Source organism: Nerophis ophidion, linkage group LG03, assembly GCF_033978795.1.
Source record: "Nerophis ophidion isolate RoL-2023_Sa linkage group LG03, RoL_Noph_v1.0, whole genome shotgun sequence".
In the NCBI taxonomy this organism is placed as follows: domain Eukaryota; kingdom Metazoa; phylum Chordata; class Actinopteri; order Syngnathiformes; family Syngnathidae; genus Nerophis; species Nerophis ophidion.
This window is the reverse complement of record NC_084613.1, coordinates 18,242,792-18,314,880: the sequence shown is the minus strand read 5'-3', so window position 1 is coordinate 18,314,880 and position 72,089 is coordinate 18,242,792. Positions and strand designations below refer to the sequence as shown.

General features: G+C 37.7%; 3 protein-coding genes and 1 long non-coding RNA gene across 4 annotated transcripts; 2 read left to right on the top strand and 2 right to left on the bottom strand.

The window, feature by feature from the left end:
* Nucleotides 1-6,009: 6,009 nt before the first annotated feature.
* psma1 (proteasome 20S subunit alpha 1) lies at nucleotides 6,010-14,670 on the top strand. Its single transcript, XM_061894479.1, has 10 exons — nucleotides 6,010-6,111; nucleotides 11,092-11,136; nucleotides 11,223-11,324; nucleotides 11,403-11,506; nucleotides 11,594-11,682; nucleotides 13,743-13,813; nucleotides 13,887-14,016; nucleotides 14,095-14,174; nucleotides 14,257-14,361; nucleotides 14,437-14,670. The coding sequence occupies exons 1-10, from the start codon at nucleotides 6,109-6,111 to the stop codon at nucleotides 14,500-14,502; spliced, it is 795 nt and encodes a 264-aa protein (XP_061750463.1). The 5' UTR covers nucleotides 6,010-6,108; the 3' UTR covers nucleotides 14,503-14,670.
* Nucleotides 14,671-20,421: 5,751 nt separating this feature from the next.
* Nucleotides 20,422-31,904, bottom strand: ric3b (RIC3 acetylcholine receptor chaperone b). The gene is made up of 6 exons (XM_061894477.1): nucleotides 31,690-31,904; nucleotides 27,498-27,721; nucleotides 25,804-25,882; nucleotides 25,638-25,731; nucleotides 23,957-24,093; nucleotides 20,422-21,577 (listed from the first exon to the last, which is right to left on the bottom strand). Exons 1-6 carry the CDS (start codon nucleotides 31,808-31,810, stop codon nucleotides 21,171-21,173), a joined length of 1,062 nt encoding a protein of 353 aa, XP_061750461.1. The 5' UTR covers nucleotides 31,811-31,904; the 3' UTR covers nucleotides 20,422-21,170.
* On the top strand, nucleotides 20,440-27,156 carry LOC133549254 (uncharacterized). Its single transcript, XR_009806057.1, has 5 exons — nucleotides 20,440-20,622; nucleotides 21,090-21,380; nucleotides 21,501-21,582; nucleotides 26,562-26,698; nucleotides 26,771-27,156. It is a non-coding gene; the product is annotated as an uncharacterized LOC133549254 (long non-coding RNA).
* A 3,216-nt stretch (nucleotides 31,905-35,120) lies between the features above and the next one.
* On the bottom strand, nucleotides 35,121-54,487 carry LOC133549253 (rhombotin-1-like). Its single transcript, XM_061894478.1, has 5 exons — nucleotides 54,306-54,487; nucleotides 49,017-49,230; nucleotides 37,327-37,452; nucleotides 37,135-37,234; nucleotides 35,121-35,665 (listed from the first exon to the last, which is right to left on the bottom strand). Exons 1-4 carry the CDS (start codon nucleotides 54,325-54,327, stop codon nucleotides 37,138-37,140), a joined length of 459 nt encoding a protein of 152 aa, XP_061750462.1. The 5' UTR covers nucleotides 54,328-54,487; the 3' UTR covers nucleotides 35,121-35,665; nucleotides 37,135-37,137.
* Between the last annotated feature and the right edge of the window lie 17,602 nt (nucleotides 54,488-72,089).

Genomic DNA, 72,089 nt, shown 5'->3' with positions numbered 1-72,089 from the left:
ATACCTTTTTACATTTAAATTCCTTCCTCTTCTTTCCTGACAATTTAAATTAATGTTCAATTACATTTATTATTTTTATTGTAAAGAATAATAAATACATTTTAATTTAATTCTTAATTTTAGCTTCTGTTTTTTTGACAAAGAATATTTGTGAAATATTTCTTCAAACTTATTATGATTAAAATTTAAAAATATTATTCTGGAAAATCTGTAGAATCAAATTTAAATCTTATTTCAAAGTCTTTGGAATTTTTTTTGAATTTTTGTTCTGGGAAATCTAGAAGAAATAATGATTTGTCTTTGTTAGAAATATAGCTTAGTCCAATTTGTTATATATTCTAACAAAGTGCAGATTGGCTTTTAACCTATTCAAAACATGTCATCAAAATTCGGAAAATAATCTTAATCAGGAAAAATTACTAATGATGTTCCATAAATTATTTTTTTAATTTTTTCAAAAAGATTCAAATTAGCTAGTTTTTCTCCTCATTTTTTCCGGTTGAATTTTAAAGAGTCGAAATTGAAGATAAACTATGTTTGAAAATTACATCTAAATTTTTTTCGTGTTTTCTCCTCTTTTAAACCGTTCAGTTAGGTGTTTTTTTCATCATTTATTCTCTACAAAAAAACCTTCCGTAAAAGGAAAAAAAATGTTCGACGTAATGACAGACAGAAATACCAATTTTTTTTATATATATATATATATAGATTTATTTATTAAAGGTAAATTGAGCAAATTTCTTGCAATTTATTTAAGTGTGTATCAAACTGGTAGCCCTTCGCATTAATCAGTACTCAAGAAGTAGCTCTTGGTTTCAAAAAGGTTGGTGAACCCTGCTCTAAACTCTGCTGACATCCACACCAGCCTCTCCACCAGCACAGCACACGCACTGTTTATCCTCAGATTATTGTTTTATATATTACCATTAGCGCATAAGGTCGCTTCAAACATATTCGGACTAACGCACACGATAACGTGGTAAGGACGGAAAAAGTTGTCATGTCCAGACGTTCTTCGACGACTTGTCACAATTCGGCCACTTCCTGTGGACTTCCCCTGCGAAGGAAGCCCCTCCTCCTTGGGCGCTGGCCACGGGCAAAGTGACCCTTTATCTCGCCTGCGATGTCATTAAGTGCTCCTCTATGTATTTTGCACCAAAAAAAGCTTCTTCAGCCGTTTGCGGCCGAAACGCTGCGTAAGCGCTTTCTTTAACGGCGAGGAAGCTGGCGTCTGTTCTGTAACAGGATCTCACGCTTCACCTGCTGGCCTCCCGTCTCCCAAATAACCCTCGCCAGTCGCTCTCCTGAAAGATGGATTTTAGTGACCACGGCGTCACGAGTAGACTTTTTCATTCTCTGACCACAGAAATATGATTAATAGACATATATATATATATGTATATATATATATATATATATATATATATATATATATATATATATATATTACATACAATTTTCCTTATTTTATGCATTCTAACTCGGAAATAAACCCTGGCAAAAGTCAGCTAAACTATTCCGCCTATAAACATCCAAAAATCTTCATCAACATCTTATATGCACACTGTAATGTACAAACCCCAAAGACCTGTGACGTTGGCACGTTGTGTAAATGGTAAATAAAAACAGAATACAATGATTTGCAAATCCTTTTCACCCTTTATTGAATTGTATAAACTGCAAAGACAAGATACTTAACGTTCGAACTGGAAAACGTTATTTTTTGCAAATATTACCTCATTTGGAATTTAATGCAAATCAAAACAGCTTGCACAAGTGGCAAAAAAGACTGAGAATGTCGAGGAATTCTCATCAAACACCTATTTGGAACATCCCACAGGTGAACAGGCTAATTGGGAACAGGTGGGTGCCTTGATTGGGTATAAAAGCAGCTTCCATGAAATGCTCAGTCATTCACAAACAAGGAGGGGTTGTGGGTCACCACTTTGTAAACAAATGCGTAAGCAAATTGTCCAACAGTTTAAGAACAACATTTCTCAACCAGCTATTGCAAGGAATTTAGGGATTTCACCATCTACAGTCGGTAATATCATCAAAGGTTCAGAGAATCTGGAGAAATCACTGCACATAAGCGGCTAAGCCTGTGACTTTCAATCCATCGGCAGGAAAGTATTAAGATGCGACATCAGTGTGTAAAGGATATCATCACATGGGCTCAGGAAAACTTCGGAAAACCACTGTCAGTAACTACAGTTTGTCGCTACATCTGTAGTGCAAGTTAAAATCTCTACTATGCAAAGTCAAAGCCATTTATCAACAACACCCAGAAACGCCGCCGGCTTCGCCGGGCCCAAGCTCACCTGAGATGGACCGATGCAAAGTGTAAAAGTGTTCTGTGGTCTGACAAGTCCACATTTCAAATTGTTTTTGGAAACTGTGGACGTGGTGTCCTCCGGAACAAAGAGGAAAAGAACCATCTGTATTGTTAAAGGCGTAAAGTTCAAATGCCAGCCTCTGTGATGGTATGGGGGTGTATTAGTGCCCAAGGCATGGGTAACTTACACATCTGTGAAGGCACCATTAATTCTGAAAGGTACATACAGGTTTTGGAGCAACGTGTGTTGCCATCCAAGCCACGTTATCATGGACGCCCCTGCTTATTTCAGCAAGACAATGCCAAGCCATGTGTTACAACAGCGTGGCTTCATAGTGAAAGGGGTACTAGACTGACCTGCCTGTAGTTCAGACCTGTCTCCCATCAAAAATGTGTGGCGCATTATGAAGCTTAAAATACGACAGCGGAGACTCCGGACTGTTGAACGACTGAAGCTCTACATAAAACAAGAATGGGAAAGAATTCCACTTTCAAAGCTGCAACAATTAGTTTCCTCAGTTCCCAAACATTTATTGAGTGTTGTTAAAAGAAAAGGTGATGTATTACAGTGGTGAACATGCCCTTTCCCAACTACTTTGGCATGTGTTGCAGCCATGAAATTCTAAGTTAATTATTATTTGCCAAAAAAAATAAAGTTTATGAGTTTGAACATCAAATATCTTACCTTTGTAGTGCATTCAATTGAATATGGGTTGAAAAGGATTTGCAAATCATTGAATTCCGTTTATATTTACATCTAACACAATTTCCCAACTCATGTGGAAACGGGGTTCGTACATTGACTCTTGTTTGATTACTCAATTCATTATCACAACCCAGGAGAGCTACTTGCGGGATCACCCTATTCTTTTTCTCAATACACGTAAGAAGAAGAAAACTGTGTGCACATTTATGATCTCACGTTTGAAGTGCTCTTGGTGAATGCACTTAAAGGGGTAGAGTGTGCTAGAGGTGTGGGAAAGAAAAAGAAAAAAAAAGTCGGGGTCCGTGCGAAACGTGAACGAGTGCTTTCGCAAAATGAGAAGACTTGTTGGGGTCTTCCCCGGCTTTGGCGGCGGCGCGTCTGCGAGCCCTAGCACAGTGACTCAGGCCGCTCTCCATTTGAAAAATTAAAATGGGTGGGGAGAGGGGGGACGTTTGGCAGATTTAAATGAGGCCCCCAGGAGGAAACATGCTGATCTCAGCACTACTCCTACAATCTCAATCAGAAAGGAGGATGTTGGCGCGCTGATGTAATGGCCTGCCGCCGCCTTGGCACACACACACCCACACTGCCCAAAACTTCACTCATACTTACTATTATGAATAAACTTCTACTAACCATATTTTCATTCATCCCTAAATTAAATTGAAAAAAAAAAAACGATTTTCACTCTTTCATAATTATCTTGAAATTTAGACACAATATGATTGAGATGTTTTATTCCCCAACTACAGTGACGTCATTATCATGACATCGTTTCTTAAAGCTCTGTACGATTACCTTCATCTTCGGTTTAAAGGTTACGACCAGGGTCCCGTCAGCGTCCAAAATCCAGCTTAAATCCAAGTTAAAAAAAAGTAAATAAATAAACATTTATTTTTATAAATAAACAAATGATAAATGGGTTGTACTTGTATAGCGCTTTTCTACCTTCAAGGTACTCAAAGCGCTTTGACACTACTTCCACATTTACCCATTCACACACACATTCACACACTAATGGAGGGAGCTGCCATGCAAGGCGCCAACCAGCACCCATCAGGAGCAAGGGTGAAGTGTCTTGCTCAGGACACAACGGACGTGACGAGGTTGGTACTAGGTGGGATTTGAACCCTTGCCCCTAGGGTTGCGCACGGCCACTATCCCACTGCGCCACGCCGTTTTATTTTTTATTTTTTAAATCTGTCCTTTCTAATCCGTTTTCTACTGCTTGTTACTCTCTGTGTCTTGCATATTGTCTAAAAATGCATTTTTCCATCGATAACATGACATCATCGCGCTCGGAATATATATATATATACAGTATATATATATATATATATATATATATATATATATATATATTTTTTTTTTTTTTTTTTAGTCGAGGTTTCTGTGGTTTATCCGTTATACAGTACTCAATACCGGGGTAGAGCGGAATATACAGTACGTTAGGTCAGGAAAAAACAGAGTAGGGAAACCTGCAAAATATATATATGTATGTATGTGTGTGTATATATATATATATATATATATATATATATATATATATATATATATATTGTGTATATATATATATATATATATATGTATATATATATATATAAATATATATATATATATAAATATATATATATATATATATAAATATATATATATATATATAAATATATATATATATATACAATGGGGCAAAAAGGATTTAGTCAGCCAGCGATTGTGCAAGTTCTCCCACTTAAAATGATGACAGAGGTCTGTAATTTTCATCATAGGTACATTTCAACTGTGAGAGACAGAATGTGAAAAAAAATCCAGGAATTCACATTGTAGGAATTTTAAAGAATTTGTATTTGTAAATTATGGTGGAAAATAAGTATTTGGTCAACCATTCAAAGCTCTCATTGATGGAAAGAGGTTTTGGCTCAAAATCTCACGATACATAGAACTTTTTGGTATAAACTCAACTCGTCGTGTTTGGAGGAAGAAGAATACAGAGTTGCATCCCAAGAACACCAAACCTACTGTGAAGCATGGGGGTGGAAACATCATGCTTTGGGGCTGGTTTTCTGCTAAGGGGACAGGACGATTGATCCGTGTTAAGGAAAGAATGAATTGGGTCATGTATCGTGAGATTTTGAGCCTAAACCTCCTTCCATCAGTGAGAGCTTTGAATGGTTGACCAAATACTTATGTTCCACCATAATTTACAAATAAATTCTTTAAAATTCCTACAATGTGAATTCCTGGATTTTTTTTCACTTTCTGTCTCTCACCATGGAAGTGTACCTATGATGAAAATTACAGACCTCTGTCATCATTTTAAGTGGGAGAACTTGCACAATCGGTGGCTGACTAAATACTTTTTTGCCCCACTGTATAAATATAAGTATATGTATGTGTGTGTGTGTGTGTGTGTGTGTGTGTGTGTGTGTGTGTGTGTGTGTGTGTGTGTGTGTGTGTGTGTGTGTGTGTGTGTGTGCGTATGCGTGTGCGTGCGTGTGTGTGTGTGTGTGTGTTTGGTCAAGAAAAACCACAGCGGCCATTTCATCCCGGCAAGTCTGTTTTACAGGTTTCCCTGCCCTTCAGGGGATTTCGTCTTCTACCATTACTTGTGCTTATTTCCAACTCTTAAAGTTGTAACTTTCAGCTCAACTTATTTATTTAACTTAACCTAATTTTTACTAATTTACCCACTGAAGAGCAGGGAAGCCTACGAACCAGACTTGTAGGGATGAAATAGCCTCTGTGTTTGGACACTTGTACTTGTGCTCAACCATAGCATCTTCTCACGATCAAGTGCTGCCGCCTGGTGTTCATTTGAGGAAACAAAACAATAATTGTAATTGCGTCCCTTCACTATTATTATCGCTATACTGTTATATAAAATATACAACGTTCCACTTAAAAAGCAAAAAACTAAATGTAATTGTCAACAAGCTGACCGCTTCATCGATCACTAATTTCAACTCAGAGATCGACTTTCTTTTCCTGTGACGTCACAGCCAGGGTAAAGTAATCGAGTGAAGAGGCCGGTGAAGACAGAGGCGGGCGACGCTAGCAGGGAGTAAACATGGTCAGTATGAATGAAATGTCGTTATGGTATTTCTCTTAAACATTGTGTGAAGTATTTAATAGCCCCAATAAGCACCTGGTGCTCACTATTTGAAGGTCAACCCGAAATAATCGAGTGGATAGCTTAGTCATTTGCGGCTAAGGCTAGTTAGCAAGCTAGCTCCACTGTGAGTAAGCAAAACAGCCTGACTGGAAGCTTAAGTCAGTTCGCAACCGCGCGGATTAATATATGGGAATTCATCTGTTGTGTGTTTGTAAAATACTCCATTAGTCTACCCTTCGAAGAAAATCCATACGTGCAGCGACCCAGCATAGGTGTGCGTCATCATTTCAAGTAATAGCTGAATAATTAGCAGAAGCTAACAAGTCATGGTGGCTCATTTTGCTTTCGTTTTTACTTAAGTTTAAAATGTATTTCCTACAACTTAGTTATTTATTATCATATTTAGATTTAGTAGCAAATCTAATAAAATTAAGCTAAGCTTATGTAACGTCAACGTAACTGTAGTTATTTTGACTTCTAAAGGGGAACTGCACTGTTTTTGAAGGACGATCACTCACTATCCTTATATAAGACAATCCCATATGTTTTTTAATGCATTCTAAATCAGAAATAAATGCTAGGAAAAGTCATCTAAGAGGAATCTCATCTATTCACCCTGTGAAACCTCCAACGTTTTGTATACATGCTCTTAAAGGCCTACTGAAATGTGATGTTCTTATTTAAACGGGGATAGCAGGTCCATTCTATGTGTCATATTTGATCATTTCCCGATATCGCCATATTTTTGCTGAAAGGATTTAGTAGAGAGCATCCACGATAAAGTTCGCAACTGGAGAAAAGCCATGCCTCTACCGGAAGTCGCAGACAATGACGTCACACGTGTGTGGGCTACTCACATATTAACATTGTTTTTAATGGGAGCCTCCAACAAAAAGTGCTATTCGGACCGAGTAAACGACAATTTCCCCATTAATTTGAGCGAGGATGAAAGATTCGTGTTTGAAGATATTGATAGCGACGACCTAGGATTTAAAAAAAAACAGGTTAAAAAAAACGTGATTGCAATCGCGTTGCATTGAGACGGATTCATATGTTTTTAGAGACATTTACTAGGATAATTCTGGGAAATCCCTATTTTTTCTATTGTGTTGCTAGTGTTGCAGTACCTGATAGTCGGAAGTGTACGTCCACGGCCGGGTGTTGACGCGCAGTGTCTCGGGGAAGTCGACGGCAGCTGTACGGGAGGCACAAGCTCAGCTGATATCCTGTATGTGGCGACTTTTTAACCACAATTTTCTTACCGAAACCTGCTGGTTGACAAGTGGTCGGGATCCACGTCCGCTGTGATCCATAGGAAAGTTTCAACTCCGTGAAATTTAAACAAGGAATCACCGTGTGTTTGTGTGGCTGAAGGCTAAAGCTTCCCAACTCCATCTTGCTACTTTGACTTCTCCAATATTAATTGAACAGATTGCAAAAGATTCAGCAACACAGTTCTCCAAAATACTGTGTAATTATGCCGTTAAAGCAGACGACTTTTAGCTCTGTGTGCGCAGCGCTCATATTTCCTAACAGTCCGTGACACCACGCGTACACGTCATCTTTACAAGACGTTTTCAAGAAGAAACTCCCGGGAAATTTAAAATTACAATTTAGTAAACTAAAAAGGCCGTATTGGCATGTGTTGCAATGTTAATATTTCATTATTGATATATAAACTATCAGACTGCGTGGTTGGTAGTAGTGGGTTTCAGTAGGCAGTAGTTTTCAGAAATTATCAGGTATGACACATAGAATGGACCTGCTATCCCCGTTTGAAATAAAAAAAATCTCATTTCAGTAGGCCTTTAATTATATATGTAATGTAAGACCACGCACATTCATGATTACATATATTTACATATTTTGCTCATTTTAAGCATAGGGTTGTGTAGGGCTGGGCGATATGGCCTTTTTTTAATATTGCGATATTTTTAGGCCAGATCGCGATATACAATATATATTACGATATTTTGCCTTGGCCTTGAATGAACACTTGATGCATATAATCACAACATTCTTTTTCATACTGCATTCATATATGCTACTTTTAAACTTTAATACAGACAGGGAAATCACAACTAAGTCAATTGACCAAAAGTGTATTTATTAAAGTTACTAAGTAATGGCACAAACGTTGAAGTCATTTCCAAAACATAAAGTGCAAGATTGTCAGAGACATTTTAAGTGTCAAATAAAAATGAGCTGCATAATAGGAAATCAAATAGTATTCGTCCTTCACTATGTGGTAGGTTACGATGTACGTTATGAAATTCTCTTCATTCTCTAGTGAGTGACTTTTCAAATGATGCTACAAATTAGCAGTAATGCTACTTTTGGTGGCAACGCTTGTGCCCCACACTTGACAAATTAAAGTTGTCTATTCGACATATTCCCACTTGAAGCCGAACCACCGCCAGACGATGGACCCCGTGCTGTTTTTCTTGGGAATTAATTCTTCCTTCATTTGTTACCTGGTTCGCATCTTCTTTTGCACCTTCGCAACACTACGCTAGCATCACGGCTAACCTTAGCCACGCTGCTACTTCTCTGCTGGACGAGGGCGTATACGTATGTGACGTATGACGTGACAGTATGTGACGTGTGTAAGAACCTGCGCTTACACTCTGTGAGAAGGAGACAAAATAAGGAGTGGGAATAGCCTGTAGTGTAATGCCCGCAGCTAAAAACAACTGCGTAAGAAAATATACTTGAATATTACAATAGTCATTTTGTATATCGCACAGAGAAAAACCCACGATATATCGGCGAGCCCTCTATTCAGCCTATAAAACCTCCAACATTTTATATCCATGTTCTTAATTATATATGTAATGTAGGACCACGCACATTAATGATTACATATAATATTTACATATTTTGCTCATTTTAAGCATAAGGTGGTGTATTAATTTCACAAGCGGCACAACGATCGCTATTTCCTTCAACAATGACCACTTTAGTACAAACGATGATCCAGAATTTGGATATTTTTGAGCCTGAATACAAGGAGGATGAGCTACAAGTTTTAGAAGCTGAGTGGTAAGCATATGCAGAAGTAGCAATATTGCTAAGTGCTATATAAGAAATGCTCAAAATTTGTTGAACGTTCGCCTCAGCCGCAGGTACCCACTATTCCTTTTGCCAAGAGCACCAAATCAAGCTCGCTAGTTAGCTAACCATCGGGCGGGCTTACTTATTTTCGCCTCACTTAGCTCTTTGAGCCACAAGGTTGGCGGCTGTCTACCTTGCAGCTAATCATCCATCCATCCATTTTCTATCGCTTGTCCCGTTCGGGGTCATGGGGGGTGCTGGAGCCTATATCAGCTGCAATAGGGCGGAAGTATTTGGATGATTACAAGCCGGACACTATTAGGTCCGAGCCATTTCTAGTTAGTGTTAGTAGTCAGCGAAAAGGTAGATTATTGACGTGACGGATGTAAAAAGAGGTCACAACACGGGAAGTATATTACCAGTAGGGGCGTGGCTACAGGATAGATGCGATAGATGGGAAAGGTTTTCTGAGTTTTTTTTGCATGCATGTTATAGAATTTTACATGACATTTTATTGATAATAATGATGGCAAACTATCCACAAAAAAAAAAATCTGTGGTCATTACATGGTAAATCTTTTTATGTGACTGAATTTTTTGTGTTTGAATTTTGTGAACGGAATTTTTTTTACATCAGTTTATGCTGACAATTTCAGTGAAAACAATTTTGGGAGAAAAAATGGGTGTGTTTAAAAATTAACTGTTTTGAAGTTCAGAGTTTTACAATGTAGTGTTAAATAATTCAGTTCACAATTTTCAAATGTAAAAATTTCAGTTACACAAATAAAAAAAAAGTCATAATAAAGACACAAATAATTTCCATATGTACCTATGTGTCAAAAAGACAGCCAAAAGAGGTTGGTAGATAATGCATGCAATTGCAGGAAACGTAGTCTTGATTTTCAGAATTTTTTACGGGGTTTGCATGGCAGCACTTCGTGCTAATACAAATGTTCAACTTTTTTTCTCAAAGTGTGCTCACATCCCTGTAATACGATACTCACCTACTGTTCAATGTCTGCTCTCACTGGGATACAGACTGATGGGATGTTTTGTATTTTACCGTTTAAGAATTAATCATAATCCTCACAAAGGGTTAAAAAAAAGGTGGCCGCAAAGAAGCGTTTTTTTTTTACATCTCTTTCTCGTCATCTCTGGGTCTAAGTTGGATGTCAAAGTTGACCAACTTCTTGGTTTATGTCCACATCCTTCTACTATCCAGGTTAGAGGCATTTTTATAACCTAAATATAACTTTTACCTACTCAGAGGTGATGCAGCAGCTTACCTGCTCAGTGTGTCAATATAGCAGCATAAGCTAGTTAGCGGTCTGTGTTTAAAGCGTCTGCATTAGCGATTATAATAAAAATATCGCTCATACTTGGTTAATGTTTAGGTCATGACATGTAAATCGAGTATTGTTGGCGCTATTTTATTTACAGTGCTTTATGAGCGAAATAGTGTACGCAATTAGCTGCATTGTTAGCCACCTTTTACTTGCCGTAATTTATGACTTGGATTGCTTTTTTTTCCTTTTTTTTTAAAGAAAAATGTGTGCTCTTGTCTTGTTTAGGAATTGTGAATGATAGGCGAAACATTTTTTTAAAAGTGCAGTTTCCCTTTTAGATAGAAGTTTGAGCTATAAATAACATGGATGCATGTTTGTTGTGCACTAGTGTTACTCCAGAACAATATTATCAATTATTTAGTCACGTTGGAACTCGAGCCCTCGTTCTAGAACCGCCGGGCGTCGTTTCTGTGAGCAACAGTGTGTTAGAATTGAGGATGATGATGATGCAAGACAACTATGTAAGTGTCGTTGTAGTTTAAATCCAAAAATCTATCGGTCCAAGTGTGGTTCAATGCTTTTTGTTTTCTACCTGCAGTTTCGCAATCAGTATGACAACGATGTGACCGTATGGAGCCCACAGGTACATTTCTATTTCTGTCTGCAATGTTGATTTCAGTGGTGTCAAAGAGAAAATTATGGGTATAATGATTCCTTGTTGGCATTCAGGGTCGTATTCATCAAATAGAGTACGCCATGGAGGCTGTGAAACAAGGCTCTGCCACCGTTGGACTTAAATCCAAAACGCAAGCGGTCCTCGTTGCACTAAAGGTAAGAATATCTTCTCTTACACTCATGTTGTTGATTTTAAAAGTGGACCGCCCAGATCACATGATGGTCTGTTTGCAGAGAGCTCAGTCAGAGCTCGCTGCTCACCAGAAGAAGATCCTCCATGTTGACAACCACATCGGCATCTCCATCGCGGGACTGACCGCAGACGCCAGGCTGTTATGGTGGGTCACATCGGTCTGCTTCTTTAATCCCCCACATCTGTGCGTTTGAAGGATCACACAAAGACTCAATAAGCCGTTCTCCCACAGCAACTTCATGCGTCAGGAGTGTTTGGACTCCAGGTTCGTCTTCGACCGTCCCCTACCCGCGTCACGACTCGTCCATCTCGTCGGCAGCAGTATCCTCACAAGGCAAAAAACACACACAATGCTCCAAATGTGCGCTACTTTACTGGTGGGGGCGGGAGGGTGAAAGGGTCGGCCGTAAAAAAGGCCCATAGCAGTATTATCTCAAATATATATCCATCCATCCATTTTCTACCCTTTATTCCCTTATATCTTTCTCAAATATATCGGTATTATTGTAATGCCAGTATACTGCCCAGCCCTAAACTTAATTATACAAAATTACCATTTTCATCTTCTACCACTACAACTATTTTGTGTCTATTTATAACTCATAAAGTTGTAACTTTCAGCTTAACTTATTTACTTGCTTAACTTAACCTAATTTTTACAAATTTATTTCAAACACAACAAACAAAAAGTACTCTCCGTCTACTCGTAATATATCGACTGAATTCTTGTAAAAAAATATATATATTCTCATAAAATGTTGAAACAATTCTCATTTTCTGAATTTATTCTCATGTTATGGCTTTTGTCTTGTCAAAACTACAATCTTTTTTAGTGAAATTCCAATATTGTTTACCTAATATACCAGCCTTTTTTCTCTAAAAATTGCGTTATTTTCTCATTTAGTTTTACTTTTTCGTGTGGAAATCCATCCATCCATTTTCTATTTTTTTAACTCGTAAAGTTTTAACTTTCAGCTCAACTTAACTAATTTGATTACATTTTTACAAATGTATTTTGAACACAAAAAAGCAAAAGTACTCTTCATGAAACGACATTGTTAATGCAACCAACTTTGCTTCGTAACTTACGCTTTCTTCCGACAAAGAAGAGAAAATAAATCTAACTTTATATCAAAGGCATTTTTTTTATTGATATCGTAATTTTTCGTGATGTATTTTGATATCGTTTTACCGCCCAGCCCTACACTCACAACAATAAACCCACATCATCAAATGTTAATATCTTAAGATGTTATCTGTAGATGTATTTATCAAAATATTTTGTTACATTTATTCCTAAATTTAAAAAGTTGTTGCTTTGTTTGAACTTAAATATTTTTATATCCCAAAAACTCTGGCTTTTAAGCCGCTACTTTTTTCCTACGCTTTAAATCTTGTGGCTTATGAAACGGTTTGGATACTTTATACATTTTCTTTTGCTGACAGCCATAATGCAAATAGTTTAAAAAACTAACAAACAAGCAAAGACACTGAAACAGTGTTTTATTGTTTGTACTGTGGCGCCCTCTTTTGGACGAGTTCATTCACTGCAGGTGTTGCAGTGTTCCATTGGCTAAAGCTTTCAACCAGAAGTAGAAGCGCCATTCCGTAGCGTTCTTCATTTATTGCTCCAAGCAACGTTTGTAAGTGTTATAATATAACTAAAACAATTCCTACTTACTAAACCGTCCCATGTGTGATGTCAGTGGGAATGTTTTAATGCGTAATTTGTATATGCTATCCTAATGTAGTCAAGCTAGCGTCGTTAGCATGAGCTAATACACTAACACATTTACGAGTCTGTGTGTTAGGATTAGTAATTTACAATGGCATTGTTTTATTTTCACAAATTCCTCTGTAAATTCACCAAAACGTCACCGTGGAGATATTCAGTCCGTTTGGCTGATTGGAGAGCTAGCTTCCGCAGCTAGTGGGTCCAAGACGATGACATTTGTTTTGTTTGATCAGTTATGGTATGTGAATAATCAGTTAGACAATCTTTCTGTGTAAATAACTTATTTCACAACGTATATATAAGTGTGGCTTATATATGGAAAATATTTTTTTACCTTGTACATTTTTGTGGGTGGGACTTATATACCGATGCGCCCTATATTTGGGAAAATATTGTTCTTGTAAATTCAATATTTCCTACTAAAATTACGATTTTTTTTTTTCCATATAAAATGACGACTTGTCTTTTCTGACGTTCTGTACTAAAAAGTTGGATTTATAGTTAAATGGCTAGTTTCCATGATTGTAAGTGTCATAAAGAGGTAGCTTAGAACATTTTGACGGGTAGAGCAATTGCACTTAGTTTGTAGGCTAAATGGCTGCCTTTTACAAAACAACATTGGCGTTCATCCTTGACCGACTGTCAGAAACCCAAATCCCAACACAGAGGTATGGAAGGAGGCCCTACGGTGTTGGACTCCTCATCGCCGGTTATGACGTAAGCTCTTCTTCAGTAGATTGTTTAAAAGCCCATCAGCCTTTGGTGACCGAGCGTCTTCCTGTTGTCTCAGGACATGGGTCCTCACATCTTCCAGACCTGCCCGTCTGCCAACTACTTTGACTGTAAAGCCATGTCCATCGGTGCTCGCTCGCAGTCTGCTCGCACGTACCTGGAGAGATGCATGGACAAGTTCCAGGACTGTGAGCGCCACCCGGTCTTCTGACTTATTTAGTTGTTTGCGTTAACCTGGTGAGTAACGACGTCTCTTTGCCGGTCAGGTAATCTGAACGAGCTGGTCCAGCACGGCCTCAGAGCACTCCGGGAGACCCTGCCCTCGGAGCAGGACCTCACCACCAAGGTACCGACCAGCACGAGTGGGCGTGATGTGCTCGCGGGCGGCTGCGTTTAAATTGACCTGTTGACTCTCATTGGTGTTGTAGAACGTTTCCATCGGCATTGTGGGTAAGGACATGGAGTTCACCATCTACGACGACGACGACGTGGCCCCCTTCCTGGAGGGTCTGGAGGAGAGGCCGCAGAGGAGGGTGAATATTATCCAAATTGTCCTGCACGAAAAGAAAAGTTGAATTGCTGTGTACTAACCAAGCCTTTTGTGTCAGATGGCCCCACCCGCCGACGACGACGCCCCTGCAGTTGGCGCCCCCGACGAGCCCATGGAGCACTGAAGTGGGCCACCACTCTTCAGCCTCAAGCCAAACGCTGACGCACTTCCTGTTTCTGACGACCAATGTTCGTGAGGTGCCGCCTGATGAAAACATTCTGCTAGTGCGATCTTTGCTTTTGTATGGCTCACATGTCCAACCCTTCAGAATAAACTCCCTTTTTTTCAATGATTTGGCTGTGAAACGTCAATGAGGACTGCACGTGGAGTCCAGGTATGTCTTTTATTAGACGTTATCAAACGCCAGGAAGAACTTACCAGAAGTTACGAAACAAATCTGTTCAAATCATTCTTGTGCGTCAACATTTTCAGCTTCTGAAGGCAACATCATTACTTTTAATCTTGTATGAAATTTTGTAAGAAGTTAATTGGGATCAATTTTCCCTCCAATTTTTCATATGTGTGACCAAACTCCAAAACTCATTGTGCATTCAGTAGCGCACATGTGAGCGACGGCAGACGTGCACACTGTTATGCGCTTATCTTTTTATTGTATTTTGTGCGCGGCCTAGATTTGCCGCGCGCAGAGGACGCATGAGCAGTGTGCAATTGCACAGGCGCGTACCTTAGAGGGAACATTGATTGGGATGTCAGTGCGGGTTTACAATAGTTGCTATTTGACCTGGATATATGTTGGTTTTGGAGACAGCAGCATATTCTGTACTGTCGCCACTAGCGGTGTAACAATGATTTGCCATAACAGAAGTCAAACCACCAAATAGTCAGCTTTTGTGTAAACTGCTTTTATAAGTATTATTTTCTACTGGTTAAAGTGCAGCATTAATAATTATATCCTGTCGTGCCAATTCCCATCTCTACAGACCAATGGCCGCACACGGTTTCTAAATCTCTTATTAGTTAAATTAGTTTTGATATTTATGTGTATGGTATACTACGATGATACCAACACAGCACACCTAAAGATTAAATCCCATCACCGATCTAGATGCCAGCCAGACAATTAGAGATGTGATGTTTACGAACAAATCAAGTCTTTTGAACGGTTCTCTTAAGTGTACGATTAAAAGCGATTTGCAGTTGCGAGTCGTTAAGTTTGGGTTTGCACATGCAGAAACAATGTCATCCCAATAAAAAAAAAACCCTGTTTATTTTATTAAGATTTACTTTTAAGGTTCATTGTTCTGATCTTGGTTAAGCTCAAAGTAGGGTGTACTTTAAAATATTGTATTTACATTGTGTGGAGAGGGGCGTGTTCCGCGCGTCCCCTGCGGGCGGGGTGTGTGCAGGGGCCGGCCATGAAGCAGCCAACAGGTGAGTGGATACCTCAGCTGGAACGAGTGATCTAATCACCTGTTCCCTTTATTAGCAGCGCTGGAGACCATGAAAGGGAAGAGACATGAGGACGCAGGACAGAGGCACAGAGACGAACAAGAGACAGCTGAAAAGCTGGACAGACGGACAATTGTGTACAGTAAAAGATGTACTAAAGACTGTGTCAAACCTGAGAAGCTGAACAGACGGACAATTGTGTAAAGTAAAAGATGTATTAAATACTGTGTCAAACCTGTATCCTGAGCTGTGTGATACTGTGACCAGAAGAAGCCGGGCGAGATGCAGGAAATGTCCACACGTTAAGTCCTAACTTTGTAACTTTATTTACAGTTTTATATACATTATATCCTTAATTAACTGTGTATTTTATTGTTAAAATGCTACAAAGTTCTTTGGTTAGAAAAATTCACCATAGTGGTATCACTGTCAAAGCATGGGATAGGATAGGATAGGATAGGTCTTTATTGTCTTTGCACAAGTACAACGAAACTTTGTTTTCAGCACAAACCTGTTCAAGATTAGACAAACAAACAGTGTACAGAGTTACAGAACAAGAACGCTGATGGGGCGCCCCGTAAAAGATGGGAAAATGGTAAACACTTGGGAAGGATGAGTAAAAAAATACAATCCAGACTGGGCTCCTAAGGGGGCCCAGTCTGGAGTGGGAAAAAACCTCCAAAGCAAAGCACATATACATATTGCAACATACATCTCGAGATATCTAGCAACAGAGGGAAGGTAGTTCAAGGTCATGGTATATGGGACCAAAAAAAAAAAATACAATTATTGCCAATATTTCAGACTAATTCTGGTAAGAAAAAATCTTACCAGTACTGAAATATTTGTGTAAATTTAAATTATTCTGATCCACATCTTAAAAATAGCTACCAGGTTTTTTTGTTGCTAAAAAAAATAATAGTCTTTTGAACGGCTCTTGAAGGAACGGCCCGGCCCCACAAGTAAATGATAAATGGGTTGTACTTGTATAGCGCTTTTCTACCTTCAAGGTACTCAAAGCGCTTTGACACTACTTCCACATTTACCCATTCACACAAACATGCAAGGCGCTAACCAGCGCTCATCAGGAGCAAGTGAAGTGTCTTGCTCAGGACACAACGGACGTGACGAGGTTGGTACTAGGTGGGTATTGAACCAGGGACCCTCGGGTTGCGCATGGCCACTCTTCCACTACGCCACGCCGTCCCAAGATCTGGGGTTTTGTCGGATTTAGCAGCTTTCTCGAAAAGAAGCAACAAGTGCTTTGGTAGTTTTTATTATTCATAAATTAGTTTGTCAAAGCATTTTTTGGGGAAGTAATAATGTCACTGTACAAACAACCATCCATGCATGCATTGTAGATTAATCAATGCATTTGTTTGTTTCACAGGATGTAAAATAATGTTAAAAATAAGCACTTTAAATAAGACTATTATGCCTATTGTACAGAGGTAACAGCCCCATATCTAGATCTGATCTATGGCCTTCTGACCCCCGTTGGCTAATGGCATTTGGGTTTATCCATCCATCCATCCAATTTCTACCGCTTATTCCCTTTTGAGGTTGCGGGGGGCGCTGGCGCCTATCTCAGCTACAATCGGGCGGAAGGCGGGGTACACCCTGGACAAGTCGCCACCTCATCGCAGGGCCAACACAGATAGACAGACAACATTCACACTCACATTCACACACTAGGGCCAATTTAGTGTTGCCAATCAACAGGTGCATGTCTTTGGAAGTGGGAGGAAGCCGGAGTACCCGGAGGGAACCCACGCATTCACAGGGAGAACATGCAAACTCCACACAGAAAGATCTTGAGCCTGGATTTGAACCCAGGACTGCAGGAACTTCGTATTGTGAGGCAGACGCACTAACCCCTCTGCCACCATGAAGCCCATTTGGGTTTATATATATATATATATATATATATATATATATATATATATATATATATATATGTATATGTGTATATATATATATGTATGTGTGTATGAAATACTTAACTTTCAGTGAATTCTAGCTAAATATATTTATTATATTTATAAATAAAATAAATTGTTGAATTTCAGACGGCACCTATCATTTACACAGTAATAAAAACACTGTGCTTGCTGGTTACTAAAAAAAACAAAAAAACACTTACCTTTCACTATTTGAGTAACGTCACTTCCGAGTTTCCAGAAGATGGCGCCAGTACATGCTTTGCCCTGCCGTCTCTCGCTGTCAGCTCTGTTCGTTTTTGTGTTATTTGCATCTATTTTCGTCTGTCAGCTTACTGCTTGTGTATGACCGCCAAACACTGTTGGATCTTTGCCCCTTTCCCACTGATATGATCAACTTCGACGTTGGTTTTTCGACGTCCCAGTCAGCTTTTTCACCTGCCTTCCTTTCCCGCCTCGTGGCTCCTCTCCCGCGCCCTCTGCGGGCTGTGTGTCAGGCCCCATCTGGATTAGCTGCGCCCTTGGACGTGCTGGCCCCCGCCAAGTTCGGTCTTGTGAACACAAGACCTTTGACAAACAAAACGTTTATCCTGAAGGATTTCTTCACTTCCCGCGGACTTGACTTCCTCTGTGTGACGGAAACATGGCTGAGAGCCGGTGAGTCCGCCCCTCTTAATGAACTTCTGCCTCCGGAGTGTTTCTTCTTTAATTCTCTGCGGTCGTCCAGTCGAAAAGGAGGAGGATTAGCAGTTGTTTTTAAAAATGACTTTAAAAGCCGTCAGATCTGCCTGCAATCCTCCCCTTCAAGCTTCGAACTGTGCATGTTTCCAGCTGAATTCCGGGAGAAAATTTCTTCCGGGAGGTTTTCGGGAGAGACGCTGAATTTCGGGAGTCTTCCGGAAAATCCGGGAGGGTTGGCAAGTATGCCGTTTGGGTATTTGCCCTCGGACAGATAATCGTGAATGTGTTTGTATCAGTGCGCCATCTTGCAATCCCTTTACAAATCTAAAACAATAAACACAAAAAAATATATAAAAATTGGATTTTCAGATGAAAGCAATTCATATTTATAACAATTATTAATTGATTTAAAAAAAAATCTCAAATTGAATATCTGTCCTGTCCAGCCATTCAGGCAAATTACATAGTTGATGACCCCAAAAGGGACAAGCGGTAGAAAATAAATGGATGTAGATGCCCATATTTGCTGTACAGATTTACTTTAGAAAACAGAATACTTCTCTTGCTGCTTTGTTTGTATTTGACCTTTTCTTTTAGAGATGTTTATCTATTGTATGGAGGATTGTAGTTATTCATAGAACGGAAATTTTGAATTGAGAATCGATTCTGAACAGAATCGTTACCCATAAGAATCGATTCGTGTGGTGCCCAAAGATGCACAGCCAATAATTGATGATTGATAATTTGCATGAATGTTTGACTTCCGCGTGAAGGCTTTGTTGTCGAATTTTGCTGTCCACACGATTCGTCGTGGTTCGGCTGTGCAAACATAACATTTGCTTGAACTGAAATAAATAAACGTGTTTACACAGTGATTAACATCAATATACCTGTTTAAACTTTTATTAGGACAAAACTTTAAGCTACAATTCTTTGCATTAGTGCAAACGTCCTCGCGCAGTATTTTAATATTCCTGCTTAAACGGTAAATAAAATGAAAACTTAAAAGATGCAATTAATGCAATATAATTTAAAATGACTACTTACCTTACGCCAGGGGCCCGCAGTACATCATTCTAAAAATACTAAAATATATATGTATATATATATATATTTTACACAATAAAAAGTGTAATAAAAGAGCAAATTGGTGAAATGCAACAAGAAAAAGTTGCATTGTTGACTCTAACAACACCTTTTTTTGTATAATTCCTTAAAAAATAATAATGAATCAAAATCAATGTTTCTATAAATTATTGATTGATTTAAGGACAAAAAGGACATAAATACAACAAAAATATGAAAATTATTTTTAAAATTGCATACTACTTATATACAAATACTAGTTATACTAATTATTCTACTGATTGCTATTATAAATATACTAAACTAATTAAACAATATATTATCTGAAGCTGATAAAGAGATGTAAGTGTTGAAATAAAAATAAAAAAATAAATTAAAAAGCATGACCTTTTTTGAGTGGGACACTTTTGGGTCCCCAAGAATTTTAATGGTAAAAAAAAATAACAATTAATTCAAATCAATTTTGCTATGAATTATTGACCTATTTAGGATCCAATTACTCCACATTAAATATTCCACTTTGAAAATCTTTTTGGTAAAAATATTGTATATTTTGTATTTTCGACCCAAAAAATAGGGTTTTGACAAAAAGCTTGTAAAATGTAAAAATAATAATAATAATGAAGTCAAATTAGAGATTCAAGGGTTTTATGAAAAAAATAATATATGACTTATTTTTAACATTTTTTTAAGACTGAAGCCCTTCTGGGTCCCTAGGAGCTAACTTGAGGGAGCCCCAACAATAAAATAAAAAACGTTTATATTGCAATGGTTTTGAAAATTAAAACATATCAAAATGGCGCCTGCGTGCTTTGATTTTTCAGTGTGCGACCCTCAGTGGAAAAAGTTTGGACACCCCTGCCTTACGCGAAGGAGCTTCTTTTGATGGGTGTGTTGAGCGCATGCGCGCGCACAGTCACGGTAGTTTGCGGATTCCGATGTCGCCGGCCGAGCCCCAAATCTCGCGTGAATTAACGTGAACAAAACCGAATCGAAAACGAGCACAAACAACCGAGAACACGGTGTCCGTCAGAAGAGGACATACGAGAGAAAGTAATGAAACCCTGAAAAAAGACGGACTGTATAATTGACTCCATAATATCCAGGATCAACTGGGCGAAAGAGCAGTGAGTAGCTTTTTTTAGCTTCGTGATCTGCTACTTTCCGTACTACGTCACAATTGACGAAACGAAGTGGTCTCGGCTTTATCCGTTGCTGCCCGAACCATTTGCGCATGCACATAAAATCACCAACTTCCGCTTCCTATTTAACGGCGGTTTTTCTAAAAGGCATTTTATTATTTTCTTTTAAAACAACAGTTTGCGAAAATGTCTACAGATAACCTCAAATAATCGAGAAGTGCACTTTTAAAAACGACCTTTATTCCGTCCATATTGTTCTATATTCAAAATAAGTGTTCCTTTTTTATCGTAGCTTTGTTTGACATATTTGGTGGTTACGTTGCCGTAAATAGATAAACTTGTGTTTCACGCTTAGAATTAAAGCCCATAGAGATTTTCGCATAGATATATTTCAAAAGTGTTTAAAAAGACGTGACACAAGTCAGGAAGTGACACATTTTCTTTGCAATCAGGAGGAGACCCAATACATGAGGTTCATGCAGGATGACGTCACGAGAAGAAGGAAGACGCCATTGTTGGTCAGATGTTTCAAGTCACTGAGATTCCTTCTTGCTTCTTCTCCTTTTGTTCCTCCGTCTGACCGCGTCCGTCTCACCTGGCCGGCTCGGGTGGTCCGCCTTCTCTTGCTCCATGGCCGACGTCTTCTTCAAGGTGAGCTCCAGATCCTTCAGTATGCCGAGCAGGTCCTCATCTGGGACGCCCAAGTGGATCCCACCTGCTTCCTCCTCATCCTCCTGCTTCAGGTGAGCCTCCTTCAAGTCACTTCCTGGACTCTCACCTGCATGGTCCAGGTCTGCATCATGTCCACCTGAGGAACCTTCTGGAACAATGTCCCCCTGGCTGCTTCTGTCGTCTTCTCCCAGGTCAGCTGCAGCCTCGTCCTGAGGAGCGTGTTGACAACAGCAGCCAGGACGCGCACACATCACCTCTTCTTCAGGCTCTGAGGTACCACATCGCATACTCGTGACACAAATGTCACACATGATGCACGCATCACACATGATGCACAAATCCACATGATACACAAATCACACATGATACACATATCACACCTGATACACACATCAAGCATGATGCAAACATCACATGATACAAGTATCATTACACATGATACAAACATGTTACAAACATCACACATTATACAAACATCACACATGATACAAACCACACATGATACAAGTATCATCACACATGATACAAGTATCATCACACATGATACACACATCACACATGATACACACATCACACATGATACAAACCACACATGATGCAAACATCACACATGATACACACATCACACATGATACACACATCACATATGATACACACATCAAGCATGATGCAAACATCACTCTATACAAACATTACACATGATACAAACATCACACGATACACGTGATACAAACATCACACATGATACAAACATGTTACAAACATCACACATGATACAAACATCACACATGATACAAACATCACACATGATACAAACATCACACATGATGCAAACATCACACATGATACAAGTATCATCACACATGATACATACATCACACATGATACACACATCACAAATAATACACACATGATACACACATCACGCATGATACACACATCAAACATGCAAACATCAATCATGATGCAAACATCACTCATGATATAAACATCACACATGATACAAACATCACACATGATACACACATCAAACATGCAAACATCAATCATGATACAAACATGTTACAAACATCACACATGATACAAACATCACACATGATACAAACCACACATGATGCAAACATCACACATGATACAAGTATCATCACACATGATACACACATCACACATAATACACACATTATACACACATCACGCATGATACACACATCAAACATGCAAACATCAATCATGATGCAAACATCACTCATGATGCAAACATCACTCATGATATAAACATCACACATGATACAAACATCACACGATACAAACATCACACATGATACACACATCAAACATGCAAACATCAATCATGATGCAAACATCACTCGTGATATAAACAGACATGATACAAACATCACTCATGATACAAACATCACTCATGATACAAACATCTCTCATGATATAAACAGACATTATACAAACATCACTCATGATACAAACATCACACATGATACAAACATCACACATGATACAAACCACACATGATGCAAACATCACACATGATACACACATCACACATGATACACACATCACACATAATACACGCATGATACACACATCAAACATGCAAACATCACACATGATACACACATAAAACATGCAAACATCAATCATGATGCAAACATCACTCATGATGCAAACATCACTCATGATATAAACAGACATGATAAAAACATCACACATGATACAAACATCACACATGATACAAACATCAAACATGATACAAACATCACTCATGATACAAACATCACACATGATACACACATCACTCATGATAAAAACATCACACCTAATACAAACATCACACGCGATACAAACATCACACGCGATACAAACATCATATATGAAACAAACATCATTTGATACAAATATTACACATGATACAAATGTAACACACACAATACAAACATCACACAAAAGACACACATCACACATGATACAAACATCACTCATGATACAACCATCACACAATGCCAACACCACACATGATACACACACCACACATGATACACACACCACACATGAAACGAACATCACTCATGATACAAACATCACACATGATAAAAACATCACACATGATACACACATCACGCATGATACACACAACACGCATGATACAAACATCACACGCGATACAAACATCACACATGATAAAAGTATCATACATGAAACAAACATCATGTGATACAAATATAACACACAATACAAATGTAACACATACAATACAAACATCACACACGATTCAAACATTACACACGATACAAATATAACACACAATACAAACATCACACACGATACAAACATTACACGATACAAATATATATGATACAAATATCACATTTGATACAAACATTACACACAATAAAATGCAACCCACACAATACAAATGTAACAAACATGATACAAACATCACACATAATACAAATGTAACACACATGATACAAACATCACACACGATAGAAAACATCACCCACGATACAAACATCACATACGTTACAAATGTAACACACAATACTAACATCACGCACACGATAGAAAACCTCACAACGTCGCACACACAAAAATGATGCAAGTCACAATGTGACAACTCGATATCAGATTTTACCTTTCCATCTCATCTGGCTGTTGTTCTGATAGGAGGCCACGCCCTCCATCAGCTGACCTTCTTGCATCACTCGAGTGATTTCTGTGAGCTGCTGGAGGAGACTTTGCTCCTGGTCCACTGTCACGCCCTGAGACCCCCTTTAGTACACGCACACACACACACACACACACACAAAAGGTAACTAAGCGAATCTGTTGAAATTGTTATTTTCCTTTTAATATTATTTTTCCTTCTATTCATCCATCCATCCATTTTCTACCGCGGGGGGCGCTGGCGCCTATCTCAGCTACAATCGGGCGGACGGCGGGGTACACCCTGGACAAGTCGCCATCTCATCACAGGGCCAACACAGATAGACAGACAACATTCACACTGACATTCACACACTAGGGCCAATTTAGTGTTGCTAATCAACCTATCCATATTATTTATTATTGTTATGACTGTTGTTGTTTTTATTTACTATTATTCACTGTTATTATTTATCTTATTATTATTATTATTCAATACTGTTAATATTATAATTTAAGTCAATGATTTACTACTGTTATTATTGTACTATTTTATATGTCAATGTATATTAAATTGTAAAATATATATTTAATTATCAAATATAGATTTTTATATTTATTGTTAGTACTATTATTTTAGTGCTATTTTTTAATGATTATACTTAAATATTAATTATTATTATTTACTACTGCTATTATTTACTATTATCTATTACTTTTATTTAACATTATTTTTTTACTACAACTGTTATTACTATTATCATTAGTATTGTACTTTACTATTGTTATTACAGGTAATTACTGCTATTATTATAAGTATTAATAATTACTATGATTTATTACTATATTAACTATTACTACTATTATTTTTATACTACTGCTACTATTTGTAATATTATTTTTATGCATTTATATTATTTTATCATTGTTTACTGTGATTATTTTTATACTACCGCTATTATTTATGTTATTAATTTTATGCATTACTATTATTTCTATTTACTGCTACTATATTAATTATTTTCACAAATATTTATTTTTCTATGTTCTTTTATATATCATTATTTACTGTTAAAATTATTATTTACTATGATTACTATTTTAGTGTGTGATATTATAAGTAATAAAGTAACAATAATAAGTGATACATAGTAACATTTTATCATTATTATTGTTATTATTATCTTATTATTAATGAATATGATTGGCAACACTAAATGGTCCCTAGAGTGTTAATGTTTATCTATCAGTGTTAGCCCTGCCATTATAGGCTCCTGCCACCCAGCGACCCCAAGAGGGACAAGCTGTATAAAATGAACGGATGGATGGATGGTCTTTACTAATGGTATTATTTTGAGGGCTTGGCTTACTAAAAATGTACCAAATCATGAGATCAATTGTATCTAAGTAACATTGTTTCATTTTCATTATGGCGTGCAGAAATCATCAAAGAGCAGATTCTGTAAGATGCAAACGTAAAAGTAGAATGTATAACCAAACCATTTTGGTTTCTGCAATTTCCAGTTTTTTCTCACGATTTTGTGTCATGTTCTCAAGTTTTTTTTTATTTTATATTTTTGTGGAGAATGTCCGCTGTCTTTAAGAATCCATCACTTTGCACTTTGGACAGCCCCGCTTTAGCACTTTAGCACTGACGAGCTAGCACGTACCTTTCAGGACTGTGCTGGGCGTTGGAAACAATATTCTCCATCACCAGCTCCGTTTCCCGCAACTTCTCATGCAGCTGAGTCAGCTCAAAGTCAGCTACGGGACCAAAAAGGTTTTTAAAAGACCAACCGGTTACATCGCTCACTTGGTTAGCGCTTCTACACTCACTGATCTTTCTCTTCTTGTTCTCTGAGCGCGCAGACGACATCCTGCTCTCTGACGGCTGACTGCTGCCCTTGGACGTGATCTGACAACACACACAAACAACCACAGCGTAATATAGTATGTGTAACGTGTATATACAGTGGGGCAAAAAAGTATTTAGTCAGCCACCGATTGTGCAAGTTCTCCCACTTAAAAAGATGACAGAGGTCTGTAATTTTCATCATAGGTACACTTCAACTGTGAGAGACAGAATGTGAAAAAAAGTCCAGGAATTCACATTGTAGGAATTTTAAAGAATTTATTTGTAAATTATGGTGGAAAATAAGTATTTGGTCAGCCATTCAAAGCTCTCACTGATGGAAGTAGGTTTTGGCTCAAAATCTCACGATACATGGCCCCATTCATTCTTTCCTTAACACGGATCAATCGTCCTGTCCCCTTAGCAGAAAAACAGCCCCAAAGCATGATGTTTCCACCCCCATGCTTCACAGTAGGTGTGGTGTTCTTGGGATGCAACTCAGTATTCTTCTTCCTCCAAACACAACGAGTTGAGTTTATACCGAAAAGTTGTGTTTTGATTTAATCTGACCACATGACATTCTCCCAATCCTCTGCTGTATCATCCATGTGCTCTATGGCAAACTTCAGACGGGCCTGGACATGCACTGGCTTATGCAGGGGGACACGTCTAGCACTGCAGGATTTGATTCTCTGTCGGCGTAGTGTGTTACTGATGGTAACCTTTGTTACTTTGGTCCCAGCTCTCTGCAGGTCATTCACCAGGACGGTCCCCCCGTGTAGTTCTGGTATTTTTGCTCACCTTTCTCATGATCATTTTGACCCCACGGGATGAGATTTTGCGTGGAGCCCCAGATCGAGGGAGATTATCAGTGGTCTTGTATGTCTTCCATTTTCTGATAATTGCTCCCACAGTTGATTTTTTTCACACCAAGCTGCTTGTCTATTGTAGATTCACTCTTCCCAGTCTGGTGCAGGTCTACAATTCTTTTCCTGGTGTCCTTCGACAGCTCTTTGGTCTTGGCCATAGTGGAGTTTGGAGTCCGACTGTTTGAGCCTGTGGACAGGTGTCTTTTATACAGATAACGAGTGGAGGACAGAAGAGCTTCCTAAAGAAGTTACAGCTCTGTGAGAGCCAGAGATCTTGTTTGAAGTGACCAAATACTTATTTTCCACCATAATTTACAAATAAATTCTTTAAAATTCCTACAATGTGAATTCCTGGATTTTTTTTTTCACATTCTGTCTCTCACAGTTGAAGTGTACCTATGATGAAAATTACAGACCTCTGTCATCATTTTAAGCGGGAGAACTTGCACAATCGGTGGCTGACTAAATACTTTTTTGCCCCACTGTATATGTATGTATATTTGTGTCTATATGTTAATTATATGATATACAAATTACAATATACATTAATATATACTTTTTAAAATTAATTTATAGTTTTTATATTCAATTATACAAGAAATAGTGAACTTTAAATAGTATTATATATTAATAATTGTATATTTTAAATATTTGAATCATTATTTATGCTTATAATTAATTATAAATGGAATTAAAAAAATTATATTTATGAAATATACAATATATGTCAATAAGTTCACCCTGTCCAACATAAAAAGCATGCACTTGCACCCCCTAGTGCCTGTGAGCGGTGAACAAGTGTGTGGCACCTTGAAGAGGATGTAGAGAATGTAGAGTAAAATCCCAAAACCGTAGACCGGAATGATTTGTCCCGCCAGGTTGGACTTTCCCGCAGGTCCTGACCCCGGCCCCGCTCCTTTGGCCCTGGCTGTGGTCTCCGTGCTGTGGGTTTTGGAGAGACTCAAACCCGCGGCTCTCTGGCCACGGCCGCTGGTGGCACTCTGGCGGTGCACTAAGGGAGGGAAATGACCTCCTGCAGACAGGGGGCGACAAAGGGCAACCAAGTATATCATAAAAGCTGTGCTGATCCATTGTGACGTGCAGCTACACAATAGCACACAAGCTAGTCACCCTAAATTGAACAATACTGAAAACATGTGTTAACATAAACAAGCTTCAAGTAATTATAGTTGCACATTACACATACAAAGTCTCCAAAGCAGATGTGTATTAGAAAGTATCCAGTAACAAACGTGTCCGCATCATTTAACTTTAATTTAAAGACAGCATAATTCCATTCCAGACTGGTATTAAAAAATAGGTTAGTGTTTTTAATACTCATTGAAACCATTTTCCAACGTTCCACACTACAAAATAATACAGGTTTGTATGATCCCTGCTGATATCATACCGGATCAAAATTCAAGGCTCCAATATCATAAAAAGTAGTATGAAACTTTTCATTATTGTGAGTTCAAACTCACAATAATGAAAAGACTCACAAGTCATACCAAAGACTATAAAAATGGGACCAATTACCTCCCTGCTTGGCACTCAGCATCAAGGGTTGGAATTGTGGGTTAAATCACCAAAAATGATTCCCGGGCGCGGACACCGCTGCTGCTCACTGCTCCTCTCCCCTCCCAAGGGGTGATCAAGGGTTTAAGTCAAATGCAGAGAATAATTTCGCCACACCTCGTGTGTGTGTGACAATCATTGATACTTTAACTTTAACTTAAAAGTTGTAGCCCGTTCCCGTCTCCATTGAACAATGACGGCGCTCCGCTCTCATGATCCGTCGTCATTTCTGTTTTTAAAAGATGTTGTTCACTGAAATTGAAGCGAGCGTTGTTGTCGTCCGCAGGCTGTTCGGAGTGACAGGAAACTGCGCCGCCTGCAGGAAATTAATCCCGGCCTTCGAGATGGTGATGAGGGCGCGGGACAACGTCTACCATTTAGACTGCTTCGCCTGCCAGCTGTGTCGCCAGAGGTAAGATTAGCGCAGCAATTAGCCGAGGGAGTGAGATCCCTGGGATCACTGCTCCCCTCACCTCCCAGGGGGTGATCAAAGGTGATGACGTCAAATGCAGAAAATAGTTTCTCCACACCTAGTGTGTGTGTGTGTGTGTGTGTGTGTGTGTGTGTGTGTGTGTGTGTGTTTGACTATCATTGGTACTTTAACTTTAATTTAACTTATTAAACAGCAATAATCATAATTACGAGAATGTGCGCACAAGGACTTCCTGTTTCTGTGCAAAGTACGCTTCAGAATAAAAGCATTACTGTATAATCTAGGTCAGGGGTCACCAACCTTTTTGAAACCAAGAGCTACTTCTGGTACTGTTTAATGCGAAGGGCTACCAGTTTGATACACACTTAAATAAATTGCCAGAAATAGCTAATTTGCTCAATTTACCTGTAACTCTGTTATTATTAATAATTAATGATAATTATCTTTGTGGAAACACTGATCATATTAATGATTTCTCACAATAAATATATATTTTTGATGACATGTTTTAAATAGGTTAAAATCCAATCTGCACTTTGTTAGAATATATAACAAATTGGACCAAGCTATATTTCTAACAAAGACAAATCATTATTTCTTCTAGATTTTCCAGAACAAAAATTTTAAAAGAAATTCAAAAGACTTTGAAATTAGATTTAAATTTGATTTTACAGATTTTCTACATTTGCCAGAATATTTTTATTTTTATTTTAATCATAATAAGTTTGAAGAAATATTTCACAAAAAATATTCATTGAAAAAACAGAAGCTAAAATGAAAAATTAAATTAAAATGTATTTATTGTTCTTTACAATAAAAAAAAAATACTTGAGCATTGATTTAAATTGTCAGGAAAGAAGAGGAAGGAATTTAAAAGGTAAAAAGGTATATGTGTTTAAAAATCCTAAAATCATTTTTAAGGTTGTATTTTTCCTCTAAAATTGTCTTTCTGAAAGTCATAAGAAGCAAAGTAAAAAAAAAAAAAAAATTATTTAAACAAGTGAAGTTAAGACCAAGTCTTTAAAGGGGAACATTATCACAATTTCAGAAGGGTTCAAACCAATGAAAATCAGTTCCCAGTGGCTTATTTTATTTTTCGAAGTTTTTTTAAAAATTTTACCCATCATGACATATCCCAAAAAAGGCTTTAAAGTGCCTGATTTTCGCTATCTATAAATCCACCCGTCCATTTTCCTGTGAGGTCACTGCGTGACGCCAATACACATAAACATGGCGGATAGAACAGCAAGATATAGCGACATTAGGTCGGATTCAGACTCGGATTTCAGCGGCTTAAGCGATTCAACAGATTTCGCATGTATTGAAACGGATGGTTGGAGTGTGGAGGCAGATAGCGAAAACGAAATTGAAGAAGAAACTGAAGCTATTCGCTCAATAGCTATAGATATAGATATTGAAGCTATTCGGCGATCGCCCTCTAACCAACAATTGCATCTTTTGACCATTGGAGCAACTTAAATCCGTCGATTGGTAAGTGTTTGTTTGGCATTAAATGTGGGTGGAGGGAAAGGCTGGATGCAAATATAGCTACAAATGTACATACAGTTAGCCTAAATAGCATGTTAGCATCGATTAGCTGGCAGTCATGCTGTGAACAAATATGTCTGATTAGCACATAAGTCAATAACATCAACAAAACTCACATTTGTGATTTCATTGACTATATCGTTGGAAAGGCATCTGCTTTGAGTGTCGCAGGATATCCACACATCTATGTCGTAGCATCGCTATCGTCGGTAAAATGTGCAGAACAAACAAGGGACTTTCGCATCTTTTGACACTGGTGCAACTTGAATCTGTCGATTGGTATGTGTTTGTTTGGCATTAAATGTGGGTGGAGGGAAAGGCTGGATGCAAATATAGCTACAAATGTGGCATAACGATGCAATATGTACATGCAGCTAGCCTAAATAGCATGTTAGCATTGATTAGCATGCCGTGCTAATCGATGCACACTCCTCGTAAGTCAACTTGAATCCATCCCTGATCGTGTTGTTACACCCTCCGACAACACACCGACGAGGCACGATGTCTCCAAGGTACGGAAAACAGTCGAAAAAACGGAAAATAACAGCTGATTTGACTTGTGTGTGTAATGTGTTTGAGAAAATTGTGGATTGCTTCCCGTTGTAACGTCACGGGTGAAAGGTCATCGCTCTGACAGCGAACAATTGAAAGGCGTTTAAATCGCCAAATTCACCCTTTTAGAGTTCTTTTTTCTGCAACATCAAGTTATATATTGACGCTTACATAGGTCTGGTGATAATGTTCCCCTTTAAAATCTTTTGTTGGATCTTCAAATTCTATTTGAGTTTTGTCTCTCTTAGAATTAAAAATGTCGAGCAAAGCGAGACCAGCTTGCTAGTAAATAAATAAAATTTAAAAAATAGAGGCAGCTCCCTGGTAAGTGATGCTACTTGAGCTATTTTTAGAACAGGCCAGCGGGCAACTCATCTGGTCCTTACGGGCTACTTAGTACCCACGGGCACCGCGGGGCTGACCCCTGATCTAGGTTCTACCTAAACAACTAACAACATGTACTCATTTATTTTCGATGGTTAAATTCGTGCTTTTTTTTTTTATCATTGTAATGAAGTCAACTGAAACACTAGTTTTGACTCAAATTTTTAATCTAATAAAATATATTTTGGAGGGAAAAAAAGGTCCATCCTAAATACAAACATGAATGGTAAATGATACGGACCATACAAATATACTTTTAATTTAATTACTCAAGCTAAATGATTACGTACGAAAATAAAGCTGATGTAATATAACAATTACACTAAATATAATGTACCTACGTTGGATGTTTATGGCACCCCCTTCAGGGAGGAAAGTGTCACTACAAGCACATGTTAAACCATCTTTGACGTTCAAGGCTCGCTGGTTATCCGAACAAAACGAAACCAAAACCGCAAGAGACGCCAACATTAGAGCGGAGGCGTGTTTTAAGCGTCGAGACGCACCTTCCGGCCGCTGCTCGGCGTCCTTCTTGCCGCGGGAAAGCAACATCTTGGGAAGCAGCAGCGCCACGCACAGCACGAAGCACGTGGCCAGCGTCACCTTCTGGAAGGTGGACATCACCATGGCAACCCGTCAAGAGACCTTCAGTCAGACACAACGTCGACGATGCTGATGATCGCGTCTCTGGCGAGCCATTGGGTTTCCTTGATGAACCGGAAGTGCGCCGCGGCTGCAATTGCAAGCTGCGGCCACCAAGTGACGCCAAAGCACAACTTTAGATAAATCATCGACCACCTTTAGTTACTCATAATCCATCACATTCAATGTTTTATGGTGTTGATTTAAACTTTTATACGTTAAAAAAAAAAATCATACTATCTAAGTACTTGTAATTACAAGCTGTGGCCACCAGGAGACGCCAAAGCACAACTTTAGATACCTTCCTTATAGCATACTTGCCAACCTTAAGAGGTGTGGGGCGTGGTCGGGGGTGGGGCGGAGGCGCAGTTTGGGGGCGTGGTTGGGTCAGGGAGGGCGTAGTTAAGAGTGGAGGGGTGTATACTTACAGCCAATTCACCAACTCGAGTATTTCAAATATATTTCATATACCGTATTTCCTTGAAATGCCACCGGGCATATAGTATGCGCCTGCCTTGAATTACTGCCGGGTCAAACTACTCACTTCCCAAAATAATTAGCGCATGCTTAGTATTACCGCCTGGTCAAACTCATGACGTCACGAGTGATACTTCCCCTGTCATCATTTTCAAAATGAAAGAGGCTGATTTCAATACCGGTCATTTGAAATCACATAGAGGGAAGAAGATTAAGAGCTATTCAGTAAGATTTAAGGTCCAAGCTTACATCACACTCAAATTTTTACTGCATCACTATAGTAAGTGCCGGAGTGAGAAGAGGTTTTAAAATAATTAGCGCATGCTTACTTTTACCGCATGCCTTTGGTAAGCGCAGGAGTGAGAAGAAATTTTAAATTAATTAGCGCCCCGGCAGCAATTCAAGGAAATACGGTATATATATATTTATACAGTTATATATGTGTGAAATACTTAACTTTCAGTAAAATCTAGCTATATATATTTATTTTATTACAAATATAAATAAAATAAATAGTTGAATTTCAGACGGCACCTATCAAATGCTCAATAATAAAAACACAGTTGTTCTACTACTGTAACTGTACTGTGCTTGCTGGTTACTAAAAAAACAACAACAACACTTACCTTTCACTCAGGGGTGCCGCTAGGGATTTGGGGCCCCATGAAAATAATCTTTACAGGGCCCCCAACACATCATTTTATATCATTTCATCATCATTACGGGCCTCTCTGGGCCCCTCTCCATCATGGGCCCCTAGAATCCTCTCCTTTACCCCCCCTTTTCGGCGCCCCTGCTTTCACTATTTGAGTAACGTCACTTCTGAGTTTCCAGAAGATGGCGCCAGTATATGCTTTGCCCTGCCGTCTCTCGCTGTCAGCTCTGTTCGTTTTTGTGTTGTTTGCGTCTATTTTCGTCTGCCAGCTTACTGCTTGTGTATAACCGCCAAACACTGTTGGATCTTTGCCCCTTTCCCACTGATATGATCAACTTCGACGTTGGTTTTTCAACGTCCCAGTCAGCTTTTTCACCTGGCCGGATTCCTGCCTTCCTTTCCCGCCTCGTGGCTCCTCTCCCACGCCACCTGCGGGCTGTGTGTCGGGCCACACCTGGATTAGCTGCGCCCTTGGACGTGCTGGCCCCCGCCAGGTCTGGCCTTGTGAACGCAAAATCTTTGACAAACAAAACGTTTATCCTGAAGGATTTCTTCACTTCCCACGGACTTGACTTCCTCTGTGTGACGGAAACATGGCTGAGAGCCGGTGAGTCCGCCCCTCTTAATGAACTCCTGCCTCCGGAGTGTTCTTACTTTAATTCTCTGCGGTCGTCCAGTCGAAAAGGAGGAGGATTAGCAGTCGTTTTTAAAAATGACTTCAGATGGCGTCAGATCTGCCTGCAATCCTCCTTTTCAAGCTTCGAACTGTGCATGTTTGAGCTGGGGGGGGGGGGTCTTGGCGCGTGGCCTCAAGATCCAGCTGAATTTCGGGAGAAAATTTCTTCCGGGAGGTTTTCAGGAGAGGCACTGAATTCCGGGAGTCTCCCGGAAAATCTGGGAGGGTTGGCAAGTATGCCTTATAGACAGCGTTTATTTACTTTTAGAGACACGTTTTGGATATTTGTGACATTTTTCAATGGTTTATGGTTATCAAAGTGGAATCGCCTCACATCCACTTAATTATATCAATATGATATATATATTTCTACCGCTTGACCCTTTTTGGGGTCGCAGGGGGTGCTGGAGCCTATCTCAGCTATAATCGGGCGGAAGGCGGGGTAAACCCTGGACAAGTCGGCCCTCATCGCAGGGCCAACACAGATAGACAGACAACATATATGCATATATTAATAAATATACAAATACAAATGTGATATATGAAGAAATAAATAATTTGTATAACTAATCAAGTATTAATATATATTTAGAAAATACATACAAATAACATTTATAAATGTAAACATTTTTATAATTATAGATGTAATAAATATGAATAAACGTGTATTTGTAAATATATTTTTGAGATGTGAGATTTGAAAACATATATACAAATACAGCATTTATGACATTTTATGGAATTGTCTCACATCAACTTATATACATCAATATGATAACACATTTATATATTAATAAATATACAAAAAAATCAAGAATTAGTATAAGTAAACGTGTATTTGTAAATATTTTTTGGAGATTTGAATATAAATATGCTTAATTTTGTATTTGTATTGAATTTGCATATGTGGATTGCTACAAATTTTATATTAAAATCTCAAAATACAAGTTTATTTATACTTTTTCTTGATTTATTTGTATGTCACATTTTTATATTTATAAATTGAATTTGTATATATTTTCAAATCTAAAAAGAACAATATTTGCAAATAGGCGTTTATTTATAAAAAATATATATATATATAAATATATTTATCAATATTTGTAAATGTATTAATGTCATATTGCTATATATATATAAATTGATGGGAAACAATTTTACTTCCATATATGGTGCCGCTCAAAATAGGATTAGTCCAACCTTTCATGTGTAAAAATCCGTTTATCTCAGTGGCTGTAATTACAAGCTGTGGCCACCAAGTGACGCCACATCACATCTTTAGATACCTTTATCTTCCTCAAAAACAACTTTTATTTACCATAAGACATTTGAAGGAACAATTTTTCTCACATTTAAGATTTTATTTTTTATTTCAATATTTTATGGTGCTGGTTAAAACCGGATTACCCCAGCCTTTCATGTATAAACATCCTTATTATCTCAGTAGCTGCAATTACAAACTGTGGCCACCAAGTGACGCCAAAACACAACTTTAGATAACTTTTATTTATATAAGACACTTTTACAGGCTATCATAGATTTATTACATGTTTCAATATTTATGGTGCCGCTCAAAAAAGGATTAGTCTAACGTGTAAAAATCCTTTACCTTGATTTTTGTAGCTAAAAACATGAATTCTGTTCTTTGATGTCATAATTTTTCCGCCACATTTTTTTTTTTATGTCACGTAAAAGATTTCTACTAAATAAGACAACTCTGCATATGTATACACATCTTTAGAAAGTAACAACAATAATCATGTATCCAACATGAGAGCATTTCTTTGGCGCAAGCAATGAAAAAAAAGACCAGATTGTCCACGGCCTCGCTTTTGTTCAACATGAAATATAGTTTGAGAAGAAGTTTTCGACAAGATCCGTCCTCGAATCGTTCGGTCTTTTCCGGAACTTTCTTAACTTTCTGGTCAGTCGGGTCTTGACTGGCAGCCTTCACTGAAGCTCAAGACAAAGCAGCTTCAAAGTCGTAATGAGACAAAGTCCAAGCGGTTCTCCTTCTGGTCCACCTCGTCTTCTGTGAGAACAAGGAGACATTTGAATGTAATCCTTCTTAAATTGCCTCGGTTTTTGTACGCCCCACTTTTCACGGGTTCCGACTGCAACAAAAACATGGACTTAGTTACTTGGCGCCATCTTAGAGGTATGTTAGCTTTTCCCCTATTAGCATGCTAACGTTTTATACAAGAAATTTAGCTAATTTTGAAAATTTGAACCTAATAATCAAGAATTATATGATTTGGCACCATCTTAGCTCTTCCCCTATTAGCATGCTAACCATTTTATGTAAGCAATTTAGCTAATTTTGCACTTTTTAACCTAATAATCATGAATTCTGTTAATTGGCGCCATCTTAGAGGTATGTTAACTTTTCCCCTATTAGCATGCTAACGTTTTATACAAGAAATTTAGCTTATTTTGTAAATTTGAACGTAATAATCATGAATTCTATGACTTGGCACCATCTTAGCTCTTTCCCTATTAGCATGCTAACCATTTTATGTAAGTAGTTTAGTTAGTTTTGCACTTTTTAACCTAATAATCATGAATGCCGTTAATTGGCGCCATCTTAGAGGTATGTTAGCTTTTCCCCTATTAGCATGCTAACGTTTTATACAAGAAATGTAGCTAATTTTGTAAATTTGAACGTAATAATCATGAATTCTATGACTTGGCACCATCTTAGCTCTTTCCCTATTTGCATGCTAACCATTTTATGTAAGTAGTTTAGCTAGTTTTGCACTTTTTAACCTAATAATCATGAATGCCATTAATTGGCGCCATCTTAGAGGTATGTTAGCTTTTCCCCTATTAGCATGCTAACGTTTTACACAAGCAATTTAGCTAATTTTGCACTTTTTAACCTAATAATCTTGAAATCCGTGACTTGGCGCCATCTTAGAAGTATGTTAGCTCTTCTCCTATTAGCATGCTAACATTTTTATGCCAGCAATTTAGCTAATTTTGGAATTTTTGTGTAGTAATCATGAATTTCGTCAATTGGCGCCATCCGACAGGTATGTTAGCTCTTCCCCTGTTAGCATGCTAACGTTTTGTTCAAGCAATTTTGCTAATTTTGTACTTTCTAACGTAATAATCTTGAATTCTGTGACTTGGCGCCATCTTAGAGGTATGTTAGCTTGTCCCCTATTAGCATGCTAACGTTTTATGCAAGCAATTTAGCTAATTTTGTCGTTTTTTGCATAATAATCATAAATTCCTTTACCTGGTGCCATATTAAAGGTATATTAGCTCTTCCCCTGTTAGTATGCTAAGGTTTTATGCAAGAAATTTAGCAAATGTTGTACTTTTTAAGCTAACATTCATATTTTCCGTTACTTGGCGCCATCTTAGAAGTTTCTTTGGTCTTTCCCTGTGCAAATCATAAAAGGTCTCAGCTTTTATGATTCTTCCAAATAAAAGAATCCCTTTGCAGTTCCAGCCCTCCTATTTAACCATGTGAACAAAGGTCGTGAGGGACGTCACCTCTCAGGGCGCGCTGTTGCTGTTAAGATGGCCGCCTTCGTAGTCCAGCTGGCACAGGATCATGTTGTTCTTCAGGAAGAAGCGATCTCCCACACAAAATCTGCGGCGCAGATGTGGAACAACGTTCAGACAAAATCTTGGACCGGATCCCAGGGATCTCACTCCCTCGGCTAATTGCTGCGCTAATCTTACCTCTGGCGACACAGCTGGCAGGCGAAGCAGTCTAAATGGTAGACGTTGTCCCGCGCCCTCATCACCATCTCGAAGGCCGGGATTAACTTCCTGCAGGCGGCGCAGTTTCCTGTCACTCCGAACAGCCTGCGGACGACAACAACGCTCGCTTCAATTTCAGTGAACAACATCATTTAAAATGGCGGATCATGAGAGCGGAGCGCTGCCATTGTTCAATGGAGACGGGAACGGGCTACAACTTTTAAGTTAAAGTACCAATGATTGTCACACACACACTAGGTGTGGCAAAATTATTCTCTGCATTTGACTTACACCCTTGATTTACCCCCTGGGAGGTGAGGGGAGCAGTGAGCAGCAGCGGTGGCCGCGCCCGGGAATCATTTTTGGTGATTTAACCCCCAATTTCAATCCTTGATGCCGGGTGCCAAGCAGGGAGGTACTGGGTCCCATTTTTATAGTCTTTGGTCTGATTCAGCCGGGATTTGAACCACGACCTACTTTGAAACTACACTTCAACCCATAACAACTTTACTACAAATTCAAATAAATTGCAGTTTTACAAGATTAAAGTGGCAATTTTTGAAAGTTGATCAAAGAAAAAGTTTTGGAGAAAAGACAAACACTTTTGAAAGAAATAAAGTTTTACAGTAAAAAGTTGGTGGTAAACACTTCATTTTACAATGTTAAATGTGAAGTGAAGTGAATGATATTTATATAGCGCTTTTTCTCTAGTGACTCAAAGCGCTTTATATAGTGAAACCCAATATCTGAGTTACATTTAAACCAGTGTGGGTGGCACTGGGAGCAGGTGGGTAAAGTGTCTTGCCCAAGGACACAACGGCAGTGACTAGGATGGCGGAAGCGGGGATCGAACCTGCAACCCTCAAGTTGCTGGCACGGCCGCTCTACCAACCGAGCTATACCGAGCTATATAAAAAAAATCTGAATTTTATAATAAAAGATTGAACATTTCCGTAGAAATTTTTGTATGGAAGAACTTGCAGTTTTAACAGAAAATACTTTTTGAAGGAAGAAACTAGGAAAAAGCTTGAATTTGTACAAGAAATACTTTTTGATGGAAGAAAAGGGGATTTCATGAAGAATTTAGGAGGGGAAAAAGTAGGGTATCACGAAAAAAAAAGTTATTTACCAAAGAAATATTTATAATTTAACTTTTTTAAAGTTGTTATATTCCTGGAGACAAAACGTTTTTCTCCTGCAAGAACAATTAATACATTTTTTATGAGGAAAATGCTGCAATTTTATCAGAAAAAAAGTCAGAATATTGTACGAAAAAAACCCAACTTAATTTTACAAGAAAATATTGCAATTTTACAAAGATGAAAGTCCTAAAAATAATAATGTTGTAATGTCCAGAATCATAAATAGATGTATTTTTTAATTAGGAAAAAATACACAGCGATGAGATGGCGACTTGTCCAGGGTGCACCCCGCCTTCCGCCTGATTGTAGCTGAGATAGGCACCAGCGCCCCCCGCCACCCCAAAGGGAATAAGCGGTAGAAAATGGAGGGATGGATGGAGGAAAAAATCCAAAACCCAAAACCATTGAAGTGGGCACGTTGTGTAAATGGTAAACAAAAAGAGAATACAATGATTTTTAAATCCCCTATTAACATGCTAACGTTTTATGCAAGCAATTAAGCTAATTTTGTAATTTTAAACCTAATAATCATGAATTCCGTGACTTAGCGCCATCTTAGAGGTATGTTAGCTCTTCTGCTATTAGCATGCTAACGTGTTATGCAAGCAATTTAGGAAATTTTGTAACTTTTAACGTAATAATCATGAATTCCGGAAATTCATGATTATTATTCAGGAAACTCCTTTAAGAATATGTCACGATTTTCCAAGAAAAAAATATACTCCTTTGAAAACGACTCGTTATTGTCATTTAGAAAGAAAAAAAGTCAAAATGTTACAAAAAAAATTGAAATTTTACAATATAAAAATTGTATCAGGAACATTTCAGTTTCAGTGTAGCAGAGCTTGGAATATGTTAAAGGGGAACATTATCACCAGACCTATGTAAGCGTCAATATATACCTTGATGTTGCAGAAAAAAGACCATATATTTTTCTAACGGATTTCCGAACTCTAAATGGGTGACTTTGGCGATTTAAACGCCATTCAATTGTTCGGTGTCGGAGCGATGACCTTTCACCGTGACGTTACAATGGGAAGCAATCCGCCATTTTCTCAAACACATTACACACACACACAAGTCAAATCAGGTCTGTTATTTTCCGTTTTTTCGACTGTTTTCCGTACCTTGGAGACATCATGCCTTGTCGGTGTGTTGTCGGAGGGTATAACAACACGATCAGGGACGGATTCAAGTTGACTTACATGGAGTGTGCTAATTAGACATATAAATGGTCACTGCATGCTAATGAATGCTAACATGCTATTTAGGCTAGCTGTATGTACATATTGCATCATTATGCCTCATTTGTAGCTTTATTTGCATCCAGCCTTTCCCTCCACCCACATTTAATGCCAAACAAACACATACTAATCGACGGATTCAAGTACACCAGTGGTCAAAAGATGCGAAAGTCCCTCGTTTGTTCTGCACATTTTACCGACAACAGCTATACTACGACAGAGATGGCAAGAATTTGTGGATATCCTGCGACACTCAAAGCACTATGCATTTCCAACGATAAAGTCAACGAAATCACAAAGGTGAGTTTTGTTGATGTTATTGACTTATGTGCTAATCAGACATATTTGGTCACGGCATGACTGCCAGCTAATCGATGCTAACATGCTATTTAGGCTAGCTGTATGTACATTTGTAGCTATATTTGCATCCAGCCTTTCTCTCCCCTCACATTTAATGCCAAACAAACACTTACCAATCGACAGATTTAAGTTGCTCCAGTGTCACAAGATGCGAAAGTCCCGATCATTTGGTCTGCACATTTTACTGGCGATGCTAAGGCAGACATGGCACAGAGATGTATGGACATCCTGCGACACGCAATCGAAGGCGATCGCCGAATAGCGTCAATAGCTATTCGCTTAATAGCTTCAGTTTCTTCTTCAATTTCGTTTTCGCTATCTGCCTCCATACTCCAACCATCCGTTTCAATCAGACATATTTGGTCATGGCATGACTGCCAGCTAATCGATGCTAACATGCTATTTAGGCTAGCTGTCATTACGCCTCATTTGTAGCTGTATTTGCATGCAGCCTTTCCCTCCACCCACATTTAATGCCAAACAAACAAATACCAATCGACGGATTTAAGTTGCTCCAGTGGTCAAAAGATGCAATCGTTGGTTAGAAGGCGATCGCCGAATTCGTCCTCGTTGCCTTTGTCTGTCGTTTCTTCTTCAATTTAGTTTTCGCTATCTGCCTCCACACTCCAACCATCCGTCTCAATACATGCGTAATCTGTTGAATCGTTTAAACCGCTGAAATCCGAGTCTGAATCCGAGCTAATGTTGCTATATCTTGCTGTTCTATCTGCCATGTTTGTTGGAGTCACAGGAAAATGGACGGGTGGAAATACAGATAGCAAAAATCAAGGATTTTAAAGCCTTTTTTCGGGATATTCCATGATGGGTAAAATTTTGAAAAAAACTTCGAAAAATAAAATAAGCCACTGGGAACTGATTTTTATAGGTTTTAACCCTTCTGAAATTGTGATAATGTTCCCCTTTAAGATAGTCTTGCCAGAGATGGCAGGCGAAATGCAGGTAAACAAAGTACAGTAACAGAAGTCCACACCTATCATGACAAAATTTAATTTATAAAGAAAAAAATTCAATTTGACAGGAAAAAAAGCAATAACATGGTGAGAAAAAAGTTGCAGACGATGAAAATGGTTACAAAGTAGTAATTTCACCAGATTGTAATTACCGTAGAATGACCCGCAAGCAGTTTTTAGTCTTTTTTTTATTTTTTTGTTTATTATGTTCCATTAAAAACCTCGTGCAGCTTTGGTCTCCTGATGGAGGACGTCATCGAGCGAGCGGCCAACAAAAGCCGGCCCTAATGACCACCGTGTTCGGATCTAACGAGCGAGCACCTGGTGGGTTCTTTCCTTCTCTCCTTAACGAGCGCGATGCTAATTCTCCGCTAATGGCCCAATTAAAAGGAATCACATGCTTCTAATCCCGCTCTTCAAAGAGGAAAACAGGAGGCCATGGAGCCCATGGACCTGTCAGGAGGGCTTTGGTGCGCTAATGAGAGACTTAGCCGCCAGCAAATCCATGTGGCTCGTACACCAGGCTCGCCGACCAGGAGTTCTGCAGCTGACTACTGCGGATGCCTCCTTACTTACCGCCGTATCACATCTATAGAAAAACACCGCTTTTCTTCCTCAGACTTTCAAAGTCTTTGGTTTGAAGACTTCTCCGGCAGGAAGTTGAGTTGCCGGAGACTACTTTTACTGGAATAGTCGGCCGCGATGCCACAACAGATAAAAGTTTGCGTACTGTGGTGATTAAAATATTTGATCCATGTTCAGGTTTTCCTCAAGGATGTTAAAAAATGATAACATTGCTAATAAAAAACCTGATTAAATTTAAAGTAACGCACTTTAGCTGAGGATGACTGCTAGTTAAAACTGACCTAGCTTAGTCCAAAACAAACTCGACTATATCGTCTCTTTTATAGCTTTTGTATTCCCTAATGAGTCACAAAAAATAACCTTTAGTAGCTAGCCAGATTGAGGGCTAACTGGCTAACTAGTGTATAGCTAATTAACTACGGATTTTTTGTTTACATAAAACTATTCACTCACAAAGTGCTTCACATGGTTTAAATAACACAAGTTATGCTAAGCTAACTACTGACCAGAAAGACAACACACTGTTTAATTTATATGTAATCATCATTGCTAGCTTGTTTAGCTAACAGCTAGCTAAAATTTAGCATTAAAAGATTTGATCCACCTTCAGGTTTTCCTCAAGGATGGTAAAAAATTATAACAGTGCATATAAAGAACCTAATTAAAATTAAAGTAACGTACTTTAGAATTTTAGGTGAAGATGACTGCCAATTAAAGCTAACCTAGCTCAGTCCAAAACAAACTCTACTATATCGTGTTGTTTTGCCGCTCTTTTACAGCTTTTGTATTCCCTAAAGATTCACAAAAACTAACATTTAGTTGCTAGCCTGACTAGAAGCTAACTGGCTAACTACTGTGTAGCTAATTCAGTAGGCATTTTTTGTTTACATAGCACTTTTCACTCACAAAGTGCTTCACTTGGTTGAAATAACACTAATTATGCTAAGCTAACTACTGACCAAAAAGGCAACACACCGTTTAATTTATTCGTAATCATCATTGCTAGCTTGTTTAGGTAACAGCTAGCTAACATTTAGCATTAAAAGATTTGATCCACCTTCAGGTTTTCCTCAAGGATGGTAAAAAATGATAACAGTGCATATAAAGAACCTAATTAAAATTAAAGTAACGTACTTTAGCATTTTAGTTGAAGATGACTGCCAATTAAAGCTAACCTAGCTTAGTCCAAAACAAACTCTACTAGACTGTGTTGTTTTGACACTCTTTTATGGTTTTTGTATTCCCTAAAGATTCACAAAAAATAACATTTAATAGCTAGCCTGACTATAAGCTAACTGGCTCACTACCGTGTAGTTAATTAAGTACGCATTTTTTGTTTACATAGCACTTTTCACTCACAAAGTGCTTCACATGGTTAATATAACACTAATTATGCTAAGCTAACTACTGACCAGGAAGACCACACACTGTTTAATGTATTCACAGTCATCATTGTTAGCTTGTTTAGCTAACAGCTAGCTTATATTTAGCATTAAAATATTTGATCCACATTCAAGTTTTCCTCAGGGATGTTGAAAAATTATACAATTGCTTATAAAGAACCTAATTAAATTTAAAGTAATGTACTTTAGCATTTTAGCTGAAGATGACTACCAATTAAAGCTAACCTAGGTTAGTCCAAAAAAAAACTTGACTATATCGTGTTGTTTTGCTTGTCTTTTATAGCTTTGGTATTCCCTAATGAGTCACAAAAAATAACCTTTAGCAGCTAGCCAGATTTCAAGCTAAATGGCTTATTAGTGTGTAGCTAATTAAGCGTTTTGTTTACATAGCACTTTTCACAGAGAGCTCACAGTGCTTCACATGGTTAAAATTATTATTACAAATTATGCCATGCTAACTACTGACCTAAAAGACAACATACCGTTTAATTTATTCGTAGTCATCATTGCTAGCTTGTTTAGCTAACATTTAGCATTAAAAGATTTGATCCACGTTCAGGTTTTCCTAAAGGATGTTAAAAAATTATAACATTGCATATAAAGAACCTAATTAAAATTTAAGTAACATACTTTAGCATTTTAGCTGATGATGATCGCTAATTAAAGCAAATCTAGCTTAGTCCAAAAAACCTCAACTATATTGTGTTGTTTTGCCGCTCTTTTGTAGCTTTTGTATTCCCTAAAGATTCACAAAAATATAATTGAGTAGCTAGCCAGATTTGAAGCTAACTGGCTAACTCCTGTGTAGTTAATTAAGTATGTAATTTATGTTTACATAGCACTTTTCACTCACAAAGTGCTTCACATGGTTTAAATAACACAAGTTAGGCTAAGCTAACTACTGACCAGAAAGACAACACACCGTTTAATTTATTCGTAGTCATTGTTGCTAGCTTGTTTGGCTAACAGCTAGCTAACATTTAGCATTAAAAGATTTGATCCACGCTCAGGTTTTCCTCAAGGATGTTAAAAAATGATAACATTGCATATAAATAACCTAATTAAAATTAAAGTAACCTACTTTAGCATTTTAGCTGATGATGATCGCTAATTAAAGCTAACCTAGCTTAGTCCGAAACAAACTACTAGACTGTGTTGTTTTGACGCTCTTTTATGGCTTTTGTATTCCCTAAAGATTCACAAAAAATAACATTTAATAGCTAGCCTGACTAGAAGCTAACTGGCTAACTAGTGTGTAGTTAATTAAGTACGCATTTTTCGTTTACATAGCACTTTTCACTCACAAAGTGCTTCACATGGTTAATATAACACTATTTATGCTAAGCTAACTGCTAACCAAAAAGACAACACACAGTTTGATTCATTCGCAGTCATAAATGTTAGCATGATTAGCTAACATTTAGCTAAAAAAATTTAATCGATAAATGTTTTTCCATTTTTTTATTTTTATTTATTTTTTTATTTTTTTCTTATCAATCCAACAAACCACTACACAGCAATACCATAACACTGCAATCCAATTCCAAAACCAAACCTGACCCAGCAACACTCAGAACTTTAATAAACAGAGCAATTGAGAGGAGACACAAACACGACACAGAACAAACCAAAAGTAGTGAAACAAAAATGAATATTATCAACAACAGTATCAATATTAGTCATAATTTCAGCATAGCGGTGACTAAAAATCCCTCATTGACATTATCATTAGACATTTATAAAAATTAAAACAAAAGAACAATAGTGTCACAGTGGCTTACACTTGCATCTCATCTCATAAGCTTGACAACACACTGTGTCCAATGTTTTCACAAAGATAAAATAAGTCATAATTTTGGTTCGTTTAATAGTTAAAACAAATTTACATTATTGCAATCAGTTGATAAAACGTTGTCCTTTACAATTATAAAAGCTTTTTTTTTTTTTAAATCTACTACTCTGCTAGCATGTCAGCAGACTGGGGTAGATCCTGCTGAAATCCTATGTATTGAATGAATACAGAATTGTTTGGAATCGGAAAAATATCGTTTTTGAATCAAAAACGCGTTGAATCGAATAAATCGATATATTATCGAATCGTGACCCCAAGAATCGATATTGAATCGAATCGTGGGACACAAAGATTGCCAGACCTAATATATATATATTTTTTTTTTTATTATTTTTTTATTTTGATAAGAATAGTTATTGAAAAAGTATATTTATATAAATATATATGTATGTGTGTATTTTTCTTAAACGATTTTTTAAAATTATGAATAAATTTAGAATAGTATGAATAACAATATAAAAATCAAGCTTGGATGTGAATCTATTTTTTGCAAACCCCCTTTTTTTTCAGATTTTTCATATTTCAATATTTTTTATTTTAATAAGAATACATTTTTTAAGATTCATAAATATAGATAGATCGATAGATAGTACTTTATTGATTCCTTCAGGAGATTTTCCCCTGGAAAATTTAAATTCCAGCAGAAGTGTACCGAATTGAGATCGAATATATATATATATATATATATATATATATATACATATATATATACATATATATATATATATATATATATGTATATATATATATTTACATCAATATATATATATATATATAAAACCCCAAAATCAGTGAAGTTAGCATGTTGTGTAAATGGTAAATAAAAACAGAATACAATGATTTGCAAATCCTTTTCAACGTATATTCAATTGAATAGACTGCAAAGACAAGATACTTAACGTTCTAAGTGGAAAACGTTATTTTTTGCACATATTAGCTCATTTAGAATTTGATGCTTGCAACGTGTTTCAAAAAAGCTGGCACAAGTGGAAAAAAAGACTGAGAAAGTTGAGGAATGCTCTTCAGACAATTATTTGGAATAGGCCACAGGTGAACAGGCTAATTGAGAACAGGTGGGTGCCATGTTTGGGTATAAAAGCAGCTTGCATGAAATGCTCAGTCATTTACAAACAAGGATGGGGCGAGGGTCACCACTTTGTAAAAAAATGCCTCAGCAAATTGTCCAACAGTTTAAGAACATTTCTCAACCAGCTATTGCAAGGAATTTAGGGATTTCACCATCTACCGTTCGTAATATCATCAAAAGGTTCAGAGAATCTGGAGAAATCACTGCACGTAAGCAGCAAGGCCGAAAACCAACATTGAATGCCTGTGACCGTCGATCACAGTACCTCATGTGGTACTGCATCAAAAAGCGACATCAGTGTGTAAAGGATATCACCACATGGGCTCAGGAACACTTCAGAAAACCACTGTCAGTAACTAGAGTTTGTCGCTACATCTGTAAGTGCACGTTAAAACTCTGCTATGCAAAGCGAAAGCCATTTATCAACAACACCCAGAAATGCCGCCGGCTTAGCTAGGCCCGGGCTCATCTCAGATGGACTAATGCAAAGTGGAAAAATGTTCTGTGGTCTGACGAGTCCACATTTCAAATTGTTTTTGGAAACTGTGGACGTAGTGTCCTTCGGAACAAAGAGGAAAAGAACCATCCGGACTGTTATAGGCCAAAAGTTGAAAAGGCAGCATATGTGATGGTATGGGGGTGTATTAGTGCTCAACATGGGTAAGTTACACATCTGTGAAGGCACCATTAATGCTGAAAGGTACATACAGGTTTTGGCGCAACATATGTTGCCATCCAAGCAACTTTATCATGGACGCCCCTGCTTATTTCAGCAAGACAATGCCAAATCACGTTACAACAGCGTGGCTTCATAGTAAAAGAGTGCGGGTCCTAGACTGGCCTGCCTGTAGTCCAGACATGTCTCCCATTGAAAATGTGTGGCACATTATGAAGTCTAAAATACCACAACGGAGACCCCAGACTGTTGAACAACTTAAGCTGCACATCAAGCAAGAACGGAAAGAATTCCACCTGAAAAACTTCAAAAATTGGTCTCCTAAGTTCCCAAACATTTACAGAGTTATGTTAAAAGGAAAGGCCATGTAACACAGTGGTAAAAAAATGCCCTTGTGCCAACTTTTTTGCAATGTTTGCTGTCATTAAATTCTAAGTTAATGATTATTTGGTGGAAAAAAAAATAAGTTTCTCAGTTGGAACATTAATTATCTTGTCTTTGCAGTCTATTCAACTGAATATAAGTTGAAAAGGATTAGCAAATCATTGTATTCTGTTTTTATTTACAAATTACACAATCTGACAACTTCACTGGTTTTGGGGTTTGTACATTACAGTGTGCATATAAGATGTTGATGAAGATTTTTGGATGTTTGTATATATTAGTGGTGTGGGAAAAAATCAATTAGAATTTGAATCGCGATTCTCACGTTGTGCGATTCAGAATTGATTCTCATTTTTTAATTTTTTATTTGTATTTATTTATTTATTTTTTTAATCAATCCAACAAAACAATACAAAGCAATACCATAACACTGGAATCTAATTCCAAAACCAAACCTGACCCAGCAACACTCAGAACTTTAATAAACAGAGCAATTGAGAGGAGACACAAACACGACACAGAACAAACCAAAAGTAGTGAAACAAAAATGAATATTATCAACAACAGTATCAATATTAGTTATAATGTCAGCATAGCAGTGATTAAAAATCCCTCATTGACATTATCATTAGACATTTATAAAAATAATAAAAAAGAACAATAGTGTCACAGTGGCTTACACTTGCATCTCATAAGCTTGACAACACACTGTGTCCAATATTTTCACAAAGAATAAATAAGTCATATTTTTGGTTCATGTAATAGTTAAAACAAATTTACATTATTGCAATGAGTTGATAAAACATTGTCCTTTACAATTATAAAAGCTTTTTTCTTTTTTAAATCTACTATTCTGCTAGCATGTCAGCAGACTGGGGTAGATCCCGCTGAAATCCTATGTATTGAATGAATACAGAATTGTTTTGAATCGAAAAAATATAATTTTTGAATCGAGAATCGCCTTGAATCAAAAAAATCGATTTATAATCGAATCGCGACCCTAAGAATCGATATTGAATCGAATCGTAGGACACCCAAAGATTCTATTTTATTTTATTTATTTTTTTTAAGACATTTTTAAAAGGTATGAATCAGTTTAGAATCGGTATGAATAACAATCGCGATTCGGATGTGAATCTGTTATTCGCTTGTCAAATTTGCGTCAACATGCATTATCGCGACATAATAATATTAAATAGTATTATAATAATCCATCCATTTCATACGGCTTATTCTCATTTTGGGATCGCGGGGGGCGCTGGTGCCTATCTCAGCTACAATCGGGCGGAAGGCGGGGTACACCCTGGACAAGTCGCCACCTCATCGCAGCTGTCATTGGCTAAATTGATATCGTTTTATCAGAATAAGAAATACTTTTATGTGATTAATATCAGGCAACCCTTCAAGCAGAGCTAATTTATTTCATGAAAATTACTAAAATGGTTCCAGTTAATCGGGCTTCAGGGTGGAAGAGGGGTTAGTGCGTCTGCCTCACAATACGAAGGTCCTGAGTAGTCTGTTCAATCCCGGGCTCGGGATCTTTCTGTGTGGAGTTCGCATGTCTTCCCCGTGAATGCGTGGGTTCCCTCCGGGTACTCCGGCTTCCTCCCACTTCCAAAGACATGCACCTGGGGATAGGTTGATTGGCAACACTAAATTGGCCCTAGTGTGTGAATGTGAGTGTGAATGTTGTCTGTCTATCTGTGTTGGCCCTGCGATGAGGTTGCGACATGTCCAGGGTGTACACCGCCTTCCGCCCGATTGTAGCTGAGATAGGCACCAGCGCCCCCAAAGGGAATAAGCGGTAGAAAATGGATGGTGATGGATGGGTTCCATTTAATGAATAGTTTTTAGCTTCTTATAGCAATTTTAAGGCTGCAATATCTTCCTAGCTTGTTATTAATTGCTAGTAAAAAATAGTTGTTTTGATCCCCAGTATCATTCCTGATGCACCCCCACTGGTACCTGAGGTAGTCCCGGCGGCACAGGATGAGGTTGGCCCGGGTGTAGAGGCTGGAGCCCACCCGGCCCAGGCGGCAGTCGCAGCAGGCACACTTCAGACAGTCTTCGTGCCAGAAGCGGTCCAAGGCCTGCAGCATGAAGCGGTCCCGGATCCTCCCGTTGCAGCCGGCGCAGCCTCGCACCTTCTCTCTGGACTGGATGGACACCAGGGACACGCCTGGGAAGGACCGGGGGGGCATGAGAGGTAAGAGACTTCCGGTTTTAGCGTCTTTTCAATTTCATGAATGATATGCACGTCTGAAGCTAGGTGGCAGCACTGCTCTTAATAATCACTGGCTTGTCCAGGAAATATGACCAAGTATACATATGTTTACCATTAGAGTCAGGGGGGCGTGAGAGAACGATACGCAAGTATACGTAAGTATATACGTTGTCAGGGGGTGTGAGAAAACAATACACACACACAGTGGGGCAAAAAAGTATTTAGTCAGCCACCGATTGTGCAAGTTCTCCCACGTAAAATGATGACAGAGGTCTGTAATTTTCATCATAGGTACACTTCAACTGTGAGAGACAGAATGTGGAAAAAAAAACAGGAATTCACATTGTAGGAATTTTAAAGAATTTATCTGTAAATTATGGTGCAAAATAAGTATTTGGTCACTTAAAACAAGGAAGTTCTCTGGCTTTCACAGACCTGTAACTTCTTTAAGAAGCTCTTCTGTCCTCCACTCGTTACCTGTAATCATGGCACTTGTTTGAACTCGTTATCTGTATAAAAGACACATGTCTACAGCCTCAAACAGTCAGACTCCAAACTCCACTATGGCCAAGACCAAAGAGCTGTCGAAGGACACCAGGAAAATAATTGTAAACCTGCACCAGACTGGGAAGAGTGAATCTACAATAGACAAGCAGCTTGGTGTGAAAAAATCAACTGTGGGAGCAATTATCAGAAAATGGAAGACATACAAGACCACTGATAATCTCCCTCGATCTGGGGCTCCACGCAAGATCTCATCCCGTGGGGTCAAAATGATCATGAAAACGGTGAGCAAAAATCCCAGAACCACTCGGGGGGACCTGGTGAATGACCTGCAGAGAGCTGGGACCAAAGTAACAAAGGTTATCATCAGTAACACACTACGCCGACAGGGAATCAAATCCTGCAGTGCCAGACGTGTCCCCCTGCTTAAGCCAGTGCATGTCCAGGCCCGCCTGAAGTTTGCCAGAGAGCACACGGGAGAATGTCATGTGGTCAGATGAAACCAAAATTTAACTTTTTGGTATGAACTCAACTCGTCGTGTTTGGAGGAAGAAGAATACTGAGTTGCATCCCAAGAACACCATACCTACTGTGAAGCATGGGGGTGGAAACATCATGCTTTGGGGCTGTTTTTCTGCTAAGGGGACAGGACGATTGATCTGTGTTAAGGAAAGAATGAATGGGGCCATGTATCGTGAGATTTTGAGCCAAAACCTCCTTCCATCAGTGAGAGCTTTGAATGGTTGACCAAATACTTATTTCCCACCATAATTTACAAATAAATTCTTTAAAATTCCTACAATGTGAATTCCCGGATTTTTTTTTCACATTCTGTCTCTCACAGTTGAAGTGTACCTATGATGAAAATTACAGACCTCTGTCATCATTTTAAGTGGGAGAACTTGCACAATCGGTGGCTGACTAAATACTTTTTTGCCGCACTGTATATGCAAGCATAGGATTAGGTGTCGGGGGGCGTGAAAAAACAATACACAAGTATATACGGTGTCAGTGAGTCATGAGAAAACAATACACAAATATATTTAAGTATATGATAAGATGACGGGGGCGTGAGAAGCCAATACACAAACATACATAAGTATACGATAAGGTTTGAGTGGGGCGTGAGAAAAAAATTACACAAGTATACTTAAGTATATAAGGTGTCAGGGGGGCGTGAGAAAAAAATACACAAATATATTTAAGTATGATAAGATGTCGGAGGCGTGAGAAACCAATACACAAATATATGTAAGTATAAGATAAGGTGTCAGCGGGGCGTGAAAAAACAATACACAAGTATACTTCAGTATTTACGGTGTCAGGGGCCGTGTGAAAACAATACACAAATATATTTAAGCATATTATAAGATGTCGGGGCGTGAGAAACCAATACACAAATATATGTAAGTATAAGATAAGGTGTCAACGGGGCGTGTGAAAACAATACACAAGTATACTTAAGTATATACGGTGTCAGGGGGGCCTGTAAAAACAATACACAAATATATTTAAGTATATATTAAGATGTCGGGGGCATGAGAAACCAATACACAAATATATGTAAGTATACGATAAGGTGTCAACGGGGCGTGAGAAAACAATACACTAGTATACTTAAGTATATACGGTGTCAGGGGGGCGTGTGAATACAATACAAATTTATTTTAGTATATAATAAGATTTCGGGGGCGTGAGAAACCAATACACAAATATATGTAAGTATACGATAAGGTGTCAGCGGGACGTGAAAAAACAATACACAAATATATGTAAGTATACGAGTATAAGTATAAGTATAGGCGGACGTGTGAAAACAATAAAGAAGTATATATAAGTATACGATAAGGTGTTGAGAGCATGAGAAAACAATATAGAAATGTATGTAAGTAAACGATAAGGTGTCGGGGGCCTGAGAAAACAATACACAAATATATGTAAGTGTACGATAAGGTGTCGGGGGCGTGAGAAAACAATACACTAGTTTATGTAAGTATACTGTAAGGTGTCCGGGGCCACGAGAAAACAATACATAAATATATGTAAGTATACGATAAGGTGTCGGGGGAGCATGAGAAAACAATTCATAAGTATACGATTAGGTTTTAGGGGCCGGTGTCAGAAAACAACACACAAGTACACATAAGTATATGATAAAGTGTCAGTGGGACATAAAAAACAATACACAATTATATAAGGTTTTGGGGGGCGTGAGAAAACAAAACAAGCATAAGTAAGTATATGATAGAGTGTCAAGGGGGGGCGTGAGAAAACAATGCACACGCGCGGATCGCCAGAAAAAAATATTTTTCAGTATGAAATTACTTTCAGAATAAAAGTCCAAATATCCAGCACATTAAATATTTTCCAAAATGATACTAATAAAGCAGCAGCTTATGTATGACACGGAGCAATTAAGTGCGAAGATAACAAATAAAATGACTTTCAAATTAAAAGTCCAAATATCCACCACATTAAATCCTTTTAAGAATGAAGCTGAAAAACTAGCAGCTGACTTATGATGTGCTGAGATGGCCCAATTAAACATACTTTTTTTTAGAATAAAATGACTTTCAGAATAAAAGTCCAAATATCCAGCACATTAAACCTTTTTAGAATGAAGCTGAAAAAGCAGCGGCTGACGTATGACGTGGAGCGAGAAAGTGCCTAGATGGCGTAGTAAGTCTCTTTCACAATAAGATGACTTTAAAAATAAAAGTCCAAATATCCAGCACATTAAATCTTTTCTAGAATGAAGCTGAAAAAGCCGCGGCTGACATATGACACGCAGCAAGTAAGTGAGTAGATGGTGTAATTAGACATATTTTTTTTACAATAAAATTACTTTCAGAATAAAAGTCTAAATATTCAGCACATCAAATCTTTTTCAAAACAAAGCTGTAAAACCAGCAGCTGGCATATGCCAGGCCGCAAGCACAGTAAGTGCAGAGATCACCTAAAATATATATATATATATATATATATATATATATATATATATGGGACGGCGTGGCGCAGTGGAGAGAGTGGCCGTGCGCAACCTGAGCGTCCCTGGTTCAATTCCCACCTAGTACCAACCTCGTCATGTCCGTTGTGTCCTGAGCAAGACACTTCACCCTTGCTCCTGATGGGTGCTGGTTGGCGCCTTGCATGGCAGCTCCCTCCATCAGTGTGTGAATGGGTAAATGTGGAAGTAGTGTCAAAGCGCTTTGAGTACCTTCAAGGTAGAAAAGCGCTATACAAGTACAACCCATATATATATATATATATAGAATTTTTTTGTTTTTGTTTTTTTTTTTGTTTAAAAAAAAAAAAAAACATTTTTAGAACAAAAATACTAACATCCAGCACATTAAATCTTTTTCCGAATGCTGGATCAGCAGCCGCTGACGTATGACGTACAGGAAGTAAGTGTGGAGAGGGCGTAATAAAAGTCTCTTACACATTAAAAATTACTTTCAAAATAAAAGTCCAAATATCCAGCACATTAAATCTTTTTCAGAATTAAGCTGAAAAAGCAGCAACTGATGCATGACGTGCTGAGATGGCCCAACTAAACGTATTTTTGGAATAAAATGACTTTCAGAATAAAAGTCCAAATATCCAGCACATTAAATCTTTTTAGAATGAAGCTCAAAAATAAGTAGCTGACGTATGACGTGGAGCAAATAAGTGCGGAGATGGCGTAATAAAAGTCTCTTTCTCATTAAAAATGATTTTCAAAATAAAAGTCCAATTATCCAGCACATTAAATCTTTTTCAGAATTAGGCTGAAAAAGCAGCAACTGACGCATGACGTGCTGAGATGGCCCAATTAAACGTAGTTTTTGAATAAAATGACTTTCAGAATAAAAGTCCAAATATCCAGCACTTTAAATCTTTTTAGAATGAAGCTCAAAAAGCAGTTGCTGATGTATGACACACAGCAAGTAAGTGTGGAGATGGCGTAATGCAAACATGTTTTTCACAATAAAATTACTTTCAGGGGAAAAAAAGTCCAAATATCCAGCACATTAAATCTTTTAAAATGAAACTCAAAAAGCAGCAGAGCAAGTAAGCGCAGAGATGGTGTAGTAAAAATCTATTTCACAATAAAATGACTGTCAAAATAAAAGTCCAAATGTCAAGCACATTAAATCTTTCTTAGAATGAAGCTCAAAAAGCAGCAGCTGACGAATGACGCGGTGCAAGTAAGTGCGGAGTTCGTCTAAAAAAATTTTTTAAAAGTATTTTTAACAATAAAATGACTTTCAGAATAAAAAATAACCCTTTTCCAGGCATTTTCTGACATGTATTTTGAAGCCTGAGGTCTGGCATAAAATCCTCAACGACGTCGTCTTTTTCCCCAGAAACGACGGACGAGCTCCGACTTGCACGGCCGCCTTCCAAAGCACGCGCCGTGAAACGAAGCTTTCATCACGCAACAGGTTTGGCCGACGTGTTGGGTTTGAGGCAGGAAACAGAAAGGTTAGGTGGAAAAGTCCTTTTTAGTGTGAGCAGGAAGAGGCGAGAAGTTGTGTACTCACTCTCCTCCTTGTCCAGCACCATCCTTCACTCCCAACCCGTCCCCTTCCTCTCTGCGAGCACTCGGGCCGAAGAGAGAAATGTCCTACTGGTCTCGGGCGAACGAGACACGCGTCCACTTGGTTATCACCTCCGTTTGTTTGCGGGAGAGACCCCCTGACCGCCCCCAGGCCAGCCCCCAAGAAGCCCCCACCCCTCAAATGTTGTCTTATCTGAGCTGATGTCAGAGCACAAGCATTCATGCATGTGTGCAGGCTGCTTTGTGCTGCATCCTTCCTCCACCCCCCCCCCCCCCCTCTCTCTCGCTCGCTCTCCCTCTCTGCTAATTATATGAAGTCATTACGCTCAGCTCTGATAGTAACCCCCCCACCCCGGCCCCCGCCCCTCCCAATCAATTATTCAATATGCAGTCACACGCGGCCTGAGGTGTTTTACAATGAGCTTATTCAACTCCAAGGACACCAATTATCTCCAGGGCGCCCTCCAGTCGACGCCGCCTTTCCAGATGCTCTTTGTGCACAAGCACATCTATGTGCACGCTTGGGAAAATAAGTATTTTGCCCGTCCCCCATTCCCCCTTACAAAGATTTGAACAGTACATAACTTTTACGCCGTGTTTATTTTTGTAATTATTTAAATATTGTACTTTTTTGTTATTTTATTAGTACATTTTTCGAAAATTATTTTGTATCTGTTATTTATAATTTTCAGATGTTGTTTTATCTTTATTTTTGTATTTAATTGTGTTTATTGATTTATTTTAAATTGTTAATTTATTTAAATGTACTTTGGTTGCTTACATTTTTGTATTTAATTTCTATTTTTGAGCTGTTCTTTTGTCTATGTTTTTATTTTATTGTTTTTAAAGACGTTTTTGTTCTTGGTTTTTAAAGTGTTTTTATTTTATTAAATTGTTTTTATTTTGTTTCAGTTCTCATGTGTTACGTTTTTCTTGCTTACATTTTTTATTTTATTATTTTTGGATATAATTTTATCTTAATTTGTGTTTGTCATTTATTTCTTTATTCATTTTTTATTTTATCAAAACATTTTACTCTTGTTACTTACATTTTATTTATTTAAATTGTATTATGTTTTAAATCAATCAATCAATCAATGTTTACTTATATAGCCCTAAATCACTAGTGTCAAATCCTTTTCGTTCTTAGTTTTTAATATTTTTTTTATTTTATCAAACATTTTTTATTTAGCTTTTAATTGCAATGAGTTACCTTTTTTTTAATTAAATTTTAATCTCAACCCTATTTCATTTGTATTTTTCATTAATTTTATCATCAATGTTCATTTCTATTATATTGTGTACTTAATTATTTATTGTTTAAAAAAAATTTAAAACTGCATTTTTTGTTTTTTTATTTGTTTTCGTAAAAAATCTTTTTGGGTTTTTAGGTTTTGTTTATTTTTATTTATTTTAGTTTTTCAATCGTTTTTATTTTTGTTTTTTATTTCAGTTAATTTTTCATATTTTTTTGTTTTTTATTTTATTTTAATTCTATTTCATTTTCATGTTTTCATTATAGTTTTGTATTCAATTCATTTTTTTATTTCATTAAATTTGTTTTATTTTTTGTTATTTGCATTTTTTATTTTATTGTATTTTGTTTGTTTTCATTATTTTTTATATTTTTTGTTTTAAGTTTTTGAATTGTATTTTTCAGTTTATTGGATTTTATTTTTTTTAAATGTTTACTGTTTTGTTAATTACATTTTTAATTGATTATTTATTTATTTTTGAATATTTGTATGTGGTTTTATTTGTTTTATTTCTTTGTTTAATGCTAGGTTTATTGTAACAGAGAGTGAAGGTAAAAAAAAAGGCTACAAAATAACTATATTTGTTAGAGAGTGTTAAGTATTTGATCACCTACAGTAGCAGCCAGCAAGTATTTTCACGCCCACAGACTAGTTATGCGTCCTTGAAGTACACAAAGGGCTCCTGTCCCTTTAAGAAAGTGCACCACCATGGAGAAGACCAACAAGCAGGCCTGGGGGACGAGATTGTAGACTCTCAACCCGACCCCTGATCTACAGAACAGAACAGTGCCATCTGCTGGGCGTGGTAATAATGCATAACCACCACTTCATCTATAATTATTATAGAAAATCTATATTTAACATATGTATTGTGTCATATATACTCAATGGTCATTATCTTCATCAGATGGAAAAGCAGCAAGTTAGTGCGCCTAAAACAATGTATTTTTCTCAATAAAATGACTTTCAGAATAAAAGTGCTAATATCAAGCACATTAAATATTATTTTAGAATCAAGTTGAAAAAGCAGCAGCTGAGGTATGATGCGATGCAATTAATTGCGGAAATGACATAATAAAACGCTAGGGGTGTAACGGTACGTGTATTTCAGTGGTTCTTAACCTTGTTGGAGGAACCGAACCCCACCAGTTTCATATGCGCATTCACCGAACCCTTCATTAGTGAAAAATACATATATATATATATATATTTTTTAAATCCAAGACAAAGTTATATGTTTTTGGTAACACTTTAGTATAGGGAACATATTCTAAGTAACTGTCAGGCTTTCCCCTGACAGTTTGTCTATGTTTTAGTTTTTTCCTCTGCATTTGTCTGCTTCCTCTGTGTTTAGTATCTCCTGTTTTTAGTTCCTGTCTAGTGCTCTTATTTTGTCAGCTTCCTGTCTTGTTCCCTGAGTGCTGTGTTCCTCCTCAGCTGCGGCTGATTGGCACCTGGCCACACCTGTTGCCAATCAGCCCGCTCCTATTTGTACCTGCTTTGTCTTGTGTCAGTTGCTGGATCATTGAATTGTCATTTGTATTCTCATTGCCACATGTCGCTCTTGTCGTTTTGTTACAGCTACTACCTGTCGTGCTACATTTTGTCCTGGTCGTCGTAGCGGTAAGCGGTTTTTTGTTAGCATTAGCCATTTTCAGTTTTTCCTGTTTGCTACCCGCTAGCTTCCACGCTAGGTCCTTTTTTGTTATTGCTAGCTTCTATGCTAAAGACCCTTAGTTTGTTATTCCGCCCATGTGCGCACTTTTTGTTTGTACCCTTTTGGTTTTGTTTTTGTGTGAGTATTTAATTGAATCATGTTTACTTACCAAATTCCTGCCTCCTTCTCTGCATCTTGGGGTTCAACACCAAATAACTGTGACAGTAACAAAGGCTTAATTTTGTCATGATCTGTGGTCTGGGTTATGTTTTTGTTATTTTTTTGTTAGTTTTTGGACTCTTTTGGTTCTTGTTTGCACTCCCTTTTTTGTTTGGTTACCATGCCAACTTAGGATTTTCACCTGCCTCTGGTGTTCAGACCGCGCACCCGTCTCTAATCAAGACCCTAATTTAAGTCTGTCTTTGCCAGTCAGTCGGCCTGGTGTCATTGCTTGTTTTCATGGGATACCACAGTTTGTGTTACTCGATTCATGCCATGTCCATGTAAGTCTTGGTTATTTCTTGCCACAGTTTTGTGTTTGTTTGAAGCCATAGTCTATGTTTGTTTGTTTCATGCCACAGTATTGTGTTTGTTCCACGCCATAGTTTATGTTAGTGTACCTCATGCCCTGCCAAGATTTATCGAGTTAATAAATATGTTCCTACCTGCAAGCTTTGTTCGGAATAGTCCATTTGCATCCCGGGAGAACAAACCTCGCAATAAGCTGCGACCCCTCCGTCATGACAGAAAGATCATAAGTCGGCATGGTAACCAAACAAAACAAAGGAGTGCAAACAGGAACTAAAAGAGTCCAAAAAATAACAAACATAATCCAGACCACAGATCATGACCAATTTAGAGTTATTTGGACACTAGGGAAACATACTCTAAGTAATAAACACTTAATTTAGAGTTATTTGGTTAGGGTTAGGGACAGCAATAGAGGGTTAGGGTTATTATAAGGCCTTAATAATGACTAGTTAAGATCCAAAATGTTACTAATTTGCATGTTAATAAGCAACTAACTAATGGTGAATATGTTCCCCATACTAAAGTGTTACCTTGTTTTTTTGACTGGTGGAAAAACAACAAAACCAACACAGTGCATAAACTCACAACAAATTACACACCTGCTAATCAGTCATTTGTTGCCGTATCTGTAATACGCCGATAGGGAGAAGTTTGTATTTACACGATGAGTCGGCTGTGTTTTGACCTCCGCTGAACCCCTGAGGCCGACTCACCGAACCCCTAGGGTTTGATCGAACCCAGGTAAAGAACCACTGGTGTATTTGTATTGAACCGTTTCGGTACGGGGGGTTAGGTTCGTCCAGAGGTGTACCGAAGGACACGGACATATTAAGTAGCGCACCGCACGTTGTGTAAACAATGCACACCGAGGCACCATGAATTGATTAACGTGGACCCCGACTTAAACAAGTTGAAAAACGTATTCGGGTGTTACCATTTAGTGGTCAATTGTACGGAATATGTACTGTACTGTGCAATCTACTAATAAAAGTTTCAATCAATCAAAAAAAAAAAACAACACACGGCATGCTAGCAACGACTGGGCTATGATAGACTGACCACACCTCCTCTTTTCACGGGATATGTCCTCTTTGCGCAGCTTTCCAGGTGGAGTTTCTTAATTGCCTCGAATGTCCGGCATTTTAAAGGGGAACATTATCACAATTTCAGAAGGGTTAAAAACAATAAAAATCAGTTCCCAGTGGCTTATTTTATCTTTCGAAGTTTTTTTCAAAATGTTACCCATCATGAAATATCCCGAAAAAAGGCTTTAAAGTGCCTGATTTTCGCTATCTGTAAATCCAGCTGTCCATTTTCCTGTGACGTCACATAGTGATGCCAATACAAACAACATGGCGGTTAGCACAGCAAGATATAGCGACATTAGCTCGGATTCAGACTCGGATTTCAGCGGCTTAAGCGATTCAACAGATTACACATGTATTGAAACGGATGGTTGGAGTGTGGATGCAGATAGGGAAAACGAAATTGAAAAAGAAACTGAAGCTATTGAGCCATATCACGACAGACAAAGACAACGAGGAGGAATTTGGCGATCGCCTTCTAACCAACGATTGCATCTTTTGACCAGACCACTAGAGCAACTTAAATCCGTCGATTGGTAAGTGTTTGTTTGGCATTAAATGTGGGTAGAGGGAAGGGCTGGATGCAAATAGAGCTACAAATGTACATACAGCTAGCCTAAATAGCATGTGAGCATCAATTAGCTGGCAGTCATGCCACGACCAAATCTGTCTGATTAGCACATAAGTCAATAACATCAACAAAACTCACCTTTGTGATTTCGTTGACTTTATCGTTCGAAACGCATCTGCTTTGAGTGTCGCAAGATATCCACACGTTTCTCTGTGCCATGTCTGTCGTAGCATCGCCGGTAAAATGTGCAGACCAAACGAGGGAATTTCGCATCTTTTGACACGGGTGCAACTTGAATCTGTTGATTGGTATGTGTTTGTTTGGCATTAAATGTGGGTGGAAGGAAAGCCTGGTTGCAAATATAGCTACAAATGAGGCATAACGATGCAATATGTACACACAGCTAGCCTAAATAGCATGTTAACATCGATTAGCATGCCGTGCTAATCGATGCACACTCCACTCAAATCAACTTGAATTCGTCCCTGATCGTGTTGTTACACCCTCCGACAACACACCGACAAGGCATGATGTCTCTAATGTACGGAAAACAGTCCAAAAACTGAAAATAACAGAGCTGATTTGACTCGTTTGTAATGTGTTTGAGAAAATGGCGGATTGATTACCTATGTGACGTCACGTGAAAGGCGTTTAATTCGCCAAAATTCACCCATTCTCAGTCTCAAACGCAAACTACGTTTACGTAACTTCCTTACCACGTCGCTCTGATTGGTTCTCTTCCCAACTCCTCCCGCCTCTTCCTAACGAAACGAGTTCCAATTGGATCTCGTCTCTGGCAGACATTTTCGTCTCGTTTTTATTCGTTGACGAATGTGTCAATACACCTCGTCATCGTCTTAGTCCACGTAAATTATTTTTTATTTAGTTATTGTCTCGTTTTAGTCTGAAAAAAAAGCTCGTTGACGATAACTATGACTAAAAATTTTCGTCAACAAAATAACACCCTGGACAAGTCGCTTTCAGAATAAAAGTCACAATATCCAGCACATTAAATATTTTTCAGATTGAAACTGAAAAAGCAGAATCTGACATATGATGCACAGCAAGTAAGTGTGAAGATGACGTAATTCAAACATATTTTTCCACAATAAAACAACTTTCAGAATAAAATTACACTTTTTTTTTTTTTTTTTTTTATATTTTTCTGGGCTTCACGGTGGCAGAGGGGTTAGTGCAGGGGTAGGGAACCTATGGCTTTAGAGCCAGATGTGGCTCTTTTGATGACTGCACCTGGCTCTCAGATAAATCTTAGCTGACATTGCTTAACACGATAAGTAATGAATAATTCTGCTGGCAGTCACAGTGTCAAAAATAATGTTCAAATTATAAAACATTCTCATGCATTTTAATCCATCCATCTGGTTTCTACCGCACCTGTTCAAGAAGTCGCATTAATGGTAAGAAGTATTTTATTTATTGTTGGTTCGCTTCAGAATAACAGTGTTATTAAAAAGAATAAGAGATTTATTTCATTATACTCTAAAAATGTTGGTTTTACTTAAAAATCCACGCATTTAGTTGTGTTCAGTCTTAAAAAAATATTATATGGCTCTCACGGAAGTACTTTTTAAAATATTTGGCTTGTATGGCTCTCTCAGCCAAAAAGGTTCCCGACCCCTAGGTTAGTGCGTCTGCCTCACAATACGAAGGTCCTGAGTAGTCCTGGGTTCAATCCCGGGCTCGGAATCTTTCTGTGTGGAGTTTGCATGTCCTCCCCGTGAATGCGTGGGTTCCCTCCGGGTACTCCGGCTTCCTCCCACTTCCAAAGACATGCACCTGGGGATAGGTTGATTGGCAACACTAAATGGTCCCTAGTGTGTGAATGTGAGTGTGAATGTTGTCTGTCTATCTGTGTTGGCCCTGCGATGAGGTGGCGACTTGTCTAGGGTGTACCCCGCCTTCAGCCCGATTGTAGCTGAGATAGGCACCAGCGCCCTTCGCGACCCCAAAGGGAATAAGCGGTAGAAAATGGATGGACGGATGGAATTTAGGATGTTTTTTTATATAAAAAAAGTGTACTGGACATATGTATCCAGGTTGGTTATCTTCATTTGCTGAGGTCATGTGATGGGTAACGTTCAGCACGTACTTCCGGATTATCGGAACATTACAAAGATTCTCGTACGAGCCCGATCGTCTCTCAGCGGTGCTCATTAGACGCCGCCTCGTAAACAACTGCGGCCCCCGGATGAGGTCACACTAATTAAGCAACACCACCGACCCTCCATTGTCTCGTTATCCCGCCGCTCGTCTGATCGCATTTGGGCCGTCAGACTAATGAATCCGCTGATGAGGCGCAAGCGGTTCTTCTCCGTCGGCGGCCCACGCGGGAGCTAATTACCTCAATTATTAGCGCGCCTAATTAAATAGTTGCGCCGGCGCTGACAAATGCATCCAGGCCGCACGGACCGGGGCTTGTCGTTATTTCGACGGGCATCAGCTCCAACATGGCCGCCCGGGGGCTAATTGCGCTAAGAGCTGTCTGTTGCCGACATTAAAGGTGAGCTGAGGTGAGGTCGGCGCTAATTAGCAGCTGGTGGGAATAGAAAAGCTTTTTGGACATCTGGCGACGCCCTCCTGTCCTCTGTGGGGGACAAATATACAGTGTGTGTGTGTGTGTGTGTGTGTGTGTGGGGGGGGACAGATGCACACTATCAATCACTGTCATCTTCATGCTCTCTTTTTTTTTCCAAGGGTCACTTTCATACATTTTCTACATTAAAAATATTCTATGTATGTCATTAATGCTAAACACGTTAGCTAGCTTTGCGTTTTTAGCTGACAAAGCAAATGAGTGTAATGCCTTATAGCAGGGGTCACCAACCTTTTTGAAACCAAGAGCTACTTCTTGGGTACTGATTAATGCGAAAGGCTACCAGTTTGATACACACGTAAATAAATTGCCAGAAATATCCAATTTGCTCAATTTACCTTTAATAAATAAATCTATATATATAAAGAAATGGGTATTTCTGTCTGTCATTCCGTCGTACATTTTTTTTCCTTTTACGGAAGTTTTTTGGTAGAGAATAAATGATGAAAAAAGCACTTAATTGAACAGTTTAAAAGAGGATAAAACACGAAAAAATTTAAATTTAATTTTGAAACATAGTTTATCTTCAATTTCGACTCTTTAAAATTCAATATTCAACCAAAAAAAAAGAACAGAAAAACTAACTATCTAAGTAATTTTTCCTGATTAAGATTAATTTTAGAATTTTGATGACATGTTTTAAATAGGTTAAAATCCAATCTGCATTTTGTTAGAATATATAACAAATTGGACCAAGCTATATTTCTAACAAAGACAAATCATTATTTCCTCTAGATTTTCCAGAACAAAAATTTGAAAAGAAATTCAAAAGACTTTGAAATAAGATTTAAATTTGATTCTACAGATTTTTTAGATTTGCCAGAATTTTTATTTATTTTTATTTTAATTATAAAAAGTTTTAAGAAATACTTAACAAATATTCTTCGTCGAAAAAACAGAAGCTAAGATGAAGAATTAAATTAAAATGTATTTCTTATTGTTTACAATAAAAATAAAAAAAAATACTTGAACATCGGTTTAAATTGTCAGGAAAGAAGAGGAAGGAATTTAAAAGGTAAAAAGGTATATGTGTTTAAAAATCCTAAAATCATTTTTAAGGTTGTATTTTTTCTCTAAAATTGTCTTTCTGAAATTTATATAAAGCAAAATAAAAAAATAAATGAATTTATTTAAACAAGTAAAGACCAATTTTTTAAAAATATTTTCTTGGATTTTCAAATTCTATTTGAGTTTTGTCTCTCTTAAAATTAAAAATGTCGAGCAAAGCGAAACCAGCTTGTTAGTAAATAAATAAAATTTAAAAAAATAGAGGCAGCTCACTGCTAAGTGCTGCTATTTAAGCTATTTTTAGAACAGGCCAGCGGGCTACTCATCTGGTCCTTACGGGCTACCTGGTGCCCGCGGGCACCGTGTTGGTGACCCCTGCCTTATAGTATCAATTAATTTTACCTCTCTAATTTTTACAAGCCAATTTAAAAAAAAGTGTTCATAGCTGCGAGCTAACGATCAGCTTGCATGCCAGCTGCTTCTCAAAAAAATGAGCAGGTCATCAAATACGGTACAACCGTCTAGAACAGGGGTGCCCATTACGTCGATCGCGATCGACTGGTCGATCTCGGAGGGTGTGTCAGTCCATCTCAAGCCAGGCATTAAAAAATAGACATAAAAATGAGCAATCATCAATCATACCAAGACTTCACTTTCGTCAGTTGTTTGACATTCTCGGCACCCGAGGATCTTGTGAGATGACGCTGGCTGCTGCAAGCTCATATTTAAGAAAAAAATCACTAACAGGGCGGACGCAGAGAAACACATTTTATTTCTAGAGACTCCGTACCTACTGTCAAAACTCTAAAGACCGACTGCACAGTTGCTGTCTTCACCATAAAAGACCTGTTTCATCCTGCCTGTGCTAACAAAATAAGAATCTCAGAAAGCTAGCGTGCACAAGCTAGCAAGCCACGGAGTTTGATGCCAATGTGTTTCTCCCCCGCCCTCAGCGACCGCTTTCTCACTTGCTTGCCCACCCGCACACTCACTGACGTCACTCACCTGCTGCCAGACATTAAAGGGCCACACACATATGCTACTCTCATAACAAAGTGTTTAAAAACGAGTATGCAAGTTGGACAAATGAGATGCCAAATCCAATCACTTTCATGTGGTATTGGACAGAGAGGAGGACTTTTTTTTCCCTCCATTTGAAAATGCGGACGTTATCAGCACCACTGTCTAATTCCAATCAATGCAAGTCATCAGAATCAAATACACCAACTTATATTCTTGTCTTCATGAAAGAAAGGAATCTATGTGTGTTAAACATGCTTGTATTATCATTAAACACCATTAACTTGTTAACAAAAATGTCTCTTTCATAAATAAATAAATATAAATTATAAATAGGAATGAGGTAGATCTCCTCGACTTGGTCAATTGAAAAGTAGCTCACCTGCAGAAAAAGTGTGAGCGCCCCTGGTCTAGAATTTGACCACGGTTTATCATTAGTAGGGATGCTGTACCAGAGTCAGTACTTTTATAGGCACCGTTTGAATTTCATAAAGTATCAAGTCACGTAAAATCAAACGGTGTCATATTTCGAAACCTTTGTTGCACGTGGCGTTACGTCCGGTTGCAGACTAAACACGTAAACAATCAGCAGCACTCAGACAAACTTCCTCGAAGTAATGTTGCAAGTTTCAACACCAACAAAGCAAGAATGCTTGGTGGAACAGGCTCAAACATCTGACAGGCTCCACTCTTCCAGAATGTGCTAGCCTAATGTTGATTAGGACCCAAGCACCGGAGCAATCAAGGGCCCTATTGAAAGTGCTGCGTTTTTTTCTTCTGTACGTTTGGATGCCTTTTTGAGGCCCTTGACATGCACGAAAAGTTGCGCCATGTAAGGCAAAACGATTTATTTTGGGGTCCCGAAAATGTATTTTCCATTTTTGTTATTTTATTTAAATGTTGTTCTCTTGTTATTTGCATGTTTTATTTTATTTATATTTTTGTAATATTTTTGTGTTGTTTATCTTTTTATTTTATTATATTTAAATAACTTTTTTGTTCTTGGTTTTTAATGTTTTTAATTTGAGTAAAAAAAATATATTTTGTTTTTAATTAAAAAGTGTTACTTTTTTGTTGATTACATTTTTTTATCTCATTTTTATATTTTTTAGGTTTTTTTATTTATTATTTTTTAGATATTATTTAATCTTTATTTTGTATTTCATTGGTTTCGTTTATTGATTTATTTTAAATGCGTGTTGTTTTATTACAATGTTGTACTCTTTTCTCACTTATATGTTTTTGAAATTATATTTCTATTGTGTATCCTTCTTTAGTTTATTTATGTTTTTATTGTATTCTTTTTTCAATCCTTTTTGTTCTTAGTTTCTAATAGTTTTTTTTTATTTTATTTAGTTTTTATTTGAAATGTGTTAATTACATTGCTATCTCTTTTTTTAATGTTTTTTATTTTAATATTTTTTTAGATTTTTTTTTATTTTCTATCAAATTTGTATTTTATTTGTTGAAATTTTTTTATATCTAAATGAAATGTTGTTCTTCTTTATTTAAATTGTTTTTATTGTAACTATATTTTTGTATTTTTTTTTAAATAAAAATATTGTTTTTGATTTTATGTTTTAATTGTTTTTTGCTTTTTTTAAATAGTTTTTATTAGTTTTTTATTTAAATGTGTTGTTTTTATTTCAGTTTTAATTTTTCATATAAGTTTGGACGCCTTTTTGAGGCCCTTAACATGCACAAAAATTTCGTACTCTTGTTACTTACATGTTTTATTTGATTTCTATATTGTATTATTCTTTTGTCTTTTATGTTTTTATATTTTATTATTTTTAAATACTTTTGTGTTCTTTGTTTTTAATGTTTTTTTATTTATTAATTTTGTTTAATAATTGAAACATGTTACATTTTTGTTGATTACATTTCTTTATCTCATTTTTATTTGGTAATATTTTTTAGTTTGTTTTTATTTATTATATTTTACATCTTATTTAATCTTTATTTTTTAAATTCATTGTATTTATTTGTTGATTTATTTTACATTTGTGTTGTTTTATTACAATCGTGCACTCTTCTTAAATACATTTTTTTATATTCTGCATTATTTTGTTTTTTTTATAGTTTTTATTTTATTATTTGTTAATTATTTCGTTCTTAATTTTTTATTGTTTTTTTATTTTTGTTTTATTGTTTTTATTTATTTTTTAATTTAAACGTGTTATTTTTTTGATAGTTATATTTTTATAATAAATAAATAAATGGGTTGTACTTGTATAGCGCTTTTCTACCTTCAAGGTACTCAAAGCGCTTTGACACTACTTCCACATTTACCCATTCACACACACATTCACACACTGATGGAGAGAGCTGCCATGCAAGGCGCTAACCAGCACCCATCAGGAGCAAGGGTGAAGTGTCTTGCTCAAGGACACAACAGACGTGACAAGGTTGGTACTAGGTGGGGATTGAACCAGGGACCCTCGGGTTGCACACGGCCACTCTTCCACTGCGCCACGCCGTCCCCATTTTATCGCATTTTATCTCATTTTAAATGTGTTATATCATTTATATTTTGTTGATTTTAGATTCTATTTTATCTATTACATTTTTATTCGTTTTGTTTTAAATTTCTGATATTTGAATGAAATGTTGTACTTTATTTAAACTGTATTTTTGTATAGTTTTTTGTGTTTGTATTTGTATTTATAAAAAATATTGGTTTTTGATTTTAGGTTTTAGTAGTTTTTATTTGTGTTTTATTTTTTTTATTAAAATGTTTTGTTTTTATTTCAGCTTAAATGTTTCATTCAAGTTTGGGTGCATTTTTGAGGCCCTTAATGTGCACGCAGGTGCGCCAGGTAAAGCGCAAAATGTTATTATTTTGGGGTCCCGAAAATGACATTTCAAAATTGGCTCTCTGGCGCCACCTTTAAAATGAGAAAAGATTAGCCCCTTTAAAATCGTCTATCATAGGGGCACACACGTCAAAGTGTCATATGATATAAATTAACATAACAGAATTAATCATTTTAATTTATTGTAAGATAAAGTATCTAATAGGCTTAATAATTTATTTTATTAAAAAAAAAAGTTTTAATAATGAAAAACGGTCAGGCCCATTAACAGTACAATTACAACAGTACACTTACACTACCAGCTCGTGGAACTTTATTGTGTGCGGTACAGCGTCAGCGCCAGTGAGGATGCCATTTTGGCTACGTAGCAGAAGAGAGGGAAGACCAAAACAAAATAACCTGCCTCATTATTTGGGAAAGACTGTCTTTTTTTAGCACGGACTCTGCAGTAATGCACACTCTCTGGGCTTGTGGTGGCGGACCTACGCTCTTATACTTTGGCGTAGGATGCACAAGGCTAAACACACCTCTCTTTCATGTTGTGGGCCGTTACTGCAATTTACGAAGTGTGTTGTGATGCGGGATTGGACGTTGTATTACAAACCCTGTTTTCATATGAGTTGGGAAATTGTGTTAGATGTAAATATAAACGCACTACAATGATTTGCAAATCTTTTTCAACCCATATTCAGTTGAATATGCTACAAAAACAACATATTTGATGTTCAAACTGATAATTTTTTTTTTTTTGCAAATAATCATTAACTTTAGAATTTGATGCCAGCAACACATGACAAAGAAGTTGGGAAAGGTGGCAATAAATACTGATAAAGTTGAGGAATACTCATCAAACACTTATATGGAACATCCCACAGGTGTGCAGGCTAATTGGGAACAGGTGGGTGCCATGATTGGGTATAAAAGCAGCTTCCATGAAATGCTAAGTAATTCACAAACAACGATGGGGTGAGGGTCACCACTTTGTAAGCAAATTGTGGAACAGTTTTAGATCAACATTTCTCAACGAGCATTTGCTAAGAATTTAGGGATTTTACCATCTACGGTTCCGTAAAATCATCAATAGGTTCAGAGAATCTGGAGAAATCACTGCACGTAAGCGATGATATTACGGACCTTTGAACCCTCAGGCGGTACTGCATCAAAAACCGACATCAGTGTGTAAAGGATATCACCACATGGGCTCAGGAACACTTCCTAAAACCACTATCAGTAAGTACAGTTGGTCGCTACATCTGTAAGTGCAAGTTATAACTCTACTATGCAAAGCAAAACCCATTTATCAACAACACTCACAAACGCCGCTAGCTTCGCTGGGCCCGAGCTCATCTAAGATGGACTGATGCAAAGTGGTAAAGTGTTCTGTGGTCTGACGAGTCCACATTTCAAATTATATTTGGAAACTGTGGGCGCGGTGTCCTCCGGAACAAAGAGGAAAATAACCATCCGGATTGTTCTAGGCGCAAAGTTCAAAAGCCAGCATCTGTGATGGTATAGGGGTGTATTAGTGGCCAAGGCATGGATAACTTACACATCTGTGAAGGCACCAATAATGCTGAATGGTCCATACAGGTTTTGGAGCAACATATGTTTTCATCCAAGCAACGTTATCATGGACGGCCCTGTTTATTTCAGCTAGACAATGCCAAGCCACGTGTTAAAACACCATGGCTTCGTAGTAAAAGAGTGTGGTTACTTTCCTGGCCCGCCTGCGTAAAATACGACAGCGGAGACCCCGGACTACTGAACGACTGAAGCTCTACATAAAACAAGAATGGGAAATAATTCCACTTTCAGAGCTTCAACAATTAGTTTCCTCAGTTTCCAAACGTTTATTGAGTGTTGTTAAAAAAAAAAGGTGATGTAACACAGGGGTAAACATGCCCTTTTCCAACTACTTTGGCACGTATTGCAGCCATGAAATTCTAAGTTAATTATTATTTGCAAAAAAAAAAAAATGTATGAGTTTGAACATCAAATATCTTGTCTTTGTAGCATATTCAACTGAATATGGGTTGAAAAGGATTTGCAAATCATTGTATTCCGTTTATATATACATCTAACACAATTTCCCAACTCATATGGAAACAGGGTTTGTAATAAACGGCGTTATTTTTGCACTATTCGCCCGTTTATTTTGCACATTCTGAGACGTTCAGTCGTGTTCTGCAAGAGCTGATGTGGTGAGCTCCATTTCTACGGAGATTCATGCCTTTTGGAAGCCATCCAATTTGCTGTCAAGAGTTTGAGATTGCAGCGACGGAGGACGTGCTCACCAGCTGTGAGATTAAGGGGAACTGATCGATGGTCCTCCCGATTGGCTGCCGCCGACCGTCCAATCCCCCTCGGTCGGCTCGCTCGTCCTCAGCGGGGCCAAAACCAAGTCTCCCCGCGCGCGGGGGCCGAATAGGAGCACTGACCTCAAGCTTGAAGGCCACGCTTGGGGGCTTCGTCTCCATCTTGTCTACGCCCTGAAGGAGGGAAACATGGAGGGAATCAAAATCGAAAACACCAGCAGACGTTTTTTTTTTTTTTTAAATGCATTAGGGAGAAACTAGGCGAAACATTTTTTTTATTATTAATTAAACGTCTTTTTGTTGACTTCTTTGTGTTGCCGCTTGTCCCAGAAATAACTTGTCAGGCAAACCCTGGTGTGTTGTTGTTCTTCCTCCCTGTCGCTGGAATTCTCTTGTTTTTCTAACTCAAAAGTCCAATTTAAGCGGCCCAGAATAGATAAGTCCGCTGTGTGGAGACAGAATACCCAAAAACAAATAATAATAACAAAGATAGTACATTAAAGGACTGTTTTGTTGCAATATAGTGTGAGAATGAGATATTTTTTTGTGTTCTTTCTTAATCCATAGTCATGTTTAACACAGCTAGTATTTTCCTATGTAGTGCGTCTCGTGACCTCCTTGCTTTTATCTCATGTCCGCTTGTAAACTCTTTGTTTTTGTCTTAAGGCCTCCTGTTTTGGCCAGTTCCTTACCTGTTTTGAAGTAGGAGCTGCATTTCTTTCCGGGCAAAAGGGACTGTTTTCGCTCTACATAAGCTGACTCTTTTTGTTTGAATTTAGGCCTTGCTGATGCTATTGTCGTGTTGTAAGGGCTGGTCTCCTAAAGCTTTAGTAAAACTTGGCCTCGCACTATTCTGTCTTGATGGTCCTTTTTTACTTAAAGGGGAACATTAACACTAGACCTATGTAAGCGTCAATATATACCTTGATGTTGCAGAAAAAAGACCATATATATTTTTAACCAATTTCCGAATTCTAAATGGGTGAATTTTGGTGAATTAAACGCCTTTCTATTATTCGCACTCGGAGCGATGACGTCACGACATAGGTAGTCAATCCGCCATTTTCTCAAACACATTACAAACACAAGTCAAATCAGCTCTGTTATTTTCCGTTTTTTCGACTGTTTTCCGTACCTTGGAGACATCATGCCTCGTTGGTGTGTTGTCGGAGGGTGTAACAACACGATCAGGGACGGATTCAAGTTGACGTACGTGGAGTGTGCATCGATTAGCACGGCATTCTAATCGATGCTAACATGCTATTTAGGCTAGCTGTATGTACATTTGTAGCTATATTTGCATCCAGCCTTTCCCTCCACCCACATTTAATGCCAAACAAACACTTACCAATCGACAGATTTAAGTTGCTCCAGTGTCACGAGATGCGAAAGTCCTGATCGTTTGGTCTGCACATTTTACCGGCGATGCTAAGGCAGACATGGCACAGAAATGTATGGATATCCTGCAGATGCATTTCCAACGATAAAGTCAACGAAATCACAAAGGTGAGTTTTGTTGATGTTATTGACTTATGTGCTAATCAGATATATTTGCTCACGGCATGACTGCCAGCTAATCGATGCTAACATGCTATTTATGCTAGCTGTATGTACATTTGTAGCTATATTTGCATCCAGCCTTTCTCTCCACCCACATTTAATGCCAAACAAACACTTACCAATCGGCGGATTTAAGTTGCTCCAGTGGTACAAGATGCGAAAGTCCCGATCGTTTGGTCTGCACATTTTACCGGCGATGCTAAGGCAGACATGGCACTCAATCGTTGGTTAGAAGGCGATCGCCCAATAGCTTCAATAGCTATTCGCTCAATAGCTTCAGTTTCTTCTTCAATTTCGTTTTCGCTATTTGCCTCCATACTCCAACCATCCGTTTCAATACATGCGTAATCTGTTGAATTGCTTAAACCGCTGAAATCCGAGTCTGAATCCGAGTTAATGTCGCTATATCTTGCTGTGCTATCCGCCATTTTGTTTGTATTGGCATCACTGGATGACGTCACAGGAAAATGGACGGTGTCTTCACAGATAGCGAAAATCAGGCACTTTAAAGTCTTTTTTTGGGATATTCCATGATGGGTAAAATTTTGAAAAAAAACTTCGAAAAATAAAATAAGCCACTGCGAACTGATTTTTATCAGTTTTAACCCTTCTGAAATTGTGATAATGTTCCCCTTTAACATATATGTCATCCAAAATAACTTGGGAGTGACCAGTGTGTTGTGTTTCTCAGAGAGGAAGACTGGTCGCGCGCAACAATAGTTTTAAGCCGGTTTGTACAGATTGAGATGTGACGTTCGCGAATGAATCAAGTCTTTTGAACGGTTCATATGAGTGAACGATGAGATCTGATTCCTTGTTGTTTTTTTATGCTCTTGCAAACTGGCAACTGGACAACAAAATGAATCAGAGTTTAAGAGAACATGGCAACATTTGGATTAACCCTTTATTTATTTATTTATTTTTTAACTTATTTTTACACATAAAAATGTACAAATATTCATATATATTTTTTAATTTAAATTTTAGTTTTATTCATCTATTTTTTTTTTAATCACTTTTCGGTTTCATTGTTCTAAATGGTGGTAGCTCAATCGTACACACACACCAGGTGTGGTACTTGGTACTCACATGTTTGTTTTATTGACACTTTTTATACACAATAGTGCGTGTTATTCCTACTTATTTATGTATTGATTTCTATATTGTTAAAATGCCGGACATTTTTTTTAGGTGAATAATACATTCAAACTAGTGACGTCACAGCCAAAGCATGGGAAAATGACACCGCCTTATGGAATGTTTGCAAAGAAAAGACAAGACAAAATTAATGTGTGTATACATAGTATAGCCGCTACAAGTCATTATTTCATTTA

Bases quoted from the DNA above. Each gene is read 5' to 3' on its own strand.
- psma1 (XM_061894479.1), top strand. The intron at 11,137-11,222 runs GTACATTTCTAT...GTTGGCATTCAG, and splicing joins TGACCGTATGGAGCCCACAG to GGTCGTATTCATCAAATAGA. The intron at 14,362-14,436 runs GTGAATATTATC...CTTTTGTGTCAG, and splicing joins AGGAGAGGCCGCAGAGGAGG to ATGGCCCCACCCGCCGACGA.
- LOC133549253 (XM_061894478.1), bottom strand. From the start codon at position 54,327: ATGGTGCTGGACAAGGAGGAGA. The intron at 49,231-54,305 runs GTGAGTACACAA...GGTCCTTCCCAG, and splicing joins GGTGCTGGACAAGGAGGAGA to GCGTGTCCCTGGTGTCCATC. The intron at 37,235-37,326 runs GTAAGATTAGCG...TCTGCGCCGCAG, and splicing joins TGCCAGCTGTGTCGCCAGAG to ATTTTGTGTGGGAGATCGCT.
- ric3b (XM_061894477.1), bottom strand. From the start codon at position 31,810: ATGGTGATGTCCACCTTCCAGAAGGTGACGCTGGCCACGTGCTTCGTG. The intron at 27,722-31,689 runs GTGCGTCTCGAC...CCCTGTCTGCAG, and splicing joins CGCCGAGCAGCGGCCGGAAG to GAGGTCATTTCCCTCCCTTA. The intron at 21,578-23,956 runs GTAAAATCTGAT...GTGGTACCTCAG, and splicing joins CAGCCAGATGAGATGGAAAG to AGCCTGAAGAAGAGGTGATG.